This window comes from Aulonocara stuartgranti (genome assembly GCF_965226115.1).
Source record: "Aulonocara stuartgranti genome assembly, chromosome: 7".
Lineage (NCBI taxonomy): Eukaryota > Metazoa > Chordata > Actinopteri > Cichliformes > Cichlidae > Aulonocara > Aulonocara stuartgranti.
This window is the reverse complement of record NC_138945.1, coordinates 11,075,708-11,147,796: the sequence shown is the minus strand read 5'-3', so window position 1 is coordinate 11,147,796 and position 72,089 is coordinate 11,075,708. Positions and strand designations below refer to the sequence as shown.

The 72,089-nt window shown below is 41.4% G+C and overlaps 3 protein-coding genes across 3 annotated transcripts in view; 1 reads left to right on the top strand and 2 right to left on the bottom strand.

The window, feature by feature from the left end:
* Nucleotides 1–15,548, top strand: part of snrkb (SNF related kinase b) — an 18,790-nt gene extending 3,242 nt beyond the window's left edge. The window contains exons 4-5 of the mRNA XM_082538699.1: nt 10,282–10,423; nt 12,427–15,548. Of these exons, the coding sequence (XP_082394825.1) occupies nt 10,282–10,423; nt 12,427–13,507 (1,223 nt within the window). The 3' untranslated portion in view covers nt 13,508–15,548. The remainder of the gene's footprint in view (nt 1–10,281; nt 10,424–12,426) is intronic.
* A 1,090-nt stretch (nt 15,549–16,638) lies between these two features.
* Nucleotides 16,639–30,533, bottom strand: ano10b (anoctamin 10b). The gene is made up of 16 exons (XM_082542696.1): nt 30,083–30,533; nt 29,911–29,973; nt 28,021–28,283; nt 25,294–25,467; nt 24,262–24,399; nt 22,743–22,859; nt 22,456–22,572; nt 20,822–21,160; nt 20,547–20,729; nt 20,342–20,397; nt 20,180–20,254; nt 19,689–19,853; nt 19,316–19,507; nt 19,103–19,240; nt 18,908–19,024; nt 16,639–18,817 (listed from the first exon to the last, which is right to left on the bottom strand). The coding sequence occupies exons 3-16, from the start codon at nt 28,274–28,276 to the stop codon at nt 18,794–18,796; spliced, it is 2,091 nt and encodes a 696-aa protein (XP_082398822.1). The 5' UTR covers nt 28,277–28,283; nt 29,911–29,973; nt 30,083–30,533; the 3' UTR covers nt 16,639–18,793.
* A 1,865-nt stretch (nt 30,534–32,398) lies between these two features.
* Nucleotides 32,399–71,883, bottom strand: fa2h (fatty acid 2-hydroxylase). The gene is made up of 7 exons (XM_082542007.1): nt 71,433–71,883; nt 41,333–41,458; nt 38,251–38,393; nt 36,568–36,668; nt 36,284–36,456; nt 35,222–35,474; nt 32,399–35,131 (listed from the first exon to the last, which is right to left on the bottom strand). The coding sequence occupies exons 1-7, from the start codon at nt 71,712–71,714 to the stop codon at nt 35,064–35,066; spliced, it is 1,146 nt and encodes a 381-aa protein (XP_082398133.1). The 5' UTR covers nt 71,715–71,883; the 3' UTR covers nt 32,399–35,063.
* Between the last annotated feature and the right edge of the window lie 206 nt (nt 71,884–72,089).

Sequence of the window (72,089 nt, the reverse complement as noted above, 5' to 3'; positions counted from 1 at the left end):
CTGCCAGGCAAACCTGGACAAAGGGAGGCAAACATAAAATGCAAATTAGTCTTATATAACATCATCATATTTAGAAATATCCGCTTTGTTGGCTTTGTTTTTATACTCTGTTATTATGGTAATATTATGAGGGGGGGAAAACAATATTTGACAAACTGTTGAACAGTGGTAGAATGTAAGAGTATTTTTAGTAGGTTTATGATATATCCCACAGAAATACTCACAATACTCACACAATACTTCCTTGTGTTCCTAAATAAATTCCAAGTAAATAATTATATTGTAGTCATTAATTCTATATCAACATTTAACGAGGCAGTAATCAGCTGCCTCGACAGTGAGTTCCTCATCCTTTGGATGGACTAGCTTGCCTTCTTGGCCTGCTCTGCAAGCCTCCAGCTTACCTCAGATCTCCAGAACAGAAAAAAGGACTATGCACTCCAAGAGAGTGAAGCTGGAGTCCATCTGGCTGCTGAACGAAAGCCTCGAGACAGCTGAACAACCACCATAATAGCAACATGCATGTCTCTACAGACACACTAGCCAGGAAAGACTGTAGGTAGTTGTTGTCTCAGTTATATAAAGTGTCAATAATAAACAAAATATATCTGGGTGGCCCTCTCAAGTACAGTGGGAAAAACTCGCAGTCCAGTAAAACCAGTGACAGGGGCTCATAAGTAGACAGGTGAGCACAAACTGCACTGGAGTGTTTGTATTATCAAACTTGAACATTTTTAAAGTGTAAATAGCAGACATTGGTCAGTTCTACCTCCTCAAATATGTGATAATGAACTTTGTTTTGTGTATTGGAATGCTTAAGTTGTTATGCATTCTAACACATACACGACGGAGAAATTAAAGCAGTCAGTGTGCTCTATTTTTTCTCGTAAAATCGATTAATAGAGAAACAAATTTACAGATTTTTCAAAAAATGAAATGATTAAAGGCCGCTGTACTTTTGAGCGATGCCCAGAGGTTGCATGCAGCATCAAAGTCTTTCTTTTCTTTGATTAGCATGTGTAATTTTGCCATCGAGGCTTCAATATCTGTTTCATGTCATTTAATTATTTTCCACTCTGAGCAGAGCAAACTTGCCTGAGGGTAAATTCAGTAGCTTTCTACCAGACGCCTTATCATTGTCGGCACCCACATCAGATTTTACCCATTCGTCATGGGAGCAAAGTTGTTAAAATATACATTTTCGTCTGAGGATTTTAACATTTCTTTTTCTTAACCTTAGATTAAGTAGTTTAGAAAAACTTACTTTTTTAAAGTCTGGTTGACGGCTGTTGAAGATCTTTTGTTCACACAGTAGAGTCAGCAGATTAGGTAAGATAAGATGAAGCTGTTTTGTCATGTGCTGTTGCCAATGGGTGGAAAAATTACTGATTGTGTTTGATGCAGCTGCAACAAACTGCTAACACAGTCAAAATTCACCAACAAGCCTGTATTGTCTGTTTCCGTGAGCCCAACTGTTTGTGTGGGTGAACAGTAGGTGCCCATATTTGTCTCTTTGACCCTGTGTAGGTATCCCTGTGCATTTCCTTGTGTCTCAGTGTGTCTCTTCCATATTTGTGTGCTAGTATGCAATTGTCTGTGTGTGTGTGTGTTTGTATATCCGTTGAGGATTAGTGTGTGTATCTGGGTCAGTCTAAGCAAGCCAGCCAGTCATGAGCCAACTGGGCACGTTCTGCAGAGGAACCAACCACTGCAGCTCACCAGCATGCCCCCACTCTGCATAACAAGCATTTGTGTGTGTGTGTATGTGTGCGAGAGGGAGATGAGGACAGAGACAGATAGCAGATAGAGAAACTACTGTGCATCACTGTTTATCCTTACTAGAAAGGCTGCTCTGTACTGTTGGGATTTGTGGGAGTTTAGAGGTGAAGCCGGCAGATAGATTGTGGGATTTGAGTTTATAGAAACAGAAGGAGAATTGAGGGATTTGGTCTTGCGCATCCCGGGGGGGCAGGCAAACTCAGCATGTGGGCTTCAGGGATGTCGGTGGTCTTATCTGCTAAGCTGGAATAGGCTGGATTTCGGCAAGGACTGGTTGCCGTTCTGTCAACTACAAATGCATCTGTCTTGAATGTAAAATAGTTTGTGCTCTTGCAGAAGGGCTTTTACTGGCATTTGCACATGTAAATGGATCAAAACAAGAAAAACTGTAATTTAAGAAACCAGTGCTTTGAATTTGCTATATTGTTTATGGGTGTCGTAAAGATGAGAATTGTGATCTGAAGAATCTTTTCACACGCACACATAACTTCAGCATGACTTACAAGTTGCATTAGTTCCTTTTTAATGTCACTTCCTGTTTCTAAAAGCGTCCACTCGAAGGGCGTCCATTGAAATCCATTTATTATTATTACATCCTTTAAGCCTGTTTTCTGCTTCACTTGACTCGAAGCGCATTTTTCTGTTCTATTTTTGCTCGTCTTAGTGTGACTCAAACTGTAGATTTCATGTTTATGTCGTCACTTTGACAGAAATGTACACTTCCATCACTCCGTGCACACATGCATCTATATATTCATGAATGTTTGTCGTAATCCTGAGCTGCACAGAAGAAGAGATGTCCCTCAGTGATCTCAGCTTAGTAAGATGACTCATAAACCTATCTTTGCACGCGCACACACAGACTGCAGTCTGTGTCCGTTTGATATTTCAGTCTGATATAATCAGGCTGCTGTGGGGATTTTGTTTTATACTTTAAAGCCTGAAAGTATACTAGATGTACATCTGATAACTTTATACAGGATGTCACCAAACCAGTAAATCGACAAAGCAGCTTCTGTGGCTTTTCAAGGGGCTTACATGTACTATAATATTGGACTGACATGCAGGGGAGAGGGGATCTATTTTAACTGTTCAGCCTTCTTACCCACAGTTCTAGTTATGTGGTACAAAAAGCAATATAAAGCAGCAGCTAATAATCTGAAACTTCTCTTCAGGGGGGCAATAATTTGAAAGACACCATGCAGCATGCTCGGCAATGCTTGCTACCTAGATAGCATAACATTCTGTAAAGTCGGAGGATGAAGGATGAGAGCTCTTTCTGCTTCTGAGCTCAGAGCTCCTCCTTACACAGCGACAGGGAATCAAGTGAGGCCGAGATCATGCATGATGATAAAAAGTGTACAGAAAGTTTTGAAGAACTCCGAATGGAGATCGTACCAACGCTGCAACACTAATAAGCTTGCTGTATGCTGACTGTGTTTAAAAAAACAGCAGCAACAATAAGAGGTGTTGTATCTGACAGAAGAAGATAACAGGCAGCCTGCTAAGGACTGGCTCTGTACTAGCCCTTTGTCAGATGTTAATGTTTGTTAATGAAAGCATATGAGTACATTATTTATTGTTTTGGTTTAATTGGTTTTATTGTTTCTTTATGTATGATGACATTAAAACCTTCTAGCAGCAGAGTGAAGCATTATAAACCAATAAAAATGTTGTCGTGTTCAAAAGTCATATTATTATTATTATTAATAATAATAATAATAATAATCATAATAAAACCCTAATATACTGTAAAACTTTCAAAATCTGCAGTCCAGCAATAGTTAACATGCAGCTTGATTGAAGACGTGGTGCTGGTGTTTGATGACGGTCATATGATTTAGAGTAGAGGCAGGAATGTCTGCAGGACTTCTTGCCTTTGAAAAAGATAAACACTGCAGTTACATAATATCTGCCCTTTACCGTGTGCGTGCATGTGTGTACACTTTCTGCACTCTAAGTGTAATTGTTAGGCTTCACAGACCAAGGTCATCGTGTTAACGATATATGTGGGTCTTTTCCTTATTTTTCCCAGTCACTGGCTAATGAGAATTAGTTTGTCATAAATTAAAGAGGACAAAAATAGTAGCTTATCAGTGTGGGAAAGAGCTCTTCCTGAACAAATGTAAATATGACAGCAAGAGGTGAGTTATGACAAAGAGTAGGGCTGTGCAATATAGTTGAGGGAAATGTCAGATAAGAAAAAAGGAAGAGCTAAAGTGGTCGGGTATGTTCTGTACAGGAGGAACTTCTGCTTTTGGCTGATTATTCTGAGAGTCAGCTACAAATGTTTGTGTTTCTGACAGCTGGTTGCCATGGAAAGGTTCAGCAAAATGCACTAACGTTATAAAGATGGCATAATCAGAAAAAAACCCCAAATGTGATAGAGGAAAAGCTGCTTTTTTACAGACTGAAGCATTAAATGTATGGGCTTTTTTGTGTCAGTTAGATTCTCTAAATACCTACATGCTAGATACAGTGCTTAGTAAGTCAGAAACAGTAATGAAATCTGGGGGTTACAGGTGGCTTTGAACTCTTTGATGTGCTCTCCAGTGTCGACAAATGTGTTCAGTCTTTGTATCTGGCTGCCACATCATACACACCACTCATTTGTCTGCTTTAGGGTGGAGGGTCATGGCTGCTCATTACCCAGTGGGGAGTAGCACATGTAAAGCCCCCTCTGAACATCCTATTTTAGACCAAGGAAGAGCTTCTTTACCGAGAGGTTTTCCGCACAAAACCTCTTTGTTGGTGTTTTCATATCAACCTCAAGGCTGCTTGACTGTTTGTAGCAACAAGTACTTTTCCAAAGCTTGAAAACCACAGCACCAGCAACGTTGACACATACTAGGAAGTATAATGGTGCAGTGAACAGATTATCTCTTAGCAACTAAATCCAAAAACAGATGCATCCTTCTTGGGGGGAATATTGTGCAACAGTGTGCATCAGTCGATGTTTCTGGGCACAGCATGTGATTTGTAATGGCTCTCTCTTAGGACCTAAGAAATGCTTCTCAACTTTTTTTTTCTTGTTCTTTTAAACAGTCTTTGCTGTCACCTGCCCGAAAGTAGCCTAAAGGGTTATTCTGCGTCAGGTCAGCAAACGCTTCCCACCTGACCATCTCAATCCAGGAAAATGATGCACTTTTTTTTAATAGGAATTCAACATTAAACATGCATTTTGGCATATTTTTTAAAATTCCAGTATTTCAGAATTTCATGTTGGATAAGAGAGCAACATGAAAGCAACATGGCTTTCTGTGATACCAGGGCGGGGGGAAATTTTCTGTTAATTTAATGAACTGATGGCATATCCATAAATGAAATTGATTGCTAAAGTATTTTAAATGGCATCATCCTATTCTGAATAAATAAATACATTCTTAATGTGTTAAACTTCAGTAGTCAGTGTAAGGCTTCAGTCACACAGGCCTGGAGACCTGTCGGCAACCAGTATATTATCTGAGGTGGAGATATCTAGTAGTTACTGGTTGATTACATGGCCAGTGGCTTCTGGAGATTTCTGGAAATTGCTAGCTGAATTGGTCACAAAAAAAGTGTACGGTGCTGCACCGAAAACCTCCTTGCAATTGCTTAGGTTGCCTGCAGGTTGCCATGGTCACCAGTACTTTGTATTACTCATCAAATGGCAGTGAAATTGTGACCAAATGTGTTGGTTGCAGCAGTAAGATACAACTTTTATTTTGAAGGTGTTTACAGTGTCACTATAGTTTGGTGAGAAAATAGCGAGCATTTGCAGACGAATCGGTACATGTCATGCAAACTGAAGGCAACAGCAGCAATCTGTTAGCAACTAAAGCAGTCATTAGCAGGGTTTTGGTGCAGCAGCCACTCACCAGTCAGTTGAGACTGTTCTTATATAGACATTTTTCCCAGAGATTTCCAAGGAGGTCACCAACTGGTCTCTATTTTAAGATATTAATGGCACAGCAAAATAAGTTCCTGACTTTGTCATAAGAGTGCCTACAGAGCAAAACCTTGTTTGAATACTTTTCTGTTGTGTTTAAGGGGGGAACTGTACTTCCTGACTAGTTCAGCTACTTTTGTGTGGACTCTCCAGTCTGCTCACTGTAAGCTTCACATTTGTTTTAAGGGGATGAACACATGATTCAGTAGCAATATTAGTAAAATTACATTTACCAGAACAACCTGAAAAGTATCTGTATGAATGCCAGTTTTGGTCCAGAATAGTTCGCTAAATGTAATTTGCCTGAATTTTTGATACGCACTGCAAAAAAATTTAATAAAAACTATCACATTATTTCATTAATGTTCCAATTTAGCGTTTTGGCCGGTGTTGTTATTTACTATTGTTTTAAGTTTATTACTGCATTTCTTTTGAAGTAACACAGTTTCATGTCAAGGTAACCACACCAGATGACTTCACAGTTATTAAAATAATATGAGTATGTATTTTTATGTATTGACAACTTCCTTCCTTATCAAGATTTTTATGAAAGACTTAGAAGATAATCATATCAAAATAATAACATTTCCCAAGATCATGAGAAATTCCTGTAATACATCGGTTACTGATGATCTAACAGCATTTTTCATGCTGGCCAAATCTGGGCAAAAAAAGGGCTGCATTTATATTTAGTCTGAACTTGAGGACCCGTTGGAAACGAGTCAGCTGTGCTGACCCTTTCTGACGTATTTGGCCTTGAAAAGTGTACTTAAAAGGAGATGGCCCCAGTAGAGAACCACAGATCAGTCATTAACTCTTTGAAGCTGCAGTGAATTCTGTGCACGAGGTTTTGTATCGCAACAGTTTTCATAGTTTAACTTATTTTCTAACGTGATTCAGCCTATATCTGCATCTGGTTTGTGTTTACTTTGTATGGATGTATGTGTGTGTGTCTGCTGTTGATCTTTGTCCTGTCAGCAGGCCACTAATGCATGGTAAGAATGTGTGATATTCCCCAGTGAGCAGAGAAAAGTACACTCCCAGCACTCAGTGGTTTCTCCTCCCTGTTGCATAATACGTCCCTGGACCAATATTAGCGTGTGCATGAGCGTGCGTGCGATAGTCGTGTGGTGAGAACTGAGGGCTCTTGTTTGGACTGTCATGAGAACAATGTGGAACAATGGCTGGATGTCTGATCACATACGGGGCTGTTACATGTGAGAATCACTGGATGGAGGAGGATTTGAATGTACCACAATGTTTTATTATACTCCTAAAAATATTTTTGAAATCCTTTTATGTCTGACTTGCTCAGGATTTAATAAGGAGGGTTTTGTTTTGTGTTATTATAACGGTGTGTGTAGCTGCAGGCACACTGCATCTCTGCAGTTTCAGGATTACCTGTGCCCTAAAACATGTCCACTATTATGTGTTATTTTAAACTAATGTGAACTAAATTAGTTGCAAAACTGATTGCACTGCAAGTGTGCTGTGTCCACAAGGGCTTCAATTCTGAGAAACGGATGTCGATATTTAGAAAACAAAGAGCATCTCAGGGTTATGGTTAGCAGTCTAGCAGTCTCAGGTAATACATGTGTCATTTTTATTATTAACTCTAAACCTCCCCCACATTTTCCGTATAAATGTTATTTATTGTGGTTACTGCTCGTCTTTCTTGTAGCACCAGTGTGGGACAGCTCTCCAGTTTCATTGAACTATTGCATAAAGTTTGACAATTATGTGGTTTGATGACCACATCCTATGGGGTAGCTGCATAGGCAGAGACCACATTTACTTACTTCTGGTGCAAACATTTCGTTCTATAAGCAGGCCTGAAATATGACAGATACTAGGTTACTCCTAGTAGGATTTCAAAGGGTAAAGAGTTCGAACATGTGCATCCGGTGCTTTAAATGGAACAAATCGAATCGGCAGATTGCTGATTCACTTTGTTCCATTGAATCTTTTTTTTATTTTATTTTTTACTGGAAACATTTGTGTGTAGCGTGTTAGCATGTGTCTGTTAGCACTGAATGCAATAACCTTTAAAATCAGAATCAGAATACTTTACTAATCCCTAAGGAAATTGTGTGGGTTACAGTTGCTCTAAGACAGTAACAGACTAACCTAATTAAATAATATGATATATTACAAAGAAAGATCACTAATATATACAAATCACTTAAATATCAAGACTATTATAGAGGTGAAATATATATGATTGACATTTAACTCTAACCTGTAAAACATTTGTTATTTTACTGTAGAGCATGTGCAAAGGGTGGAGCTATTACGGTGTGTACAGTGTATTACATGGAGGAGTTGTACAGGGTCGTTCAGTGGTGCTTTTTGGTTATCTCAGTCTCTCCAATCTGTTCAATGTGTCTCAGATCTAAAAACCAGTCTGCCTACGGCCCAACTCCATTCTCTCCCACTCTTTCCCTTTTATTGTAAACTAGTAAAAGTTTTGAAAAAGCCCTCCAAAATAAAAATAAAAAATAGCTGGGGTATATGTGTAAATTAATTAATTTCAAAAGACGAAGCGATTGTCATACATAACATAACTAAACTCTAAAAAGCACTTGTTGTACTACTACTGTTTTATTTGTACTCATTTCTTTGTTTCATTAAGAAAAAGGGAAATCGAGGCAGCAATTTATTGACATATGCAAACATAAATGGAAATACAGTGTAAGGCGGGTCTTTGTTTTTTGTTTTTGTTTTCCTGGTTCTTAAGGTCATAATTTTCAGATACTGTTTCTGTGTTGCTGATAGATTTAAGGGACTCCCACTTCTTCTTTTTGTCCAATTTCCTCAAATTTATTTTGCTGAAATATGGTAAGTTTTCAGCTAATCCCTCTTTGGTAATCATCCTGTAGGTACAAAACTGCTATTTTATGCATGTCTCTTGGCATTTTTCAACTAAATTCAAATGGAGAAATCTGATCAAACTGTCTGCTTTTGCAACAAAGTATCTTTCTGGATGACTTTTTGGTCTCGTTCAGTAATATCAAGTCTCTTTTGATACAGCGTGATGTTCATTTTTTAAACGTCAGTTCCCTTCAGATTTAAACTGGTTGTGTCACTGACAAATGTTACTAAATGAGCACGCTGTGTCCCCTTAGTTCATTATCTCATAACACAACCTCATTAACCAGTGATGATTGTCTTTCTCACAGTCAGGAGTACAGCTTAATATTTTATTACTGGTGTGGACAGTTAGTTTGAACCGAGATTATTGTTCATGTTGTGATATCACTGATGTCACAGGTTGAGCCTTAAGCTGAATTAAAGGACAAGTAATATGAGCTGGTTAATGAAGGATTGATAGTTAAGAAGCTGAGGCACTAAAATCTTTAGGATTTCGCCCCTTGGAACGGTCAATGTTTTTGAATGTAGGTATTTGAATTCTGACGAGCGTTACGGCTTTTACCAGACCTCGCCTGCTTTAACCATGCATTAACAGCCCCTCAGAGGTATCGCAGTACAGGCATGACAAGTGTTTGTATCATAGTTTCAGTCTCGGTTTCACAGCTGTAATTCTTCTGCAGGAAAGAACACAAAAGATGTGTAAATACGCTTAAAAAAATTAGTTTTAATAGCTTTATATGTGGAGCGCAGTGTTCCCTGAAGAATCCACAGTGGAGGGGAAAACTGAAAGATTAGCAGCAAAAGCTGTAAAATCAAGGTCAGACCACTTTAATTACCCTTTAGGTCGCACACGAAGGAAACGGGATATCAGCAGAGACAGGTTTTAGCGATGAAGATTTACGATCTGTGATATTTACAGTGTTACATTGGGGCTGGCACACAATGCAAACAGTGTTCAGTGTTCTTTTTTCCAGTGTTTGGGAAGCAACACGAGAAGAGGCATAAAAGATAGAAGGGAGTTCATTCTCAGAATAGCACAACACCACAACAAGCCATCTGTTTGTTATGGCCTTCAGCCCTCAGATCGCTTTCCTCAGCTTGCGTGAGTTTCCTTGACCCGGCTGCTGTGTTCTTGCCTCACTGAGGCCGTTTTGAGTGTGAATCGACTTCCTCTTGCTACATCAGGACGGGAGAGGGAGGGTAGGCAAGTGGAAAAGGGGAAGGAAAGGGAGGAGACGGGAAAAGGGCACGCTGTCAGCAGTGCTGTCGGTCAGGAAGCCCGGGCATGTGTGAATGTGGTTTTACAGTCGGGGTCAGGAGCGCTTAGCCGAGTTGTCTACAGCTTAGCGCTTAAAGTTTTGACTCTTAAAAACCGGACATCCAGCTGTTACTCACAAGCTTTCCTCTTAGATTGTTTCACGTCATTGAGGAATGCAGTAGTTTAATCTGAGCTGCTCTGTTGTGTGTACCCTGACCCTAGACCTCACTGTTGCTCTAAGGCAGAAAGGAGACCACTTGAGATCAATGAGTAGAGCTACATTCAAAAAGGCAATTTTTTAAATACCCTATCTGACCCGTGGAGCTCGGAGTATTCTAACTATGATGAGAGAGCAGAGGGATGGGAGGCTATTTTCAGTCTGGAAATTATTTGCTATTTAAGGCAAATTTTTGTGATTTTTTTTGTGTGTGTGTGTGTGTTCCAGATATCTGGTCTCTGGGGGTGATCCTCTACATGCTGGTGTGTGGAGTCCCTCCCTTCCAGGAAACCAACGACAGCGAGACTCTGGTCATGATTTTGGACTGTCGTTACTCCGTTCCTGAACATGTGTCTGACGAGTGCAGAGAGTGAGTAAAATCTTAGCTTACAATCAAGGTCCTCTCAGGCCAGATCTTCAGAGGAAGAAAAAGGTTTTATTATTCTGAATGCTTTATTTTTGATTTCTCTGCCAGAGGGTTCTGCTGTTCAGTAGATGAGTTAAAAATCTGCTGACCGTAAAATCATCTCATTAGCGTGCGTTTCACTGAATAATTTCAGTGTCCTAGTTTCCTCAAAGGCTCCATTACCCTGCTGCACATATAGTTCTCCCTAACAGTGTGAGAATCATCCCAAACATTGCAACACGGAAACTTCTGGGTCTTTAGTTTTGCTAATCCGGAAACAAAATAAAGCTCACAGGTGCACATCTGTCTTCACAATCTTACCTTCACTCCTAACAGTCTGATCCAAAACACACACACTGGGTTAACATCGGGACAGCGTTAACACCTCCAAACCCAGTTACAACCTCTGCAGGATGTCCTGTGAACATAAACCAGGAAGTTCTCAAATCCTAATAAGTCAATTCAAATACACAACATTAATTTTCAAAAATCAGATATGTATTTTCTTGCCTGTTGTCCACATTGATGTAATTTTGTTGTGGGGTTTTTTTTTTATGAGGAAAGGAGAGAATTGGGAGCTAGATGTACCGCCCCCACTCACAAGGAGATTACCTCTGATTGGGTCACTTCCAAACCTTTCTACATAACTTCATTAGTTTGATCGCCGATCTTGGATCTGGTCTCTGGAGGATATTTTCATCTTGTTTTAATTTGTTGATAAAAGTGTCAGTACACGTCATCTTTTTTTTTTTTTTTTTTTTTTGTCCTTGTGCATTCATTTTTACCCCTTAGCTGAGCAGGCGGCGTGAACACGATAACTCGAGGCAACGCAGGATTATGATATTGACTACTACTAAATATCCTAAACAAGTTCAAATTTCAATGATCTCGATCAAAGGGTCAGAGGTCAAATTTTCTGAAAAACTTGAGAATCCCATAACTCAAGCAGGAAGTCACATAGGATATTGACATTTATACCACAGGTGCATCTACTAAGAGTCTGAGGGTCCGCATTGGCGACCGCAAATATTTTTATTAGTTATCGTCTTGTTTTTTTGTGAGGGAAAAGGTCATTGAAAAAAAATGTGATGTAAATTTGGTCTGAGCGACATGTCACACTGAGCTCCTTTGTGTACCAAAGTGTTGTGGAGTCAAATGTAAGGCCATCTGTGCATCAGCTAAAGCTTGCAGAAAATTGGGTCATTCAGTGAGGCAGTGATTACAAGCACAGCAGCAAATCTACAATGACTGAAAAAGAAAAGAATCAAGGTGTCAAAGTCCAGACCTCCATCTGACTGTAATGCTGTGCAAGCACCAATCTTTTTTGTTCTCTGTGTTATGAAAGAGGGAAGTTCAGATTACTGGCCAGTAAACCAACAATAAATCTGACTTTCAGCAGCACGCCACTTTTTAGGCTCATTTCACGGTTCTTGTCATCATCGAGCCGTTTCTGTACAACACGGGCACCATTAGAAATACATCGTTTACACATCGTTTTTTATTTACATCACAAGTGGGGAGTCAAAGGCCTTAGCCTTGAATACCAAAGAGTGTGTGTGTAAAAAAAACAGAAGCTTTATTTCCATCTTCCTCCCCAAAGGTTTTTTCCAGCTTGTCTTCGGTCTTCTGAGGTTAAAAAGGCAGCAGCCATAAATACTCTCTGCCCTGTGGTTTTTGTCAGATTATCTGCAGCAGCAAACACATCCTCGAACATCTGACCCGGCACTTGTCATATGACTCTGCCCTCGGTCACACAATGGTGTGTTTCAATTGAGAAGAGGAGCTGAATAGAACAGAAGATCCTTCTGGACATACGGGTTTTAATAAGTGTGCCGATGACCTAGATCAGATCAGAATCAGGTCGTTTTCTGTGTCAAATCAGTCGCTCCAAAAGCTTATCGCTTAAAGTATAACAGACGTTTACATCACCTCCATCAAACAATAAAATTCTCTGTCTTTCCTGTCAGTCTGATCTCCAGGATGCTGCAGAAAGATCCATCTCGCCGCTCCTCACTTGATGAGATTGAGGCTCACCACTGGCTCCAGGGGTTGGATAACGCCCTCCTCAGTCCAGAGGCCCCACCGCACTGGCTCTCAGGGGCCCTTTCTCCCAGCTCTCCCCACTCAGGAGTGCCTGAGTGCGGGGATCTACTCGCTGCAAGGCCATCGTCTGACAAGCCCTTCCCTGCTCCGTGGCAGCCCAGCCTCAGCTTCACCCTGCGTCCACCTCCAGCTGAAGAGCCTCCCATCACCAAGAACCTTCCTGCACTTCAGCAGATCTGTGAGGAGGAGGAGGAGGAAGAAGAAGAAGAGGAGGAGGAGGAGGAGGAAGAGAACGAAAGTATGATAAAAGAAGGGGAAGGCTCTGCCTCTTTACTAGAGGGAGAGCCAGAAAGAGAAACTAAAAAGACACAGGATGGAGCAGACAATCAAGACAGCAGTGAAGAGGAAGAGTTAAGAAGCTCATTGGAGGTGATGAAGGAGGGGGACAAAGCAGAGGTGGAGACAGAAATCAAAACTGAAGACAGTGGGTGTGTGATTTCAGATCAGCCAGTCAGTCATGGAGACAGGCTGGTCAGTCAGATTCCTGAAGTCTCGCCATTCTCCCAGCTGGCTTTGGGTGTGCCGTGCTGTCAGGGCCAGCATGACATCACAGCCCGAGAGGAAGGAAAGGACGAGGAGGTGGAACCCAACAACAACACCAACAAACCCCATCCTCCTCTCCCTAAACCTGACCCCCATCACTCCCCGGTGTCCTCCGCCAGGCGGAACAAGATGGAGCTGCAACAAGGAGGACGAGAAGGCGACAGGGGAGGAGAAAGCGGTAGAGATGACCTCTTAACAGACAGGTGTCAGCCCCACAGCGCAGCGACGACCCGGGAGGAGTCTGCCCCGAGGGTGGAGCAGGGAAAACGGCACAGCGTGAAGCTTCGTGAGCGTCTCTTTCAGTTTCCTCTGTGTGAGAAAGCTCTGGCCTTCAACATACCGACACACAACAAGCCCAAGATCCTGCCGCTGGCTCAGTACAACTGCTGCCACGTGCTCTAAGTGAAACCGGCCCCGGCGATATTTGTTGTGCTGCTTCCACATTAGGGAGACAAGGGCTGTTTAGCGGTCCGCGGGTCACCGGCTACCGAGAACAAATCGCGTGAAGCGGCAGACCGCTGAGCTCGCTGCTGAGGCTTTCTGCCGCTGAGTGTACATGAAGGACCGTGTACAGCTTCATACGTGCAAACACTCCGCTCTAGCACTTTGCTCGTCTGGTAAACACCCAGAGAGCTGGTGCTGAGTACAGTAGTCAAACTTAGTAGAACCTCGTCCCTTTGCTGCTGTGTACAGGAGCCACCACAGAACTAAACGAGACTGTTTCCAATGTGTAGCTTAGAAACTTTACTGGACCTAACTGTATATGAACTTGGGAGACTGAAGAAAGAAGGTGATGGAGAGAGAAGAGAGAGAGATCTGATAACCACAAGCAGTTTTTATTGAATAAGCTAAAGTCCATTTTATTTGTTTGATGGTGCCTAACAGCATAAAATGGATTCATACTTCACATCACAGCGGTGTCATTTTAGTCTCGACTGCAAAAGCTCTGAAAGTCATTAATTGATTATCTTCTACAGATTCCTTATTTTATTACATATGTATAAGATGGACCTTTAAACTAGAGCTGCAAGTGTTTTTTTTATTATTGATCAGTCAGCCAAATATTATGATGGATTTGTTTATTTTGTCAGGAAACTGTGAGAAAGGGTGTTTGACCAGTGGACCAAAACCTGAATTCTCTTTAAATTGAGACTAAAAAAGAGGTTTTTAAAAAATAGACACATTTGACATCATGAGAACATCGACTGTTGGATTTTTTTTTTTTTTGGAGAAAAACATAATTATTAAAATAGCTGCAGATTTTTTTTGGGATGCACAGATGTATTATGTGACCGTCTACGCGCTTTATTTGGAATCTGATTCTGCTGCAGAGTAGCACTACTTTCCTTTTGCACATCCTGCCTGTGTTTGAAAGCTCTTATTATAAGCTGTTGTAAAGAAAGACGGAGACTGTTATGATATGATAGGACAGAGATGATATGATTTCCTGTCCTCTTAATCCTTGTTTCATACATATATAAATATATATTAATAGAATGGCTTGTCCTAACTTACCATATAAAGTGTTTCTAGACTCACTGGTCACTGATTGGGATGCAGATCTTCCATTTTTCTTTTTAATTCTGCTAAACATGGTAACTTTTTTTATTATTATCATTATTATTATTATTATTATTATTTTGGATGAGCAGATATAATGTTCCTTGATTAATTTTTTTTATAATGCGACAAAGATATGAATTCTCTAAAGAGATATGTGACTTTGCGCATGTTAATACTGTCATTTATCACAATATACCTCCACGTGTCTTGGACCTGACAGGACAGTCGTTGTTTCTATGTTCTCGTGTGACTGTAATTACCTTGAGGTAACCCACTGAATAATGAATTGCACACAGTATGACTACTGTAGCTGGCAGCTTTTAACAAGCGGTGTCCGGGGACTGGATGGCTAGATTTGTTGATCATTCGGCCCCAACCACAATGGCTTGTTATTGTGTAGCCGAGGAGACTCCATGTGGGATTATTTTGACATATAATGGCTCTGTGTGTTCTGTATTTTTTCCTTTTCGACGCAGATACAAAGGTGTAATGTTTTGTAGGGTGACAGAAGGTCAAAGCTGTACAATAAGCTACATCTTGCTCCTATAGTTCAGTAACCAGAGCTTGCTGTTGTCAGTCACTGCAGCTTCATGAGCTCAACAAATTGGATTTCTCATCAGGACCCGCCATCGTCGGTTCCCCACCTACATAAAGAGCGGCCGTCACGTGAAATCTGATTATCGCTCATGTTTCATCAGCCGTGGAAGCATAAAATCTGTGCAGTAGAGGGATAAAATTATTTGCTTCTGTGTGATTGCAGCCTGTCTTTCCTCAGTGCGTCTCTGTCTACTGACCTGCATTATAACTAGGACCACATCTCTATGGAGCCATGAACTTATTTTTCTGTATTTATTTATTAAAATGGAATAAGTCAGCAGGATGGATGGTGTGCAGTCTGTTTATTTCACAGAAACTCGCATTGAAAACAAAATGCTCTTCTTGAAAAGCTCATTTCCACCTTTATGTTTTTATTCTCTACTTGATTCACAGTTCATAAAATCCTTACTACCGATCCACTGAAACAAGCTGTTTTAGCTTCTCACCCTTTAATGCAACTTTCTTCTGATTGGCTGCTCCTTTAGAACGAAAGATGCAAATAGCAGGTAGGTGGGGCTTCTGTGACCAGAGATTTGGATCACAGGGAGTACTAGTAAATACACTGACTTCCTTATAATTTTTTTAAATTATTATTATTAACTGACAAGTGGCAGAGGAAACTTTCACACCATGCCTTTAGGAAAAGAAACAAAACATTATGAAAACACCTCACCACACACAAAACTGTAAATATTTGTCACTGTTAAATAGTTTAATATTACTGCTGCAGATGTTTAACGCTGACATCCCTTTGAATACTTTCTGTATATGCAATAATACTTTTAAATACAGGATTTTTCTGTTTTTCAAGCCCTCAGCTGTTGGCTTTCAGAGACATAAGTCAAACTTCAATTTTCCAATTAAGGGTCAGGGGAGGAGACAGGCAACCAAACCCCATGCATGTTTTTGGACTATCAAGAGAACCCAGGTTACCCAGAAAGTACTCACACAGTCATAAGGAGACGCCACACAGAAGGACCTCTGACTAGATTCAAACCCAGGACTGCTGTGAGGGAGCAGTGCTAACCAAATATTATAATTACACATTATAAGCAGCTGAGTTACTAAAATAATAAAATACAAGATTTATTATGCAACTTATAATGTTGTCAGCATTATATTAGTGTCATTACTGCAAAGATGTGGACATGTAGCTTTACATAGTTGTTTCACAGTAAAAATGCACCATGCAAAGAATACTGTGTGCTTTTTCTTGCAAGAGTATGATTGTGTCTATCAAATATTCCCATCATTTTGTTTAGTTCTAAACGATCCAGAAAAAGGAAAACAAACTGCACAAATGAGCCCAGATTGTTGTCCGTTAGTTTTCTGGTGATCAATATAACCAAATACAAGAACTTCACAACAAGTAATTCCTTCTGTCAGTTTATTGAGACAGCCAGCAAATGCTGTGGTCAGAGCTGAAACTCCGATCCTTGTCTAAAAGTTTCTTTTCATTAACTCGTGACCACTTCACACAAACACACACAGGCCTACGATTAGTGTCAGGATTGTACATGTGCACCTGAAGCCTCTTGAGAAACTCTCACCATCTATCAGCACCTTTGCTGAATCAGTCCTTCAGCAGGGACCAGGCTTGTGGAAAGCTGCATGCAAGTAAAATAAAAACGTGTGGTGCCCCCTGGTGGCTGAAAAGACTACTAACGCCTAAAAATAATACAATAACTTATCTAAGAACAAGACACCACTGTTCAGCATGTGCAGAGGGCATGGTGGGCTTCCCCTAGCGGCTTCACGTTCTGCACATTTCTCATAATATCTCAGATTAATCTGCACTGAACAGTGCAATAACACTCGTATAGTGATAGAGACTACAAGGTTTCAACAAGCAAGTAAAAATCCCACACATACAAAAATAATGCATTTCTAAAAGCAAAGCACATAGCGATTCTTTGGTTGCTCCTAACTGCTTTCAGTGCAAACATTGGTACACAGTTTACTGTATTTAGCTCATGCTAAATGTCAGGAAGTGCATTTGGTGTAAAACTGTGAGATCAGCTGTGAAGGCAGCTGCTGTGGTGATCCCTTATGACAAGAAAACAGTTGAAAGTAGCTTTTATAGTTGTCGTGTTGACAGTATCTTCAAGGGAGTATCCACAGTACTTCCTATTATTTGGTCCTTTGCATAAAAGTACATTTAGCAAAATACACCACTGTGTTTTGCTTTTTCGCTTCCAATACTCACTAAACTCACCTGTCATCGCTCCTAAAAATACAAGCTGTAAGTTCAAGCTGGAGGTTTTAAAAGCTGCAAAAATCAGTTTTTGGTGTCGACACAAAAAATGTTTCTTTGTAAAGTTAATTTAAACATCCAGCAAGCACACAGTGACATTAGCATCTATTTAGAATTGTGCCTTTAGAGGACTGTAAACATGGATGAGCATTTAAATCATGGATGTAGACAAGCATGTATTCAAATTATTGATTCAAGCAGCTTTAAAGGCTAACTTTTCATGGACAATTGTTGGTTTTTGATATTTACTCCATTGAAGATACAGTCGCCAACTATGAATCCCAAACTGCATCTTACCACCAGGTGGCAGCAGTGAGAAGAAGAAGACCCCAGAGAGAAAACCATGAAAAATATTGCCAAGTGTACTGCCCATCTTTAGAATTGCTAGTGGCCTTTCTTAAATATTGATTGTAAATGCTCTATACATTTTCCTTTAAAAAAAAAAACCTGCTTTACTGTAGGACAGTCTATTTGTAAAAACACAACAATTTAAAAATAATGTAAAACCTTTAAAAAGCAATTAAAACTGTAAACAGACTATGATGTTACAAGTCCATGGCATATGCTGGATCGATCCAGCCCACTTAAATCCCTGTGTATATGTATCACGATGAAGAGATATCAAATAAAGTGAAATTAAGGCTTCGCTGCGCTCAATTGTAATACCACTTTGAACCACAAGATGGTACAGCGAGTTAGTGTGTCATCCAATTATTCAAGCGAGAGTTAGCTCAACATTCACACTGAATTTGTGTTACTATCTTACTTGCCCACCTATTTTGGTAACTAAAAAAGCACAGGCCATGCTTTAAAAAAAGAAAAACATTAGATTAATCAGGAGTCAAATTGTAAGATAGCAACGCTAAAGATGCTGGTTGGGCTGGACTACTACTCTAAAATTTTCTTATAAAACGCTGCCACCTTGTGGCGAAAGTTCTAATTACATTTTAGAGGGTTTCTGCAAAAAATACCTTTGGCCTTCACCTGCAGCGTAACAGTTACATTCCCTTTGCTGTCTAATAAACTATTTAGCTGCTGTTTCAATTGCACGGATATTATGAAGATGCATTTCAAAGTGTGCACATCACAGAAGCATTGGCTTAATCAGTGAGAAAAGAGCTGCAGATACACTTTGGGATCACACAGGGGCACAGCAGTAAACATCGTGGGCCCCGCTGGAGATCCACTACTTTTCTCCTGCTGGGTTCCACACAACGCTAAAGATGGTGGCCTCCAATGACATCAAGAACCATCTCATCAACCTTGAAACACAGTTAGGACACTTCAGGTTGCAGCTTCTGAGGGGGGAAAAACAAAGAAATTATGTCATATGGATGAAGGAGTGCACCAAAATGCTAGACAATGAAGTCAGTGGAGATGGCGTTAACCTGTTCTTTCAGGGCCTGCATGGATGTGTACTCCATTTGATCCCTCTTCTTCCTGATCCAGTCGGGTTCATCGGGAATCAGGGCTGCCATAATAAACTTGATTAAGATCAGCACGTGCTGCAAAACACACGAAGATAAACATGTCAGGGGTATACACAGAAATGTGTTTGATTAGCTGTTTAGTTCTCTTCTTACCTCCCCAAAAACAGCCAACAGCAGGACGTTCGTGCTGCTCAGGCCGCCCTCGCGACACAGCTCTTGTAACCGTGGCGACAGCAGCAGCAACCAGCAGTTAGAAATAACAGAGACGAAACTCAAGACCTCGAAGGCAACCTGGGACACGAGACAACAACGTGAACTGTTTGCTCATAAACGGGACGAGCGTGACAAAGGTTCTGACCTGCTGACCTGCCACACGCCCATGTTAGCCACAGGAGGGGAGAAGGGCTTGCGGAAGAGGTTGCAGATCTTATAGGCGTCTGATCGGATCTCCGTTATGTTGTTGATGAGCAGCAGCACGGCCGTCAGAGGATACACGCAGGAGAAAAGACTCAAATACCCAAACTGCACCAGGAGCTCTATATATTCTGCAAACAGGCCCTGGGACACCACAGGAAGCTATCACTCTCAGTGTATTATAATCAAACTGTGTTTTATAATGTATTTATTGGCTTTATTCACTAATACTGTCCTGAAAAAATATTTTTAGTTGCTATTGGCCAGATTATATTTTAAATATTTCACCCTATCAGTGCATGCCTAATGTTTTCTATATCCTCACAGGAAAAACAGGCAGGGTTCTCTGGTTCCGGAATTTGTCCTCCTTAGGGTCATCTTCACTCTCTGTCCTGTGGGGGGCGCTGATGAATCTGTCCACCAGGAAAGGTATAACCACCTCTGTCACCTGGTTAACCAGCTGACTCACGATCAACAAAGACGCCAGGCGCTGAAGAAAGTAAAACAAGGAATATAATTCTGCCACCCTTTACTTCTTCCACTTTTCCACTGATTATCTAAAGGAGTTCCCCAGAGCTTCATATTAGGACCACTGCCCTTCTTTCTATATAGAATCATTTTTTTGCAGTTATAGCTTGCTTATCTCTTTCAGTTTATTTACACAGTTAAATGGGTCTGTTTAGCAGACACTGAAATAGCTGTACAGAATATATAATGTTCAACAGAAAGATTTTATTACAAAACAGGTGGGCGGAGTTAGAAACTCTAAATGAAATCTTTTGGCTTCTACCATAAAATGCGCAAGACGTAGGTTACCTTACGAAGCAGGGGCACATCCTGCTTGAAGAAGGCAATGTGGAAGAGCACGGCAAAATTGTTGAAGAAGGTGAACTGAAGGAAGAAAGGAGAACCTGTCAAAGAGGAATCCCTGTACTTTATAAGATAATGGTTCAAAAGGAGAGGAAAGCAGGAACTAACCACCAAAATCTTGGCTGTCAGATGGTTCTCGAAGGCGGACTCCTCTCTGTGGTTTTCTAGAGGGACGCAGTAAAAGCATTTCATTAAATGTGCAGGATTTCTATCCTAAAAATTGCCAACACACATACGGTTCAAATGAGAAACATCTCCACTGCATTAACAAACTCATGGCTCTGTATTCTCCTTGCAGTTCAGTCTCACTCACCATATTCAGTCAGACTCTGCGCCACGTTCCTGTAAACATTTCCTAGCATGTTTGTGTAAACGATGTGAAGCACTGAGGGTATGTAGAGCAAAGCCTGAGACAGCAGGGAGTTCCAGTCTTTGTGTAGCTGTTTCACCTGGGCCTCCCCCCAGTAGAAACACATCATACCGAGTACCACTAGCCCTGCAGGAGGAGGCGGGACAGGCATTTCATCTTTTACTGCTAAATCTTTGCAGAATCAGAGAAAATAGAGCAAAAAACATTTCTGCACCTACCTAGAAACAGCCCCACAACTGGGACCGACACCAGCACCATGCGCAGGTCTCTCTTCCATTCAGGGAAAAGAGGCTCCACGCGACCTGTAACGGGGTTTACGCCGAGGTCACCGTAGAAATTGGGCCGAGGCTCTGCAAAACGCTCTGCGAGGTTCATGGTCCCCCAGCGGTACGACAACGAGGAGCTCCGGCGTTTCCACAGCTCCATGAACACCGTGGACCAGATCATGCTGAACATCGCCTGAAGCATGTGGCCGCTGATCATCGGTCCTGAGTCATCATCATTAATTATGACCTTCGATCCCGAGACCGAATCCACCATTTCCTTCTTAACCTCACCTGTGATGACAGGAAGAGTTTTGTGTCCTGTCAGTGACATCCATACAGCGGGGCATCTCATGTTTAATAACTGGATTTAATCAGTCTGGAATCACTGGTCTTTGTGGGAGAAGATAGGACTTTAATGAAAAGGTGGGAAAAAGCCAACAACAGTCCTGCTTCAGACTGTTTCCAATTCATATAAGTTCACTTCTTCTTACAGAAAACATTTACTTTGAGCATTAGTTGTATTTTAAGTCAATTCGAGTCACTCCAGTGACAGTGAAGTAACAGGAAGTAACCTCGGGCAGAATCAGGCTCAGGGGGATGAGGGTAGGAACAGAAGACAATTCTGTGTAGGTGTTTTCTTCTTTGAAGCACAGTATTTTATACTGTATATGGTAAAACAGCATATTTCTTACCTGAAAACTACAATTTATGAAAACAACTAATAAAAATCACCATAAAACTTCCACAACTGGTTTCTGAAATAATTCTTAAAAAGTAAACTCTCATCTTGACATGTTTCTATTAAATATTAATACAAACTTCCAACAGAAGAAAGAAATGTAGTAAAAAGGGTCTGCCACTGTGCTTTGTGTTTAATTACTGGCCGTGGGAACTGCATACATAACTGTTTTGTCTGTGTTAGGTTCTCATGGTTGTCTAAGGAGCTTGAAAAGAAAGCAACTGGACTTCTTTAAGTTTCGTGAAGACGTTTCACAGCTCATCTAAGAGGCTTCTTCAGTTCTAAAACCAAATGGTAACATGACAGGGTGATGCACGGTTTCACAGCGACTTCACCCGAAACCGCTGCTGTTAATGACTCATGCCTTTTTTCACACCTTGGCTCCAGTGTCAAGTCACATGATTAATAGGTCAACAAACCTCTTAAGGGACAACGCCCACCTGGGCTTTGACTCTCCACCATTTGATTTTAGAACTGAAGAAACCTCTTTTATAGTAGATAAAGTCCTTTATTTCGGACAGTTTTTCTCTATTACTCAAAAAGAACAAATATATATCATATATTATAAGTGGCCCATTATATAAAGCAATAATTAGAGAATTAGAGAATTTGTAAAAAATGTTTGGAATCATGTATGCTTTTCGTTCCACTTCTCACGTGTACACCACTTTGTATTGGTCTTTCACGTGGAATTCCAATAAAACTGATTCATCTTGTGGCTGTAATGTGACAAAATGTGGGAAAGTTCAAGGGGGCCGAATACTTTTGCAAGCAACTGTATAAGCATGTTGTTTTTGAGTGCCAAATACATCATAAAGGCCATATGTGGATAAATCCACACACCTACCTGAGAAGTATGAGATGGCCAGGCCCAGTATTGCAGGTGTGAGCAAAGACCAGGTGTAGAAATCAAGGAAGCTGAAGTAAAACGCCACAGCGCTTCCAAAATAGTCATTGACTGAATCTAATAAGTTAGACAGAAATATCTGGTGTGAGCACATCCACGCAGCCATCGATTATGAATCTTAATACGTTCCAGGAGTGACAAATGCATGTAATGTAAGATTTTTACAGCTATTTGAATGAACAAAACTGCACGCAAGCTTAAAAGCAGTGTGTTGTATTTCCACCCACCAAGTGGCTGAGCCAGCTGATTTCCCGAGTACCAGGCTTCACCGAGGTCCTTCAGTTTTTTTCGGTTGTGGAGGGGAAACGTGTCCACAACAACACCAGCTGAGGAAAGCTTCTGCCCTGCAACATCACTCAGTGTCATCACATCGAATCTCTTCAACCCAGGATGACTTGAAGACTTAAAAATAATCATAATCCCTAAACTGTACATATAAGCACATCTGAGGGAAGCAGTTCAGATCAGCGAGAAACTTTGCCATTCATATGCCAGTCCCACAAACCAAAGAAGAATAACTGCACATAAAGCCGCAGCTAAAAGTAGGTCCTAAGCAAAAGTGATGTTCATTACAAATAGGGATGGGTACCGGTATCCGTACCGGTAGTAACATAAACGGTAGTAACCAGACCGAAAAGCAGCGCACATGCTTTATTTCGGTGCTTTTTTTTCCTGAGATGTCATACACTTTGAATTCTAGCCAATCTTTTTATGTTTCTGAGGATAGTAGGCGGGCCCAGGTACGTACGTTCTTTTAGAGCAGAGCTACAGATTAAAAATGCCCAAGGTGAAGCGGTCAAAAGTCTGGCTGTACTTCACAGCAAAATATGTAAACTCAGCAGCCTGCAACAAGTGCTTTAAGGTGATACTGTGATACTGTCAAAGGAGGTAACACCTCAAATCCGATGAAACACCTGGCGACGCATAGCGTTTTTTTTTAAAAGCCAAAAAATGCGCCATATTTGATAGCTTGCTGCGAGACCTCACACCGAGCACATCTACTGCGGGTGGGTTGCCGGTTATCGGACCCTGCCAGTGTAGCAGAAATGATGAGGATGCGTGAGTAGCTTAATGTTGTTGGTGTGTAATTTACGTTGAGTAGGCTAACCACGTTATTACATTAATGCATGTAAGGTGAACTAGCAAACATCATCGTAGTTACATGCGGCTGTCTTCTTGTTTAATGGCAGATACTCCCTTCACACTGGCCAAAAAGGCTAAAATGACCAAAGAAAAAGTGGAAAACAGTTAAACATGAGAGGTTTTTGGACAAAGTTTGTGTTTTTTCCATTGTTTAAGCACTGCTTCCAGCCAAGAGTGATACCATATATGCCCCATAGCTGCAGAAAAGGCTAACATTGTTATATTTTTACAAAAAAAACAGCTGAACATGAGAGGTTTTTGGACCAATTTTGTGTTCTCCATTCTTTAAGCACCGGTTTGAGCACCGTTTAAGCACCAACACCGTTTCAAAAGTACCGGTTTGGCACCGGTATCGGATAAAACCTAAACGATACCCATCCCTAATTACAAACTAAACTAATTATTAGACCAGCCACAAATTAAGTCATGAAAGCCTTGAAAATCCATAAACCTTTGTAGGGTTGCAGCTGTATTAGCCCACAGCTGGAAGGGGGTCCTGGCAAACGCACCATGATGATAAATGACTTAAGAAAAATTACTAACACACACGTGGATGTTGTTTCTTCACACTGAAAACATGACAAAAGCACAAACCACACTCACAGATGTTGTCTCTTCTTTGCAGCATGCGGCTCTCAGGCAGGCCGGGTATCCTCAGGTCCCTCTGCACCCGCAGTCCATCCAGCTCATACTTCACTATGTACTGTCGCTCCGCCAGCGTGAGAAACACCTCCATGTTATCTGTCACACACATGAACAGAGATGCATTAAACAAACGCACATAGAGATTAATCTTTTTTTTCCTTGACCCCAGAAAGCATTTAAAGGTCAAATAGTGAAGATTTTAATGAAATCCCACATTTATTTTGTACAATACGTGAGTGCACAGTTTAACAAAGTTTTAAAGGTATTATAAAAGATCAATCTAAGCAGATACAGGAGATTTGTGCAAAAGGTCAAGCTCAGATTGTAACATCAGATGACCCTCGCTGTCATGCTAAAACATCCAAAAAATGCATTAGCTGGCCTTTTCACAATAAAGTGTTTTCTAATGGTTCAGTTGGTTCAAGTAGACTGGTGAATGTTTTCCATTATCATCCTTTGAATCAGCATACTCAAAAATCAGTCGGAATCGCTTCAACGTTTACCCATGATGCTTTTCCTGACTTTCTGTCATCTGTTACAGCTTTGTCAAACTGAGGAACTGAAACTGCTTGCTGAAGTGAAAGAGCTACATCAAGACGCAACAGCAGACAAATGAGGATTATTTTGAGCTGTGCATCATGCAAAGCTACTGTAGTGGAATCCACGAAGAAAAATAAGGAGCTCAAATTGAGCACAGTAGTAAGAAGCTCACTCAACTGTTCGAATGCTCTTTGAACCCACACGAGTAATGAAAGAACACAGACTGGACTTTGTACTGTGAACACCTGCCAGAGTGTTTGTGCAAGTCATTTTATTATTTTTAGGAAGCTACTATTAGAGAGGAAATTCATGCAAAATAAATAATTGTGGATATTCCTAAATCGTTCTTGGATACAGTGCTCTAATAAGTCTCCCTAAGCTCTACAGGGTACTTCCTAATGTCTTGTTTAACCATGTAAAGTGTGCTCCCCCAAAGCTGCTCCACTGCACCTGAATCTTTAAAGTTGTCTCTGTCATTGTAGGAGAAGGCCTCCATGTCCCCGCTGCGGTAAGTCTTACAAAGACCCAACTCTTCAGCGGCTCGTAGTAACGTGCAGCGGGGGGCCGAGACCACGATGATATCACCGCTGGCGTCCTCACCCGGGTGGGCCAGTAATGCAGCACCTGTTCACAGTGAAGCAATGGTTAAACGGGGACAAAGAGCTGAAAAACCTTAAACATCCTTACACTCAGGAATGAGAGAATCAATTCAGTCTAAAACACGTGCAGTGCTGCGAAGAAGCATCTCCTCCCCATCCTGATAGCTTAATTTTTCCATATTTGTCACATTTACATATTTCAGATCATTAAGATAACCTGAGTCAATAAAAAATGCACTTTTTAAATTATGATTTTATTTATTAATAGAAAAAAAATCTAAAAAATCTATTTTAAAAAAGTAAATCACAAATCATCTGTGATTAACCCCATTTCTTGGAAAGCCGAGTGATACGTTTGTAGCTTGAACCTATTCGCTGGAACGTTGAAGACAATATAATTACACAGCAAGCAAGACACGAAGTAGGCAAAGTTCTTCATGTTTCTCGTGCACGGGAGAGAACTGGACAAACGCCGTTCCTTCGCTTGACCCCAGTTGCTCTCGTCCGCTCCCCCGTAACACTGCTCTTTTATTGAGGTTACATGAATATGCATAGGTTCATTAACATATGACGTCTACATACAAACAAAGAGTACCTTGCCTGTGTGTGTGTGTGTGTGTGTGTGTGTGTGTGTGCGTGTGTGTGTGTGTGTGTGTGTGTGTGTGTGTGTGTGTGTGTGTGTGTGTGGGGTCAGAGTGTGACCCCATAAATAACTTCCCTAAACCTGCTGGTCTGGAAGTCCAACAGTTCATCTAAACAAAAGGCACTTGGCCTAAAACAGATAAAGCCACGTTTATCCTGCCATAAGACAATAAGACAAGGTACGACCTCTTCCCATGCTCCCAGGATGTAGGTGTGCATTCCAGTGTGGAATACACACCAAGCCTTTGCAGCCTGCTAAAGATCACACATCCTATCACTACACAATTGATTATACACCTCTAAGCATATATGGTTAAATATTTCTAAGCATAAATGACAATCAACAATACAAAACCTAACATTGAGTACACTTTCGCTAGCCACGCCCAGGCCTGCCAGACCTGTCGAATCAAGAAATAATTTAAATAGAACCTGTCTGACAAAGTGAAGGAGCTAAAAGATCTAAAAAAGCAACGCATCATGCAACGATCTAAATAAATAACTGAAAAACAATGGCACTGGAAAGGGTTACAGCAGGGGTAGGCAAATCCAGGCCTCGAGTGCCGGTGTCCTGGAGGTTTTAGATGTGTCTTTGATCCAACACAGCTGATTTAAAGGGCTAAATGACTACTCAGCATTTCTTGAAGTTCTCCAGAGGCCTGGTAATGAACTAATCATTTGATTCAGTTGTGTTAACCCAGGGTGCAATCTAAAACCTGCAGGACACCGGCACTCGAGGCCTGGAGTTGCCTACCCCTAGGTTACAGAGTCATTTCTAAGGCTTTGGGACTCCAGAGAACCACGGATATAAGAAACGTGGAACAGCGGTGAACCTTCCCAGGATTGACCAGCCAATCAAAATCACTCCAAGAGCACATCAACGACTCACAGGAGGTCACATAAGAGCCCTATACAAATATTTTAAGAACTGCAGGTCTCACTTGAATCAGTTAAGGTCAGAGTTCATGTTTCAACAAGAAGAAAGAGACTTGGCAAAAATTGCATCCATGCTAGTGTTGACCACGAAGAAGACAAAGGCTCGTCTCACATTTGCCAAAAAAAAAAAAAACTCTTGATGATTCCCAAATATTTTAGGGAAATATTCTGTGGACTGATTAGACAAAAGCAGAACTTTAAGGGGCTTTTTGAAGATTGCTGAAGGAATTTTTGTCCCAATCTGAAAGATTTATCGCAAATGCTGTTGAAGTTCTTGCTGCCAAAGGTGGCACAACCAGTTACTGGGTTTAGAGGGCAGTTCCTTTTTACACAAGGCCACTTTTTTCCTTTAATAAATGAATTTAGAAATTGCACTTTGTACTTACTCAGGCCATCCTTGTCTAATAATAAAACTGGTTTTTCTCGCTGCACCATAAAGCACGAATGTTCATCCTTTCATACAGATTTCCCCAACCTTTCCCAACTTTGTGGTCCCTGCTAGAATTTCAGTAAGGTGTTATGTGGAGATGAGTTTGTCTAGTTTGCATAGCATTGCTTCAACACAAAACACTGCAAAGAGTCGTGGACAGAGCAGTTTTTATCCATTCGTCCAAACATCTTTAGTTGCCATAACAATGATAACAAAGTGAAAGAACATAAATATTATTATCTTAAAGAGTAGTTTCTTTGTGTCTGTGTGTTTATCTGATATGACATGTGGTTTATGGCTGGCATATGCTTTCTGTGCAGCCATGTCAGACATTTTCATAGGAGTCATTTAAATGCATTTATCTGACATGTAGCTTGGAAATGCAAATTCAATCAAATGTTTAAAGAGTAGCAATGTTTCCTGGAAATGATTCTCCTATTACGTTCATTCCTGGCACAAGAGAAATCCTCATAAATGTTTGATCCGCATGCTTTTTCTTTGAAAGCGAGTTTCCAATCGATGCAGAAACTGAAGTGAGCTCTGTGCTGTTGCTGATATCTGAGCCCTCACCTCCATCTTTCTGAGGAGCTCCAATCACCTTGATGAGCCAGCGCTTCGTCTCGGGGCCGACTTTCCCGCCAAGCTTCACCAGAACCAGCGGCTCCACCCGCTCTGAGAAGCAGCAGGGGCAGCTCACTTTGGTCCAGCCGGATCCAGCAGACGGTTTGCTCAGCAACTTTCCTCCTTTTTCATCTTTAGCCTCCAGCTGTTTGGCTGAATCACCGCAGCCCCCAGCTCCACCTTCATCAGCGCCTGCCTTACTCATGATAAGACTGGACACAAATGACAATAAAACGGTATGTTAACTGGTGCTCTTACCCTCAGTGCTAACATCGCCACCTTATTCCCCTTATTTAGTCACACTAGCTTCGTGGCTCAAGGGTCAGCAGTGACAACTGTGACAGACTGTTCACGGTCTCCAGAGGTAAAGAAGACTGATCATGGTGATCGCCACAAAATTAACCGTACCCAGAGGATAAATGCCTAATGACTGTATAACAAAAACCGCCAGCAGGCTAAAGTTTCAGCATGTGCATCCTGTAAAGATCACAAGGCTGTGGTTAGCTATAGACAGCTCACAGACACTGATCCTCAACTTTTCATTTAAGGTCAAAAAGTTATTTTTCAGATTTAATTGGTGACTAAATACACACACAACTAATGACATTTGTATCAACCTCAGCTATACTTGTGTGTTAACACTGTCACTGTGAGCAGACTAGCCTTACTGACCACTCAAAACACTTTAGAGACTACACAAGTCACATTTAACCACACATACATACAGAACTTTATTTACCTCATATTCATGGGCACTTTAGAATTATAATTAACGCCATACATATATCTGGACAGTGGGAGAAAGCCAGAACACACAGTGGAAATTCACGACAGTGGGAAGGAAAAACACCCTTTTAACAGGAAGAAGGGGAGGAAGACAGGACCAAAAGCATACTGTGGAAGAGAACCAGAGATGAATAATAACTAATGATTAAATGCAGAGTGTGTGTGTATACCCATATAATACGTGGAGAAAAAAAAGGTGAGTGAAGAAGAAACACTCAGTGCATCATGGGAAACCCCCAGAAGCCCCAGCAGCCTAGGCTTATTGCAGTGTAACTAAGGGAGGATTCAGAGTCACCTGATCCAGCCCTACAGTGACAAATGCTTCAGGAAATCATTCCTACCATTCACTTTAAAACTGAATCATAACTCTTGTTTCTGTGACAGGTGAACATACCTGTGAGACATGAGACTGCACACAAATATCATCCTGCAGCTGTAGCACATTACTTCCCTCCTGTGATCAATAAAGTATCTAACTAAACATATACTTCAAAAGTAGCATAAATAAAGTTAAATGCAGCGTTTTTTATAATGCAGGACAAGATGGAGGCGTGTTATTTATCATATTAAGTGACTCCACTGAGACCTTTTACAACGCATTATTTACACCATGAGTACAATAATATAACAGCTTATTTATTGCTAGCGTATGTTTATGCATCAGCTATTACATTATGGTAACTACCAGGCAAGCAAGGGAGGTTTTAGATTTGCATGTGAGGCTCACCACGTCATTTTGCAGACATCTGCATGCTTTGGCTGTCATTTCAGTTACTTGGTGAACTCTTAAAATACGAACTTCCTACAAATGCTGCAGTTTCTTGGGTGGAAGCTGTGGTTATATCAGCTCTAACAACGTTTAAAGAAAAATAGCTTCCTCTATTTTCACTGTATCTGCACTTGAACACACACTGACCAAGAGATACGCTTAGTGAGGACGTAACTGAAAGCAGTAGAGCACTTCCTGTGACTGAGTTATGTTTGTGCAGGCGGGGAAAGTGACAGAGAAGCATTCAGCGGTAAAACAGAGGATGAGTCAGGAAAATACAGCACCTGGCAGGGCGGGGATGATGAGGTTCTGGTCTCCAGTCCTAAAGCAGTAGCCCCTCCAAACTCCTGTTTCAGCACACACACAAACACACACACACAACAGTGGACATGAAGGCAACAACTGATGAGCTGTTGTGAAAAAGAGCAGCACACTCTCAGCCTTGCACACACTTACCCAGCCTCAGCTTCAGGTTCCTTCCAGCTTCCTGTCTATTAATTTTTAGGTGTGTGTGTCTGAATCTATTGCAGGAATGCGGAGAAACTTCCCAGAGGCCACAGGGTGTGGAGGGTTGTTTGGTTTCTATTCAGGCTCCTCCCTCCTGTCTGCTCACTGTTACACTGCTGCAGCCGCACCCCAGGGTCCTACTGCACCTCTGCTGCTGTGTTAAAAACAGACAAACCTACAGATGTTCAGACGGTTTGGGGGTTGAAGCTAACCTATAGCGCTGGCTTTGAATATTCCAAAGAATAAAGTCTTGAAAAAGAAATGCGTGAGTAAATCTGTGAAAACACAGAAACAGGATCTTATGCAACAGAAACACGAGGCACACAGAAGTGTACACAGTAGGCTGCTGACACAAAGATTTTGTTGTTGTCCTCCTACAACACCAGAACCATAACATTGAAGACACAGAGCATGCGTGGGTAAGGTTTTAATGCAAATTTGGAGCCAATCAGATTCTCTCAACCTGGATCAGTCAATTCAATTCAGTATAGCGCCAAATCACAACAGCAGTCACCTCCAGGTGCTTTGTATTGCAAGGTAAAGACCCTGCAATGATACAGAGAACCCCAACAATCACTTTAGCATTGGGGTAAGTGGGAAGGAAAAAGTCCTTTTTAACAGGAAGAAACCTCCCAGAATCAGGCTCAGGGAGGGCGAGCCACCTGCTGCCACTTGTGGGCGAGGGGAGGGAGACAGGTTAAAAGACTCTGTGGAAGGAAAACCAGAGATTAAGTGATCTAAGTTGGCAAACCAGCCTTTAGTCAAGACCCCAGATCAATGAGGTGAAAGTGAAAGTCTAACTAAGGAAACATTAAGACTGAAGGCTTCATTTTGAGGTCAAAAGCTACTCTCTCATCCTTCAAATGGAAATTGTATTCTGTGAAATATTGTGATTGCAGCGGTGGACTGGGGCTACCTGCATTTTACTAATGGTGTTCTTGTAAAACAGGGAAGAGATTATCAGCAGATTAATCGGTAACCAATAGCTACAGAGTAGCAAAGATTAGTTAAAATGATCTCCACTGATCAAACAAACAATAAAAAGCTGCTTACGCACAACGATGCTACTCGAATTAGATTGTTATTAGGTTATAACATGGTGCAAACAGTCCGTAAGTGTTAATAATTATGGCTTATATTGGCGTGACTGTCCCTGTGACAGATGGGCAACCTGTTTAGAGTGTACATGTTCCTGAGAGCCTCAGTGCACAGGACACAACCATGAACTGTGAGCTGCTGTCGAGTATCTGTTTTCTTTCATAAAACACCTTTTTTTTTAAAAATAAATAAATTAGGGCAGAAATAACCCTGCACACCCTGCTTCTTGTGTTCAAATTAATCCACACATGCAGTGAATACACGGTCATTTTATTAGGTACACACTGACAGTATTAGATTGGATGCCTTTTTCTTCAGTCTTCCTGGTATATAACAACTAAGGCATGATGATCACACGGTCGCTGCAGATTTGTTGGTTTCACACCCCTAATGTGAACCTCCTGTTCCACCATGTCTTTAAGGTGCTCTGTTTGATTGATGTATGTTGACTGTCGAGGCCATTTGAGTGCAGTGAACTGCTTATCGTGTTCAGAAAAGTAGTTGCTTAATGATTAAACTAGATGATTAAATAATTTATAGGAAGTTGTTTGGCCCCAAAGTGTACCAAAAAAACATTACTACACCACCACCCTAAAACTTTAAGACAGAAAGGATCCGTTTTTTCATGTTGTTAACGCCACATTCTGTCCGAATTTGTGTCTGAAAGTGTTGCAATAGAAATCGTGACTCATCACACAGCGCAAAGTTTTTTCACCCTTTTGGTGTACAGCTTTTGTGAGCCTCTGAATTACAACCACAGTTTCCTGTTCACAGCTGACCGGAGGAACAGAAAGACTGCGTGCTGTTCTGCTTCAGGGCTTGATGTGTTGTGCATTCGGAGATGCTCGCCTGCAAACCTTGACTGTAAGGACTTTGAGTTACTTTTGCTTTTCTTTTAGCTCAAAGGGATCCAGATATTTTACTGTGACCGCTGACATGAACAACCACGTCACATTGAAAGTCTTTTGAACCCCCCCAAAACATCTCTACATTCAGAGGCAAAAGCAACACCTCAGTTTTTAAAATATAAGATTAAAAGATTCAAATACTCCACCCTTCATCTCTTACAATGTAATTTAAAGTCATCATCCATCATCACGCATCACGGTTGCAGAATGGAAGCCACCACAATCAGCGAATAAAAATAAAAAACTGGACAGGCCAACATCAGAAATATACAGATATTTATTTACAAATACCTTTGCATTTGCATGGACTTAAAAATTCCAAAACAAAAGTTAAGACATGAAAGTAAACAAATTTAGGAATTTTTTTTTTTTGCTGCAAAATTTAGCACAAGAGAAAAATTTCACAAGTTAGAATCATATTTGCTGTTTTTCCATTCTTACCATATAAATATACATAAATAAGATCGTTTTTTTTTTTTTTAAATTTAACTCCAACAAGTGGAATCATTTCACTTTGCCTAGCAGCATCATGTCTTATCATTATTATTAGAACCATCAGCATAACAGACATTAAAAACATTCTTTAGGTTCTTTTTGATGAGTTAATGCTTTCTGCACAAAGTCTTGAACATTCATAATCATCATAATCACAGCTAAAGATCAACAGATATTTGTAGACAATGACACATTTTGGTGCTAAATCAGTTAATAAATCCACTCATCTCGTCATAGTGGAAACATTTTGGGGTCCCTCAGCCCTCTTTAGGTTTACACTTCACTGTTATTGCTGCAGAGAATTTGTATAAAAATAAATGAAACAATTATTTATTTATTTTTAAAAAAAGAGGAGTATAAATGGTGTTAAGGTTCTGCATTACAAATCTTCTTGAATGGTTAAAACTCAGATGGATTAGATTACATACAGCTGTATGTACACTTTTATAAGTGGAAGTATTTATTCAAGCTAGAAAAGTAGATAAAAAATAAATTTCCTGCAGCAGCAGTATGTTCTTACTGTTCTTCAGTTATTCATGTAAAGAGTGCGAATTAAGTTTGTTCTACTTCACTTATCGGCGTTGTCGGGCATTTTTCAGGAGACATTTTGCAGATCCACCAGTCAGTGTCAAGACTTCCTGCTGTAAAGTCAGATTTGTTGATTTATCGTCATCCTAGGGAGGGTCTGCAGGGCCAAAATAAACCACCGACTTTAAAGTCGTCCTATTATGCTTTTCCTAATTTTCTGTAATATTTGTGCCGTTACAGAGGTTCGTACCCATGTGCAAGTGATCCATGAGACAGAAGCTCAGGCTTCAAACTACCCTAAACATTCAAGTTTCAGATAGCTTTCCTTTACTCCTGGCTCTGTATGATGTCATAGAGAGCAGATATCCCTTATATATATTCAACTAAGGAACACAGCTCTGAGAGGCATCCAATCAGAAGAAAGTTGGCTTTAAGAGGAGGGGATAAGAGAGCTAAGATGGTTTGTTAGTATAATGTAAATAAGCATTAGTTTGACGTGTGAGTCATGCCAAGCTACACTTGAAACATGGTGTTAGAAGTTGCATTATAGGTCCCCTTTAAAAGGAAGTAATCTCTATGTCAAGATTACTTTTAGAAAATAACACTTCCAAAAATCTGTGACCTTTGACCCCAAGATCCCCACAGCAGGAAATCAGACAGCCTGGCTTCATGCCTTCAGATTTGTCCCCCGTCACCCTGACAACCACACTCACTCTCTAACATATAGTCAACCTGACAAAATGAAGACTGTGCGATTAAAGAATCTCCTCTACTGTACAAAGCTTCATATAAAATATTATTTTTACATCTTTGTTGAATTATTAATGAGGAAAAAAATAAAAAGATGGAAATATTACAGACTTGCAAAAATATATCTCCACAGGGGTTTCAGACATTCTGAACTCTGCTTTTACATCACATTAACAGTACATGGAATTAGCCTCCTACAGTATAAACTCACTCCTGCAGATTTGGTGATAATAAGTTAAACGTATCTCAGCAAAAACAAATGTGAAACTGAAGGTTTTCCAGGCACGGCTGCTTCTTAAATCAAGCGAACCCAAATGTGGTGGAGGGAACTTTTGTGATTTGTTAGCAGCGCAACAGTTTATAGCAGCGTAGCAGAGAAAAGTGACAGTGACGAGGAATATGTAAGCTGTAGATGATGCGAAGGCGGGAAGAAGCCTTTTTCCTCAGTAGATTAAATAGTTAGCGTACTCTCTCTCAATCTCTGTCACACTTTCTCTCTCACATGCACTCTTTCTAATCATCTCTCACCCCCTCCGCTCCACCCGTCTTCAACATTCACCTACCATCTATCACTTCCTGTTACCTCTTGAACAGTGTGCGTTTGTGAGCTGTGTGAGCATTGTGCTGTCAGATTAGTAATTTTAATCACAGTTGTCCCCCTGTATGATTTTAGACTAAAAGATTAAATCTAATTCAAATTGACCACATGCATCACAAGAGATTTTTCTCTCCACGGCCCCCTCCCAGCTGTATGCGGCGACATTCTGAGTGGTGATCAGGTGATAGGTTGGTGTTGGTAAAGCACAGGGGGCAGATTTCTTAAATGAAAACAGAAGAAGAAGTAGTAGAAGGAAAAAATGGCACTGAAAGCCCTCACATCTTAGTGGAAATGATCACAGTGAGTAAATAGTGCAGGCAGGTTGACACACACCCAGGTGACTGAGCTTAAGGTAATATTGTGGTGCTGGTTAATGTGTTACACAGAGTATTAATGGACTGGATGCAGTGGCCCTGAAGTTCCTCCTAGTCTGTGGAAGTTATATGGCTGCAGAGATGTAAATAAGGAGTTGGGATGGTTGGAGAAGGCAGGCTGGGGGCTAAAAGAGGGTGGTTGACAAGTCCTGTGGCCCTTCGGGGGAGCCGTTTCCATGTCAGAATTTTTCATCAGGGATGGTTGTGTTGAAGGGGTGGTCCCAGAATGTGGTGGTGATCCCGAAACCTGGTGAGAAAAATAAAGATCCCCATCAGAAAAAGAAAGAAAAAACAAAACCATATTTCTTCTAAGGCCGTTAGCAAATGTAATCCTCACCTGATCTCTGGTGCTCGAAGTGGTGTTTGACGTGGTAGGCCTTCAGGCTGTACAGATATGAGCCTTTCTTCGGAGAGCCATAGTGAAGGTAGTAGTGGATCATATCGTATACGACGTAGCCGCCCAGCCCACCGACAAACACGCATACTCCGAGGATGTCTGGGAGCACGCAATGGATGGACATGTAGAAGACCGCCACTACTAAGGAGGCGAGGCCGGGAGGGAAGACCAGCCGAGAGCCGTCAAACGGAGACTGAAGAGAGAAAATAAATAAAGATTTATGTACAGTGGCCATTTTATGTCCTTTTTCCCCCCCGCAACAAAAAGCCATCACAGGTATTCATCAGACAGTAATTCAAAAATGATCAGCAAGTGGCAATATCTTTCACAGCATTTTCCTCAGCCTCTCCCAACAACTTGTTGCTGCCGTCAAACTCAGATTAGAGTCTGAATATTACAATATTTTTCTAATGTTTGTTTTTGTGAATAAAATATGGATTAGTAAGATTTGAAAAATCATTGTATTGTGTTTTTTTATTTACAGCTTATAGATAGTCCCAGAATCTTTGGAATCGGGGGGTTTGTGAGATTTTGTAGTGCGACTTTTATAGCTTCTACAGGAAAAACATCACATTTCCTAATTACACCGACTATCAGTTATAAGGTTTTACATAGAAGAAGCTAATAAAAAAATACTCTAATTTTACAACCTAGTAAAACAGAAACTGAGATGAACAGCATTTTTCCCCACACACTGCTTCTGCATTGTTTATTTTAACTCTTTATTAAGCTAAGCTAAATCAGTTTCCCCCTGTGGCTTAAACTATACTGTGGTTAATGTTACAATAATTTAACTTACAATATTTGCACATCCGTAACTACTTATACTTGATATGTATTCAGTTCATAAAAGTATTTGGAAACAGGACGACGTTTGCGGCCCCCCTCCTCCCTGCAATATAAGATTACCACCTCAGCTGGTGCCATAAAGGATGATTTTAAACAAAAACAAATATTGCTTTGATGACTCACAGCTGTGACCTCAGCAGTGGTTGTTCATACCTTATGGTGCTGTCCATGCAGGAGGAAGTGTAGCGTGATGAGGTAGTAGTTATGAGCTGGTGGATTCATGTGAAAGACGAAGCGATGGATGCAGTACTCGATGAATGACCACAAGAACCAGCCCATCATAAAGAGGACAGGGAAAAAGTACTTGTGGATAGGGATAGAGAAGCCTGGGAACACACACATGCTCGGCTATAGATGGCTCAAACAGAAATGTGGACACACAAATGAAAATGAAAACACAAGTGACTGTGGCACAAACACAGGTGTGTGTGAGTTACCTGAAGTGAGGGCTAGCCTGGTGGTGCCCTGTGCCAGGGTGGTATAGCAGTGCCAGCTCAGATAAAACACAATAGGGAGCCACACAATAGGTACCCAATACCTGAAAGCAAGAGAGTGTAAGCATTAGTTCACGCTCTCACTCTGTTACTAGAGGACAGTGTATTCAGTTTACGATGTGGGCCATTAATCTGAACTGGGCCAGAATGGTGAACGACATGAGGTAAAGTTACAGGAAACGTTCTCAGTCCAGACTTTCCAGTAATTATAAAAAACATTTTGTTGTACTACGTTGTTTTATTTCCCCTTCTGGTATAGAAAGGGATTTCTGTAGTAGATAATAAAATAATAATAATAATAAATAAAAAAGAAACAAAAATAAACAGGAACTTTATCATTTAATTGTTAATCTATTACTTAATTACTTTGGTGTAGTATGAATATGGGGTCCTTCATCAATAGGAAAAAGTTGTAAATCTTTTAAAAATACAAAATCTATGCACTTCTTCATATTTCACAAAGTTGTCAAGCTGGCCCGACTGGAGCCTTTGCTGGGCCATTTCTGGCCCCTGGGCATTATTTTTGACACCCCTGGTGTATGGCTTTGTCCACGATGCATCAAAACAGGAAAAAGAGAGAGCAGGACGTGACCACAGGTGTGACACTGGTTAAATCGGAAATGACTGGAACCTCAGGTGAAGGTGGGTTGCAAAGTAGCTTGCAGAGGTAGGCTGAACAAGCATAAAATTGCATACATTTATAAAATTGCACTTTTCATTATAATTCAATCTTTGATCACGCCACTGAAGCAGATGTGTTTGCTTATCCTTTGGCAATCACAGAACTGCCGACAGAATTTTCAAGGTGGGAAATATTCTTTACATCAGAGCCCTCATCGTGTGGCCATTACACACAATGATTTGCGGAAACCATTGCATAAATGTTTCCATTTACTTTCCCTCAGTAATTGCTTGGCCTCCAGTAATACTGAGGAAACTTGGAGTTATTTTATTTGTTTATTTTTTTTAAACCAGGATGTATCCTTCAAAGACCACAACAAACAAGTATGCAGGACACTTTTCTTGTATTTGTGCAATACCTGCAAACACAGAAACATCCTGTCTCAGAGTAATACTGAAAAACTAGTTCGTGATTTATTAGTTCTAGGCTGGACCATTGTACCTGTATACTAGAGCACTTCACATTCGGACTGCGGGCTTATGTCTGGTTCCTACAGTATTTAGAAGTAGAATGGGAGGCAGAGCCCAGAGCTTTCAGGCCTGTCTTCCATGGAACCAGCTCCCAGTTTGAATTTAGGAGACAGACACCCTCTATACTTTAAAATCAGGCTTTGATAAAGCATAATTAGGGTTGGATCAGGTGAACCTGAATTCTCTCTTAGTTATGCTGCAATGGGTCCAAGCTTCTCTTTTCACTCCCTGTATGTTTATAAACTGCTAGTGTATTAGTCATTAGGAATTATTAATCTCTAGCTCTCTTCAGCAGTGTCTCTTTTGTCCTGTCTCGGGTCCCTCACCTCCAGCTGGTTGATATATAAATATAAACTTAATAAATAACAGTAAAATTCTGTGAAAATGTTGCACGAGTGATTGCCAAGCCTGCAAAACTGAATGTATGTTCTTATCTGATAAATGGCTAATTTTTCTTCAAGCTTCCTTTCTTACCAAGAAGTTTTAGTGATGGCCTCCATGATGGGGTTTCCAAACAGTCTGATAGGTCTGTCAACTGGTTGGTGTACCCACGCATCATATTTCTCTCTGAGGTGGCCCACCTGCCATGCCAGGGGCTTCCGCCAGTCCACCAAATCCTGCAGAAGTACAACGAAATGAAATGAGTAAAACCCGTTCTCTATACACGAGGAGGGGGGGGAAAAAAAAATCCAAAAAGTAAAACAAAACTTCTCCAGCAGGTGGCAGCATAGAGGTAAAAACTATACTGCTCCAAGGACTGGTCAGACCAGGAAGTGTTGCATGTGAAATTTGCTTGTTGCGTGCGTGTGCATTTGCAGGTTTACTTAAGTCTAAGTGAAAGCTTTTACAAGCTTTTCACAAGTTCCCTGTGTTTACAGCCACACAGGAAATGGGCTGCCATGGTGTGTGATGCGAAGACTGTCAGGTTTCACACTATAACATTTGGAAATATGGGGTGGAATCATTCTGGTAAGGAAACAGGGTGGGAAGGAGTCCTGAGTCAGAACTTGACCTTATGGCCCCACTGGTGTGAGTTGAGAAGAGTGAAAGAGAAGCAGCAAGTCCACTCTTTAATCTTAATTTTCCTCTTAACCCTGACACTTTCCTGTGATTAGTCACAAAATGATGCTTAGTGACCATGTGATGATGACTGTGTGTGTGAGAGACACCCCTATCATGACATCAGGCACAATCACCGGACCTTTACTGTTCCGTGTGCGGCAATTAATCATGTGTTGGCTGTTTACTGCAGCAGACTGTTTAGCTACCGGACACATATCACATTGTTTTAATGGAGCTAGCGACCCTGAAGAAGCGCTGCGCTGGAACACTACCATCTCTGTTCTTTATTACCCCTGCTCATTCAAGGCATAAATACAGCTGTGAACTGCAAAAAAAATAAAAATACTTTAAGCTATCCACAGATTAGCTGCTGATACGACTACAAAGTTCAACTTTAAATAAGGGGGGAGCCAAAAAACAAAGCAAAACCAGAGATGCTGCATCTTCTGTCTCACATGCTCTCCGTTTCTTGGCATCAACTGTAAATTACTCGAAAAGCAAACGTCTAACTTGATTTAATCCCGAGGGTGAGGTTCTGGTAAGCTCACTTGCAGTCATCCCCACACTTCTCTGCATATCTATCTTTATTTTATTTTTTGATTTGTATGCTTAAGTCCCAACTAACACTGGCATCACCCGAGGCAGTTTAACTCATTGAGAAAGCTCACATCCATTCAATTGTATGCATCTCTGGTATACTATATACACAAGCACACCTTCGGGTTTGGATTTATTAAAATCAGCGTGTTGTTTTATTTATTTTGGGGGAAATTAGTTGGTAGAATTGCATCAGAGCTGTGAACACACCAGGCACAAGTATCTGTCAACACGTTGACGTTACATGTTTACATAATCTGCCCATATGCAGATCGACTTATGAACACCTGCCAAGCGAATGAAAATCTGCCTTTTCTGCTACTTCTCACTGCAGTAATTGACATACAAAACACATTTTACAGTCGTCTCTCACACATGAATAATGAAACAATGCCAGTAGAAAATAGAAGCTTCTCTTTGCCATAACAAAGTTTGGTTGTTGCTTTAACCAAAACCATATCGATGAAAAATACATAATAAATGTGCACAATAAAGTAAAGAAATGTTAAAGTCAAAAACCTTTAAAACAGAAAATGTGATTGCAGACAAACTCTTAGAGATACAAAGAGAAAGTTTAATTTTTACAACACCGTCTTGTATATAACAAGAAAAAGAAAGAAGTGAAATTGTGTTTGTCACATGCTGCAAGGAGCTTCCCACAAACAAGTGATTTCACACAAAAAGAAAAAAAGAAAAAAGCTGGAAGATCACATTAAATTCCACTGTTGTCATATTGAAGTGGAACCAATGACAGTAGAAAACATTGCATTTTATACTTGTACAGTCACTGAGTGTAACCTACTGATGGATATACTGGGATGACTTAAAAAAAAAAAAAAAAAAAAAAGACAATCCAGCTAGCATTTGCTGGTTATATAAAGCCCCAAGCTCAACATTTACTCTAAATATCAAGAAGTCTGAAAATTTACAGTGGTGCTTTGCTTGCATAAGAAAAGATACAGAAACCGGTTTCTGTGTTTAATAACAGGTGAACAAAGCCAAGCCAAGTGTGAAGACATGCTTCAGATTCCTGGTGTTACGCAGCTTGCAAATGTGGACGGACTGATTTAGCTTGAGTAAAGGTGAGTATCGAACAACCAGGACATTAAAGCGGCTACGATCCAGCTTAACCAGTTTGAAAACAAAAAGCGGGCCTTTTTCTTTTTTTTAAATGAGGAAGGCTAGCACATGACAAGTGTGCTGGTGATAATAACAACATTTTGCATAGCGCAGAAACTGCATGAGTGTTGCACATGGGTACAGTTACCCATGTTTGAGATGTGTGAAGGGAGTGTCCGAGCATCAGGATTCAAGTTACTGGAAGAAGCAAACCCTCAGAATGAAGGGCTTAAACTGACAGATCCCTGTGTCACAAAAACACTGCAAAACTTAAGTGTGTGAAGTCAAGAGTCATGGGTCTCGTTCAATAAAGCGTTGCCTGGCAGCAGAGAGAGCGAGACAGACTGGTTGAATCTGTCATTGTGGTGCTGAGCCTGTTAAAGTGGAAAAACACGTGTCAAACTGCACCATCACATGAGCATAGTTTAAATGAATGTCTGACTGTGTGTGCTTGAAGGTAGATTTCAGCACGCGCTTAGATTTAGAAGTTCAGCAATGCTGCTTTGTCTTCTGTTTTGTACATGCTTGTGTCTGGCAGTGTGGGAAATCATGCAATCTGCAAACAGATGAAGCAGGGTGAATAACCAGATGGCTGTTCACCTACCCCGTCACGGGTAAGCAAATACACTTGTTAGGTCATCCTCCACCTTTTGTTTCCAGTGTCTGATCGATTGCTGCATAATTTCAGCAAAAGCACACATTGACTCAAAAAAAGATGCAGAAAAGACGCACTCTTCATTTGATCGCATATTAGCCCCGTCTCAAAACACGCACCCACCTTATCGAGGTCCACAGAGCTGCAGAGGCTGTATGGGTCGCGCTCATCCTCGTCTTTCGCCTCTGTCGTCTGCTGTGCCCTTTCTCCTTCGGTCTGTTTATTGGCTTTATTTCTCACTCTCAGAGTCTGAGAAAAAAAAAAGAAGAAAAGAAAAAAGGATGCCATTAGCAAGTATAATTTGTTATTAAAATGGCCTAAGCCAACCACAGATGGAGAAAGACAGATACACATATTTATAGTGCGTGGCTTATGCAAAACAGGTAGACAGCTGCACAATATAGTACCTATTACATAGGCTATGTCTCATTAAAGATATATAAATAGAACAGGAGTCAGTCTTTTTGACAATTATGGCCCATCTGCCCTTTGCCCTTTTACCTCAGCCCCATAAACCGGGTTTTAATGGTTACAGTCACGTGTGACATATACCATAATGCTTTCAACCTTCAAATCGTTTTGTATCACTGGACATCTCCAACAAAGGATCATGCTATCACATATTGGAACACTGACAGTCAGTCATTACTTTGGTTTGATGTTTAGTTTGTGTTCTGCTACACAGAAGGAAATGCAGATATAAATGTAATACAATACGCAATACAAATGACTCAAACATATGTTTACATAATTCTTATTTAAAAAGGCACTGAAGGCACAGCTGTTGCAACTGGAGAGAAGCCATGTGGATAATGATGACAGCAGGTGATATGAATATGCAAGGAGTCCAAAACCATCTGAGTGTTTTGCTGATCAGATTTGTCCTCTGATTACTGACATCCAAAGATGAGCTGTAGCTAATGCAGACACAGTGCTGAAGATTTATAAAAGCACAACAGATGTTTTGTGTAGTGCATCATTTACTTTTAAAGAAATGGTAAATGGCCTGTATTTGTATAGCGCTTTTACTAGTCCCCCCTAGGGACCCCAAAGCGCTTTACACACCTATCCACCCATTCACACACTGGTGGAGGCAAGCTGCAGTTGTAGCCACAGCTGCCCTGGGGCAGACTGACAGAAGCGAGGCTGCCATATTGCGCCATCGGCCCCTCTGGCCATCACCAGTAGGCGGTAGGTGAAGTGTCTTGCGCAAAAACACAACGACCGAGACTGTCCGAGCTGGGGCTCGAACCGGCAACCTTCCGATTACAAGGGGAAACTCCCAACTCTTGAGCCACGATCGCCCTCTTCATTATCTTCATTATAAAGAATAAACATGTGTCCTGGTCTTCATCACACCATTCTTGAATATTTTGCCAGAGCCAAATTGTGACACAGCACATAACCATCTGATATTGATATCTCTTCTACCTTATATGAGTTGGAGCCAATTAATGACTGATAGGCTTGCGTAATATTTTTTTATTTTTTTTGTTTTTGTTTTTTTAATTGATCAAGATGCAAAATGCAAACAACAAGAGGTCACATGACAAAGAAATAAAAAAGGAAAAAGAAAAAAAAAGGACAAAAAGGTCTGTGATAGACTGATGTTCTGTCAACAAAGCCTTGATTAGTCAAATTAATTGATTTATGCAAAACTGCACTAAGCAACAAATGGACAAAAACCCACAAAAAGATACATTAGCTCTTTCCCATGAAAATAAGAGCAGCTTGGCCTTTTAAAGCCACCTGCCAAGTCTTCATGCAGTAGACTGTGGGCAGATTATCCTTGCGGCCTTCATAAAAAAATTAGAATGCATGTCAAGTTACATTCTGTTTGTATGAAGTCAGCTCTGGGAATTGTCGGATTAACGCCCTGTTCTGATCGACAGCCCACGTCAGTCAGGTGAAATATTCATCAGCTGGTTGGAGTCACACATAAGGCCTCCTATGGTTTGTTACTAACATCGCCTTGGCAATTCAACACCTACAGAGGCAACGCTACACCCCCTCCCCCCATTATCACACCATACTCATCCTGAGAGAATAGTGTTGAAGTTGTAGCTCACCCTGAACTAGCAGAGCTCAATGTTTCTTTAACTTGATTTTCACATTCTCATCTTCGTGACTCTCGCTCGCGCCTTATTTTATATTACAATAAATCATCGTATCTGTGAATTTACAGCCGGTAACAACCTTCCACAGTTTTTTTTTGTTTTTTTTTTTAAATTAAAACAGCAGAAATATTATAAACAAGCCAAATCCTTTAAGCCAGTTTCATAAAGAAGTTGGTGGTTATGACCAATGTGGTTCAGATATGAGAATACTCGTGACGCTAATTAGAAGCAGAAACTAACAGCTTATAGCTGCTACCACGCCTCCATTTTTAAAAAAAAAAATCTCTCTCTCTCTCTCTCTCTCTCTCACTCACACACACACACACACACACACACACACACACACACACACGTAATGGCGAAAGCAATAAACAGACACACCCTCTGTATCTGCAGCAGCCATGGCCTACGTGAAACAGTGAGCAATGCAATGTTTATTGAGCTCTACCTCGTCCCACTTTATACATATGATCGAATAAATGTGACTCAGGCCTTGTTCCGTCAGTGAACCCTGCAGGTGTGGTGAGCTCAGGGTGAGGGTGGCCATTACTGCGAATGTAAATTTTCCACCAGATTTTCATTAAAATGGGAGGATCTGCGGCCTATTTTTGGCAAGGATGAGGTTAGTGATCCTGGATAAGCTGCTGCAGGTTTACAGAGCCTGTATTTGTTTGTGCTAGAAATAAATACAAAAGGTCAGGAAATAAACAATTCTTTCCCCTTTTCTTTTTTAAATGTTCAAAGCTTTGGTGTCGCTCTGTTCTGGGAACCTCTCATGTACATTCATGGAAAGCCAAAAATCAGGGAGATCAGCACCAGGATACCCTCAGAGGGAAAAAGAAAAAGAAATGACAATGGCCAAGTCACAAAAAGCATGAAATTGAGGAACTGGGGTTGATGTGGGCTGCAAAGCGGCTTGCAGAAGGACTCAGTACAGAGAACAGGTGATCAGAGTCACGCCCAGTGTGCAGGAACTAACAATGTGTTAGATTTTTGACTCAACTGGGCTTTTACAGATGATTTTAGACAGCAAGTCTGATGTGAAAAAAGAAACCAAAAACTAAACAAAAACTGTGCTTGAAAAACATAAATGACACCCAGCTCCCCAAAACGTAAAAAAATACTACCTGCATTTTCATGAAAGTAGCTTAAAAATCCCCCCAAAAAGCAGGCAGATACTCATTCATCTGGTTACTAAGCAAAGCCTCACTAAATATGCATCAATATTTACCAACTTTTAAAATAAATATAATATTACCTGTTCAAGTCTCGGTCAGCAGGTAATGCAAACACACACCTCACGTTCATGCCTTGACAAATACATTCAAACCTTCACATACCGCTTTAAAGTAAATTGTTTTTAGTAAAGACAGTACACAAACCCTACATGTGAACCCTCTATTACATAACCCCCTAACAATAAATCATACCCACTGTGGAACTCAGCACCACACACCACAAACATATAAGTACACAGGAACAATGCTCGCATTAGAGCAGCAGAGGATCTTTTAGTTTCAATCCTCCAGTTGAGATTCAAGTCATCATTTTTGTAAGATCAGTAAACCCAAGTCAACTTTATACTGAAAAAGAGAAATTCTGTATAAATATACACATGTATATTAGGGGTGCAACGATACACAAAATTCACGGTTTGGATCGGTTCGATACTTTGGTGTCACGGTTCGATATTTTTTCGATAAAAAGGCATGAACATTTTTTTGTAATTTGCCATTTATTACAATTATAAATATATATTTTAACTCAAAAGTACAGTTTTTAAATTTAATGTTGCTGAAACAACAAAATAATAAATCTGATCGAGAAATCACTCATCTTTGGAAAAGAGAGTTTATTACAGAGAAATGGCTCTTTCCAAAATAAAAGCTATACTATACGCTATATTCTCAGCAGCATATTAAACATATCAGGTCCCCATACGGAGAATCATGGCTGTCTAAATGACTTGGGTAAAGTTTGTAGCATGCGTGCTTGTTGTTTTTGTCTGCTTCCACTTGTCTTGCACTAGGATGATGTCGGTGTTAATGTGCAGTCATATTCATTGTGTTCCCACTAGTGCTGTCAGCGTTAATCTCGTTAAAATGACATTAACGCCATAATGCGGCAAATCTCCGTTAACGAGTTACCGCGGATCGCCCCGTGCGTGGGGCTGGACGGCGTCAACACGTTAAGAAGCTAACTGCACTAACGCACTAGTTCCCACCAATTGAGCATTGCGTGGTACATCCGAGATACTGTTTTACTTTTGTCCATGTCTGTGAAGGACCCCGGCCCACGTAGACCGCGAAGGCCGGGTCCTCCAAAGGATGCAGCCGACGTTTTGGGACACAGCTTCAGTTTCGGGTAGCGTTGAGGCAGTAGCCATGTTGCAACGAGCTTAGCTTCTGTCTTGCTAGCTCAGTGGATCTGCGCTTGACAGTGCAGCCTAGGCGGAGTAGTCGAACGAAGATCCACTGAGCGCTCAACAGAAAATTTTGTATTGTTCAATACATATGCGTACCAAACCGAAAGCACTGTATCGAACGGTTCAATATCGATACGAGTGTTGTTGCACCCCTAATTAATAAATTACATGTGTGTGTGTGTGTACACACACACACACACACACACACATACATACATACATACATACATACATAACAGTAATCTTTACTCTTACAAAAGTGTAATTTAAGCTGTTTACAAAACATCTGATCAATCGATATGAGAAGTTATGGAATAAAATAACAGCATTTCATGTTTGTTTAATAGCTCAAAACCAGCTGCTAAACAAGAGATAACATCAAACTTCCTGCTGCCAGCATAAAGTACATGCTAATCTCAAACTTGCAAACAAAGTGAGTGGATGACAGACTTGCTATTAACGTCATCAACAAACAACATTACATTCATGTTGTGTCTGTTTGCTTCTTCTTCTTGGCAATAAAATGGAACAGCATCAACAGGCTAGATGAACAGGACAAGCGTGATACAAAACAGTCAAACTAAAGCGGTCAAATTTGTGCAATGGGCATGTACCAAACCAAATTTAAGAATAATGTGGAAAGTCTCAAGTTCTTTTGTCCTGTTTGACACTAAATTACTTAGGATGTGAAAGAAAGGTGTAGTACTCGGCAGTTCTGACAGTTACATACTCGGAACACTTGGGGTTTTTTTCCCCCCCTCTTTTGTAAGGTGAAACACACAACCCTATACTAGTAAATAACTGCTATTTAGTTCAGTTATACTTATCATTGCTACTGTTAAATAAGAATTCAATTTAGATCAGAACAACAGTGTTCAGTCTTAAGACGCAAATGAAGTCAAGACATGAAATTTGTCTTGTTTAACCATGAAACATCAAATCAATAACATGGATAGTCTGATGACTTTTCCTAGAGTTATTCACCAGTAATCTTTAAGCACTGAAGGTGTAAATGAGGATAAAACTTCACTAAACCAACTGTAATGATTACCTTTTATGATAGCAAAAGCAAAATGTGCGAAGCCATCAACGGCTTTAACATTCACCTTTGAGAGGCGTCACATGGCAGCTTGGTAGCCAACAAAGGACATTTCTGTGACACAGGAAAGAGCAGCGACAGTAAGAGTGTGCCAAGGTGAGCCTTTGAGGTTTTGCATAGTAATACAAAACAAAAACAATAGCTATTAGGGAAATTTAAAGCCACAGCGCCATAGTTACAAGGTGTCCCTCAGGCTGTTCATCTAACAAGTCGCCAAAGTTTCGCTTTGTTTGCACACCTGACTTGGAATAACCAAGACAGGAAGCAATTCAGCAATTAACAGAGTGGTCACTATTATTTATAGCCAAATGACCTCACCTTTAAACTGTATCTTTTAGACAGAAAAACAAAGTGAATTTTACATTATTCTTTTAACATTGACAAGAATGCCCCTCACACTTGATACGTGTACACACTTAAATGATAAGTACTCTCAGTGCAGACTGCGCAATTTCCTTTGTTGTGTATTTGATATCAATCGCCTTATTTCTCGTGGCAGACTAAAAAAAAAGATCACAGGTCCTGTTGCCATTGAGCAAGCAAATATGGTTTCCCTCAAGCAAATAAAACATATGTGCCATTTACCTGAAACAAATAAACAAAACCCCCATCTAGGCTGCAAGCGACCTACTTTAAATTAGTCTGAAACAACACAGTGAAACCACAACAGTCTTTCGGAATGCAACTGAAAACTATGAAGAGATGTGGCGTCTCTTTGTGGTTCTACTTTTCCACTTAAGGAAAGACATCCCTAATATCTAGACATTTGTTAATCACATAAATTTTAAACAGAGCACCGAAAAAGAGACATGCATCAACTCTAATAACCCAAACTTTCACACATTAGGACTTGAACAAATACCAAAACTATAACTTCATACAATCCAGTTTTGTTCTCTCATTTTTCATCCATGATTAATGAATCTGCTTGTAGTTTTATTGTATTCATAACAATTTCTAACAAGCACTGAGGGGTAGTAATTTTATGGTACACAAAACCTTAAAAATGTTAACGACATCTGCATCCACAAAGAAATCTGTTTACTTAGTTTAAGTCAAAACCCCATCCAAAGACAAGAATACATTAAGTAAAAAAAAAAAAAATTGAGCCATTTAGTGTTGGTGGGTGACGATTTCAAGGCAAAATTAACATTAAGTTCCACCAGGAAGTGAAGGAGGAAATTACATACTTGAGCATACTTGTAGACCAATGTTCATACCATGGATGCTGTAAAACCAGTATATCTAAATATTGGTTGGTTCACAGTAAACTGTGAAATGAAATTTTCAACTAAACATCGCTATGTATATTTAAGAGACTGTTTTCTTTGACTTTCCCCATTTGGTCTCAGCGAGCTGGACGTATCCACAGTGTTTTGGGTTTTTAGTAGAATTATAGAAATAATATGGCTCTGTGTGACACAGACTCAAAGATTAATAACATACTATAGTTACACACTCTGTTACTTAGCACTAATTAGCAGTTATGTGCATCTGTGCGTTGCTAACCAAGCTTTCTAGCATTAGTCGATAACTTGGCACTACAGCCAAAAGTTAACCTCACATACCAGCACTAAGACTGCCCAAAACCAAAACAATTTTTAAATATAGAGTTGCTAGAGGGAGATGATTCCCAGTGTCCACCCCTAAAAGGAGCAAGGCAGTATTAGGAATTCTACTCATTGCATGAGGACAGATACAGTCACATCAGAAGCTCTAAACCCCATCATGAGAGTGTGGTGAAGCTGATCGCTGTTTAACCAAAGAGGAACAGCAGTCACAAGCCAACTCAGAGTTCCTCTTTGCTTTGTACTCAAACTGTACTGATTTTCCACTTTGGTTAAAATACTTGTGGCTTAACTATAGGAATCAAATGTATGTAATGCAAATTAGTTTTACTCAGGTAAAGGTTCAAAGAGGGTTGGGACTAACACACACACACACACACACACACACACACACACACACACACATTGGGTGAATGTGCAGTAGTAGCAGCAAGCAGGTGAATTCTGTACATTAATATGAATAGACATCTGACTATTTTACAGGATAGACAATATAAACATATTTAAAATTAAAGGAATTGAAATGTACATTGTGCGTTGGTTTAGTGTCTGGAAGAGTCCTGTCTCAGTCAATTATAGATGATGTGAGAGGGCGGGTGTGTGTGTTTAGGGCACGGATGGCTTGGGGATAGAAGCTCCTCTTGAGTCTCTCTGTCCTTGCCCGGAAGATGCGGAACCTTCTACCAGATTGCAGAAGTTGGAACAGTTTGTTGCCAGGATGGGACGGGTCCTTCAGTATCTGCGCTGCTCTAGTCCGGCATCTCCTGGTGTAGGTGTCCTGAAGCGGGGGGAGAGCAATCCTGCAGCAGCGTTCTGCTGTATGGATCACTCTCTGGAGAGCTTTTTGGTCCTTCACACAGCTGTTCCCAAACCACGATGTCATGTTCTGTGCGAGGATGCTCTCCACAGCGCCTGTATAGAAAATCCTGAGGATCTTTGGGGAGACCCTGAACTTCCTCAGTTGTCGTAGGTGATACAGGCGCTGCCTAGCCTTTTTGGTCTGGACCTGAATGTGGGCAGCCCATGTCAGGTCTGAGGAGATGTGGACACCAAGATACTTGAAGGACTGCACCCTCTCCACTGGAGCTCCATTGATGATAATGGGCTTGTAGTCTCTGTGCTGACCCCTTCTGAAATCCACCACCAGCTCCTTGGTCTTGCCGACGTTCAGCTGGAGGTGGTTGTCCTGGCACCACGATGCCAGATTCTTCACTTCATCCATGTAGGCCGTCTCATCGTTGTTGGAGATGGCACCCAACACCACTGTGTCGTCAGCAAACTTCACAATGGTGTTGGAGCCATGGGTGGCCACACAGTCTGAAGTGTAGAGGGAGTAGAGCAGTGGCGAGAGGACACATCCCTGAGGTGCTCCTGTATTGATGGTGATGCTGTTGGAGAAGCACCTGCCCACCCTCACCACCTGAGTTCTGCCAGTGAGGAAGTCCAACACCCATGCACACAGACGGCTGTTAAGTCCCAGATCCCTCAGCTTTGTGAACAGCTTTGTTTGTCCACATGGCTGAGAGTGGTGTGTAGGACGTGGGCGATGGCATCCTCTGTGGATCTGTTGGATCTGTAGGCGAACTGCAGCGGATCTGTGGTGTCTGGGATGGAGGAGGAGATGATGTTCTTCAGCAGCCTCTCAAACACCTTCATTACTACCGAGGTCAGTGCAACTGGCCGGTAATCGTTCAGGGATGAGGGTTTGCGGTTCTTGGGCACAGGGATGATGGTGGATCTTTTGAAGCATGTGGGGACCACAGACTTCGCCAGAGACTCGTTGAAGATGTAAGTGAACACACCTGCTAGCTGGTCAGCACAGCAGCGCAGCAGACGTCCGGTGATGCCGTCTGGCCCCGCCGCTTTCCTTGTGTTCACTCTCCTCAGTGCCGCTCGGACGTCATGCTCCGCGATGCTGGTCACCGGTCTCTCGCTGATAACGTCACTGTCCTCGGTAGTCAGGCGGTAGATAGCATTAGCCGCCTGGCTAACCTCGAAACGGGCGTAGAACTGATTCAGCTCGTTGGTGAATGCAGAGTCAGCGTTGATCAGCGCAGTGTCCCTGGCTTTGTAGTCCGTAATGGTGCGTAGTCCGTGCCACATACTCCGTGTGTCGCCCTGGTGGAAATGGGACTCCACACGTTCCCGGTACCGGCGTTTGGCATCTCTCACCGCGCGCCGCGCGCCGTATGAGGCCGCTTTGTAGGCGCTCATATCGCCAGTGGTGAGACCCGCGTTGTAGGAGGCGGTCCTGGCGTTTACTGCAGTGCGGATCGATCTGTCCATCCACGGTTTCTGGTTTGGGAATGTGGTGACTCTCGCAGTGGGGATAATCTCCTCCGCTAGCATATTGACGAAGCATACTGCTACTTCCGTAAACTCGTTGATGTCGACTGCGCATGCTCTGAACATGTCCCAGTCGACGTAGTTGAGTGCGTCCTGTAGCGTAGCTTCTGATTGGGCAGTCCACCGTTTTACCTCCCTCGTGGTTACTTCTTCCCTCCGTATGCTTTGTTTATACTGGGGGATGAGGAAGATGGCGTTGTGGTCAGACTTCCCAAAAGCCGGGTGTGAGACAGCTTTGTAGCCCTGCTTGTATGGCGTGTAGCAGTGATCCAAAATTCGATCCCCTCTCGTTGGACACGAGACATGCTGGTAAAAGTTTGGCATGACTTGTCTGAGGTTCGCTTTGTTAAAGTCTCCTGCTACAATGAGGGCTGTGCCCGGGTCCTTGTTTTGAAGCGAGCTCAGCACATCATGTAATTCGGACAAAGCCATACCTGTGTCCGCTTGGGGTGGGATGTAGACCGCCGTGGCGATGACCAAGGTGAACTCACGGGGCAGATAGAAAGGGCGGCACTTAATGCTCAGGAACTCCAGATGTGGCGAGCAGCCGCTGGAGAGAGTAGAAATGCTCCTGGCATCACACCACTTTCTGTTTACCATGAAACACACTCCCCCACCTTTGGTTTTGTTTGACTCTGCCGTTCTGTCCGCGCGGAGCACAAAGAATGAATCCGACGGAGTTACGGCCTGGTCCGGCACGGTGGGGGTCAGCCATGTCTCCGTGAAGCACAGAATGTTGCAGTCCCTCATGTCATGTTGGAAGGTGACCCTTGCTCTTAGGTCGTCGAGCTTGTTCTCCATGGATTGTACATTGGCCAGTAGGACACTGGGCAGTGGTGCGCGATGCACCTGCTGTCTCAGTCTGTTCCTAATACCAGCGCGTTTCCCCCGGCGCTTCTTTGTTCTGCGCCTCGGATGAGCGGCCCGTACTTTGTTGTTCTCCGCGCCGCGTAGAATCTCTGGCGGCCAGGAAGGGTCGGGTTTAAAAGTGTCCAAGATTAGATGTGCAACCTTGGCACCGATGTTTATAAGTTTGTTTTGTTTGTTTACTCGCTTTCATACATTTCAGGGAGGTCAGTAACTGATTGTCCATCTTCAGTTGTATCTATGGAGGAGTGCCTATGTACACACCACAGGCCTTAAGAGAGACAATGGGTAGTATGCCTGCAATGTTGATATGACTTTCACCCATTAGAACATCAAGAATGACACCTATTGACTGCATTATAAAGAAGCAGGACACTTAAGACCTGGCATTACTGTTCTGTCTTATACAATGGGCATACAGCAAGCTTACATATACTCACAACATATATTCTAAACCACCAGAAATCCTTTGAGGCCTTTTTTTAAACCCCAACCCCCAAACTTCAAGCCAAAGCTCATGGAGATCATAAGCTCAGACTAGCCTCTCATGATAAGATGAGAATGGTTCAACACTTCAGAAAGAAAACTCAAAGATTGAATAATCTTATTTAATGGAGGGAATGAGATAGAGGAGTAACACATAAGCAGCGCTCTGTCCCAACAGGAGGAGGAGAAATCTGCAAGAATGACAGACCAAAAAAAACAAACAAAGGAGATGTTTAGAGTGGGGTGTAAATGTGGCCTGGTACCAACACAACACTGAAACTATAGTCAGGGGCCATGGGGAGAGAGGGAGGAGGAGAAAGGATGGGTGGGTGGATGAGTTAAATGAATGTGGTGAGAGGGAATTAAACATTTTGAGGGCTGCGAGGGGCACAAAGGCTTATTATATCTCCCCTTATGTTACAATAATGGACGCACACATTAAAACAGGGCCAAAGATAACAAGATTAGCATATGTGCAAATAAATCCTCCTTTACAAGCCTGATTTCAGACAGTTTAACTCTTGGCTCTGTATGAGTGTGAATAATTTTCTTCAGATCGGCTCCCCTTTGCAAACGGAACAACAAGTGGGTGGAGCTTCTGTGCTAACAACCAGAAATCAATGACATCATATAGAGCCAACAGAACAAACAAACCTTATAACACGGTTTTTCGAGCACTCTGAAGCCTGAGAACATATGCTGACCTCACAATCTGAATTTTTTACCATTTTCAGTATGAGGCTGTGCCACTGTAACAGTATATACATATATAACAAAGGATAGGCCCCGTTTAAGGCAGCAGATCCACAGGACAGCTTTTATAACCACTGGTCTCTAGTTACAAAGCAGAAGGAGGAGGGCGAGTCAGCGCAATTGGGGAGGCTGATGGGGTTTATTACATCCATAAAGATAGTATAAAAATTAAGCAGGGCCCTAGAAAACCTCTGCCATCAAAAAATAAAACATTTAGATTAAACATTTATTATTGCTTATATCTTCTTAAATTTTATGACCCTTCCTGATTCCACATCAGCCACTCTAAACCTGTGCACAGAAAACAAACTTTCTTGTACCATTTACGATTCACGTCAGGCAAGTCAGAACAAAGCACGCAAAAAATAAAAGTGAGAATTATTGTCATGGAATTAAAGGGTATGTAAAAAACACTGTGTGCCCCACATATCTCACGAACAACACACCCCAACTTTATGTCCAGTATGGGGACTAAAAGTCTGAGGGCAGCCTGGGAAAACCTGAAGCAGAACCTGATAAGCGAGCAGTTTATTCTGAAAAACTGTACCTGTGCAAGAGCTTTGTGACCACTGTGTGGGCGTGTGTTTGAACATGTATGTGAGGGCGTGTCAGGTGCCGTTGCCTAGTAGAATACACGTGTAAAGGCTGAAGTTCAGCAGAGGGTTTGATAACACTGAAAAGGCCGTGAGCTCTGAATCCTGATGATCACTTATCTGCAATCACTCACACATTTTACAGAAAACCTCAAGTAAATTATTTACTTGATAATCCAATAGGAACGATGGAGCTCATCTATGCTTCAGATTTTAATCAGGGACACGGTATAAAACCTGTGACCAATAAATACATATGTCAGTGTTTTGTCTTAACAGTGAGGCCAATGGTGATGACCAAATATTGATGATATATTCTGCATTAAAACATCTCAAAGTCTCACATACTGGCTCTGTGTGTGTGGCGTGTGAGGGTGGGGGAGAATAAAGTACACCACAACCAGTTAAAATATATGTTATTAGCCTATTGCTCATTCATAAGCTCAGGCCTGTTCCTGCTTTTTTAGATTTGATAACAATGACATCAGTGTCAGCCGGAAGATCACATGAGTTTCTGTGAAGGTTGAACGCATCACACACACACACACACACACACACACACACACACACACACACACACACACACACACACACACACACACACACACACACACACACACACACACACACACACACAGTCACCTCTCCTCTTCCATGAATATAGAAACAGCTGCACCTGCACCCATTATTTATATTACTCAACATGCATTATGCACTGATGAAACATTTCACCGCTCCCAAATTAGCCAAACACACACCAGGATTAGGATAAGTGTGGCCAAACCCTTTGTCCTCAGGTGTAGGTCAGAACTCTTCCGACTCAATGCATCTTTAATCCAAAGTCTGTAGCTCAGATACTGATTTTGGTTGTGGATCTGCTCTGCCTCCCTAATTATGGGTCAATCCATTTGATTAAATTCCCTGCTGTTCCATGTTTAGTTCATTTAGGAAAGCCGAAATACAGGTGAAAGGAAACAGGTCCTCAGTTCTGATTTACCGGCACGTTACGTTTAACATTTCCCATAAAGTTTCCAGTTCAGATACAATCATATAACTAGTTGTTGCCGAGTGGATTAAAGAATTCTCTTGTATATTTAGAAGGTGCAGGACCGGTGAAACGGAGAGCAGAGGAGGGGAGAGAAGCTGTAAATGGCAGAAAGCGTGACAGGCACACACATTAAGCTGAAATAAAAACTTGTGCATACAAGTTGGATTTTTAAAAAGAATCCCCCCCCCAAATAAAATAAAATGTTCATTTATCCAGTGCCGTTTGAGCAAAACCTCAAAAAACTACTACAACATCTTTGTGATAAGGGTTTTACCTGGTTAGGAAAAAAGTGAATAAAGACATGCAAATAGGAGCACTAACGCTGCCGACTACTGACTACACTGCTATCGCCATGATTTCTTTGACAGGAAGACCTAAGAAGAAAATAAATAAATAAAAAGAAGTCCCTGTCATCACCTTCTTTCAGAATGTCTCAATGTAAACAACATTTCAGGTGTACAATGAATACACAGGGTTGTACTGTTCCTGTATCTATTTGTTTAATGCCAAATCAGCTGCAACTATGGAGGAATCTAGAAAGGCAGACCTTCTGCACAGAGGGGCAAATATCCTGCATGAGGTGGGAGGGGGGAGAAAAAGATGGTGGAATGGAGGGTGGGTGAGGGCGATGACGCATAACTGTATGTGTGTGCGTGCATTGATTACAAGCTCACTAAAAGAACCAGTCAAACCTGATTGACCAGGGCTCAAGATTCCACCCTCTCCATCTCTCTGGCTGTTGTGAATTTTTGTCTGTGCAAGAATCAAAGGCTCTTTGTAGCTAGCCAGCTTGTCCATATAGTGTCATATTCCCCACAATGACACATGTTAAGTAGTGAGTGTCATACAAACACAATGCAACCTCCTTCACTATGCTGCTATGCTCTTTATGCACTTTGACCATGAAACAACATAAGCAACGAGCAGACCGAATCTGAAGGCCCTTGATCATAAAATTACAATTAATGCTATTGAAGCTATTCGACTCCCTCAGCTGCATTAGTCATGGAAGCAGCAAAACATTTGTGTCTGTTTGCATCAATCTATAGAGGAAGTGTTTCCATTCAACTAAATTTCAATATCAGGTGACAGTTCACTGGTAATGGATCAGAACACTGTGAGGCTCTCAGACTTTCTGTACTCCATTCAAATATTTATTCCCTTGCAGATCTTTTTTGCTCAATTGTCATGTACGCATGTGTAATTCATTCTCCTGTCCTCATTCATTCGGCGACATAACCTGGTTAGATACACACCAATCACCTGTTCGGATTATTTGTAGTTAGGGCTGTGCGATATGACCAAAATCTCATATCCCGATATAAGAATTGTATCGTCCTGATAACGATATAAATCACAAAAATGTAACATTTTCTGTAAATTCTGTGAATCTCAGGCAGATCGTCTTGCAGGAAGTGTTTCCAGCTGCGCGTCTGTAGCTGGAGTCCAGTGTTTTAACCGATGCATGAAACTATACATTTTTAGACATAAGTTGTAATGGCCACTGTTTTCTTTGTGAGTATTTATTACATGGCGTGCTGCGGGGAAAAGCCCGTTCTAACGTTTGAGTCTAAGGTTTATTTTTTAGCACCTGGCAGCTCTTTTTTAATTTTCATCCGTAAATAATCTGCTCTTTCGCGTGATTCAGTTTATTTTGAAAAGTCTCAACAGGATCTTGAGCTTTATTGTGAAAGGTTTATGTGGAACATAAACAAGCGGACACGCGATGGTGTTACAGTCGTTGTTGCTAACCACAACGCATAAAAACAGGCGCTTGTCCGTCCCTAGTGTGGTTATATTAAATATAAGAGAAAGAGAGAACTTTAAGAAATGAATCTAGCCACTACAGTGACCATCAAAACGGTGAAAAAAAAAAAAAAAATTGCCATAAAGAGTTTATTTTGCAACACCACGAAACAAACGATAGCGTAAAATGAAACGATAGGCGTTTTTATATAGTCATCCGATATATATCGTTATATCGAACAGCCCTATTTGTAGTCATATATAAACCCTTTAATTTTTTAATTTTTTTGGATTTGTTTACACCTGCCAGCCCCGTGTGTCGGGACATGGGCGTGGCCTTGCGATCCTGTACAACAGCAAGTATAAGGTATCCTCTTTCTGCTCCTGCCTACTCCTCGTTTGAATCCATGCTGATTCAAATTAATGGACCAACCCCCACAGTATCAGTTGCCGTTTACCATCCACCTAAAATCAACTCTGACTTTTTAACTGATTTTTCTAACTTTCTCGCTGAAACCCTACTTTTATCTCCAAATATACTACTGCTGCGCGATTTTAACATCCACATGGACAACACATCAAATTCAGCCACAAGAGATTTTATATCTTGTCTGGACAATTTTGGCTTACACCAATATATGGACGTTCCCACACACTCCAAAGGACACATTTTGGATCTTGTTTGCTGTATTGGTGTCACCCCTAAGAATTGTGCTGTTTTGGACATGCCTTTTTCAGACCATAAATTAGCTTTATTCAATGCTAGTCTCCCACTATACAAAAATAAACTAAACCGCTCAATTACTTTTAGAAATAGTAGGGGCATTGATCTATCAGCTCTTTCCCATGGCATTAATAACTTACCTACCATTGATGCCTCAGCTTCCATAGACGACCTGGTATCTCATTATAACAATGAACTTATCAACCTCTTAGATACCTTGGCTCCCCAAAAAACTCAAACTGTTTCTTTCTCTCGCTCTGCACCATGGTACTCATCTGAACTTCGCCAACTTAAAGCTACTGGACGCTGCCTAGAACGTCTCTCCAGGAAAACAGGACTTACAAGGACATGTATCTCAGTCATATACAACACTATAAAGAAGCTATTCATCATGCTAAATCTGCTTACTACACCTGTGTTATTGAATCTGCTGAAGGAAACACTCGCACTTTGTTTTCTACATTGCATAATATTGTTAAACCCCCAGATACCTTTGCCATACATACACACTCTGCCACAGTTTGCAACAAATTTATGGACTTTTTTTTTTTTTTTTTTTTTTTTTTTACACCAAGATTGAGAATCTTCATCAACAACTGCCCTCGTCCTGTGAAATGGTCAATTGTTCTATCTGCATTTTTTTTTGTCCTTCTCAGCTGTGATCCTCTCTATCCCATTTGGAACTTCCCACAATAACTCAGCTATCTTCCATAATTACTAACTTAAAGTCATCATCATGTAAACTTGATCCACTGCCGACAAATCTTGCCCCACTGATTGCTAATATCGTACACTCCTCTCTCATATCTGGTTCTGTTCCTTCTTCTCTTAAAACTGCAATAATAACTCCAATACTGAAAAAGAACGGTTCAGATCCCTCCAATCTAAATAATTTCAGGCCAATTTCAAATCTCCCTTTCCTAGCAAAAAATTCTTGAAGAGATAGTGGCTGCACAGGTTCATCATCATCATCTCATTGGAAATAACAGTTTCAGTCCGGCTTCCGTTCATGTCACAGTACAGAAACAGCCCTAGTAAAAATCACCAATGATCTTTTGGTTGCAGCTGATTCTGGACTTATATCCATCCTCATTCTCCTTGACCTTACAGCAGCTTTCGATACTATCTCCCACCGCATCCTCCTTCACAGATTAGTATCTATTGGCATCAATGGTACAGTACTCGCATGGTTTACTTCTTATCTCTGGGTCCTTTACTTTTTATCATCTATCTCCTACCCCTAAGTAATATTTTTAGGAAGCATAACATCCAGTTTCACTGCTATGCAGATGACACTCAGCTCTACCTATCCTCCAAACCCACAGCTACTCTCCCACCCACATCCATTTCTGACTGTTTAAGTGAAATCAAGGTCTGGTTTACTCCCAACTTTCTTAAACTTAATGGCAGAATTAATTTTAATAGGCACCAGATCAAAACTGACTACAGTTCCAACCAGTCTTTCGTTATCCATTGATAACTCAGTTTTGTGGGCGATCGTGGCTCAAGAGTTGGGAGTTCGCCTTGTAACCGGTTCGAGCCCCGGCTTGGACAGTCTCGGTCGTTGTGTCCTTGAGCAAGACACTTCACCCGTTGCCTACTGGTGAAGTGGTGGTGGTCAGAGGGCCCGGTGGCGCCAGTGTCCGGCAGCCTCGCCTCTGTCAGTGCGCCCCAGGGTGGCTGTGGCTACAATGCAGCTTGTCATCACCAGTGTGTGAATGTGTGTGTGAATGGGTGGATGACTGGATATGTAAAGCGCTTTGGGGTTCTTAAGGACTAGTAAAGCGCTATATAAATACAGGCCATTTACCATTTAACTCTGTTGTCACACCCTCCCCTCAGGTTAAGAGTCTTGGTGTCATTCTCGATAGCACTCTGTCCTTCACAGCACATAAATAATATCACTCTGTCTTCCTACTTTCATCTCCATAATATTAACCGTCTTCGTCCCTCACTCACACCACACAGTACCGCCATACTTGTCAATGCTCTTGTCACATCTCATCTAGATTAATGTAATTCTCTTCTCTATGGTTTACCTCATAAATCCCTCCATAAACTGCAGTTGGTTCAAAATACAGCTGCTCGTATTATTTCCAGAACTAGATCCACTGAACATATAACACCTGTTCTTAAACAGCTCCATTGGCTTCCAATTCACCTCCATGTCAATTTCAAGATCCTGCTTCTCACTTTCAAAGCGCTTCATAACTTTGATCCTCCATATCTATCCAATCTTCTCCATACATACTCGCCCCTTCATACACTCCGCTCTTCTTCAGCTTCCCTTCTGTCAGTTCCACCTGCTCGCCTGACTACCACGGGACTCAGAGCCTTTAGTTGTTCTGCCCCGAGACTTTGGAATGCACTTCCACTTGCTCTACGGACCACACACTGTCTCACCACTTTTAAATCACTACTCAAAACCCATCTGTTTAGAATTGCATACACCTGATTAGGCCATTTTTACCTTGCTCAGTTTTTATATTTGCTTTTATACTTTTATGACCGTTTATGTCTAAATTTAATGTTTTTTATGGTATTGTTTACGTGCTACTGTAAGGTGACCTTGAGGGTCTGAAAGGCGCCTATAAATAATGTATTATTATTAATTAGATTTCAGCTTTACTAACATTCAAATCTATTTTACTAGAGCTACGTCACTTTTTAAGAGATGCCGATCAAGCCAATCAAACCAATATCAAATATACATGCTGCCCCCCCAAATAATGTTATTTTTACATTGGTATTCTCTTTGTGTGAGCATGCTGTTTGTGTGAGCACCCATATGGAAAAGAGATAGTAAAAACTTATATGTGATTACTCATGAAAGTGGCCACTTTCTCATTACTTTCATACATTGTTTTAGTAAGTATCCAAAACATACAAGTTTCATTATATAAATTTTCAAGGGATCTTATATCTGTTTTCACTCTTATATGCTTTTCATACAAGTCTCACACAAGACAGATACAAACTTTATAAGATTCATATATATTCTCATATATATATATATATATATATATATATATATATATATATATATATATATATATATATATATATATATATATATATATATATATATATATATATATATATATATATATATATATATCTATATATCTATATATCTATCTATCTATCTATCTTTTCCATATGGGCATGCTAAGCCACAGTGTGAAATAAATATCTGGATTGCATCCAGATATTGCTATTTGAGAATTACGCTACAGAATTCTGACCACTTCCTTTGTATCTTTATCGCAGAGCTCAAACTTCTGCAGAGAGCTGACATTAATTATTGTGTCAGACGAGGCTGGGTGTCACATGACTGTGGTGGTGATGAAGAAAACAAGTATTTGAATACAAACCAAACAGCAGTTTTGAGAGGAGGAATTAGCAGAAGTTCAGCCAGTAGCATGACTGTCATTTACACCCCACCAGCAAATCATGAAGCAGTGTCCTGTACATTTTACCCCAGGAGTCTCTGTAATATCAAAACCCATCTGTAATACGGGAAAAAAAACAAAAAAACAAAAAAACAAAAAAAACAACCCTAACTGAAGTGTAGTGCATGTTATAGTTTCACAACTGTCACACAGCACACCGAAACCTCACCTCTCACCCAACTACCCAGATTTGGCTCTCTTTGACTTCAAGTGTTTAGCTGTTGATTTGACACGCTCGTGTGTCAATCACAAAAACACGAGAGAAAACTGTTCAGAACAGAGTGTAGAGAGTAATCTGAAGGAAAAAAAAAAAAAAGAAAAACAGCAGCTGCACATAACCCATTACAGAGGTGCACAAGAAAATTCCAGGACTTTAATGACCACACCTCTTATTAATACCTATACTCTCCCTGGACCAAAAGCCTAACAGCTTTCTCCCGTATGTTTACTCTGGTTTCCAGCCTGTGGTGTATAATATATTGTGACCATAAGCAAGACCCAAATCCAAAAGGCAGGAGCAAATTCCCCAGATATCTGACACATTTATCTCTTGCTCCCACTGTGTACTGCTGTGAGCCAACTCTTTTCACCAGACACTAAGATGTCGCACTCATTTCACAGCATTCCCCAGAGACAAAAGTTTGTCTAGAGACCTTAACCTGATGAGCAGCCACGTTGTACTGCACACAAAGTCTCCCCCTTTAATAACACTTTCGCTCCCTAAAGACGATACTGCAAAGTTCTTCAGGCCTTTTCATCTCCTGCACCTTCTCTGGGTGTGTCTGAAAGTCTTGTCTGTTTCTCCCACACCTTTAACTGTTTGTTTTTCTGAAACAACACACCTCTGAGCATATGCATGTGTGTCAATGTGTTGGGCTCTCCCCCTGAGCTATTAGTCAACCTGCTGCATCCACGAAATCTGTATACACACACATAGCCCCATCAAGGCCTACATGCTGGAAAGAGTGCTTTTATCATTGTGTAAAGCTAGAGAAAGAGGTGGGGTGGAAGGAATTTTAATGACTAATACCTCTCAGCTAATCACGACAAATAAAACAGCAGGTTTTCCCCTCCATGTTGTGGTATTTGTTTAACAAATATAAATATATATTTCAGAAGAAAGAACTCACACAGTTACAATGAAAAGCTTTTATTAGTAATGTTGACGGCTTCATTTATAATTGATAATCTGCATCACCTTAATTAGAAAGGCTTGGACGCACTTTGTGGCTCCACAAAGTTTTTTGGGTTTTTCTTTTTTTCTTTTTTTTTTTTTTGGGGGGGGGGGGGGGGTCTTGTTTTATGACAAAAGCTGACAGAGACTGCCCTAAACCCTTAACCTAAGTTGTGGAGGATGAAAAAGGACATTATTTTTAAGGTCAGGGTACTTGGGGATAAAACTACTAAAAATTGTAAGTTGTTAAGGGCAACCACGTACCCTGAGACCAGTGTGCATGAACACAAATTAATATTTAAGGAATGCTGTGGTGAAATGAATCAATAAGAGAAAAGACTGCTGGCAGGCTTCGGTGTCACTCCTGTGGGACCTTTACCTTAATCTTTCAGGCATATGTTTGTTCTGTTCCCCTCTGACCATCCACCTAGTGCACCTCCACCTTGACCCCCACCCTTCCTCAGGTGTTTCTGTGGTGATGGCGTAAGCCACCTGAGGCCTGCACCTGTGCACTAATTGCTGCGTCTGCAGTCCCTATAGCAGCAAAGGTCAACAATGTTACTGGTAATGTATCACCATGGCGATAGAGGAAAGGCGGCGCTTAAGAATAGTAAAAGAGGTAATTCACTTGTACAGCTTGGTGGAGGGAGAAGTGATGACACAGGTCCTGGAGAAGAGGGCTTTTTTTTTGTTTGTTTGTTTTTTTTAAAGGAAAAGGAAAATGTAGGTCAAAAAACCTGCTCTGAAGGACAAAGTCTTTAATAAACAATCATTTCACTGCTCTGAAAGCTAGAGGCCACACACATGTGGCAGTTAGCATGTTTTAATACTGATATTAAAAGGTAATATTTGGATCAGGTCCTTCTGTCTTCCTCTCTGTGCCCTCTGATAAAAGACAATCCCGCCATTGAGTGGGGAAAGACCTGTGCACACGAAGGTCTGCATTCCTACGATCCACCGGCTCGAACTGGACGCCCTCCAGAATTCAGTCCACAAAACTTAACAGCCACCATCATGGCACACCTGAGTTTATACTTTATATTCATCATCACCCACTCAAAAAGTACATAACTAGGCTGTTGTACTCCAACACTGCTATCTTAAATATGGCCACTCTCTGTTCAGCTGTTGTTCATTCATGTACACAATCCCCTCATTAGAGATTCACATTTAAGAATACAGCTACTATGCTCTCAAGTTCATGACTATGCAGCTCCTTTTTCCTGCATGTGAGGAGTTTACATGCCAGCTTCTGTTCTCTGTCTGCAGTTTACAGAAAGAACAAGTGCGACAAACAAGCTGAATGACACAAAATGGATGGAATGTGTTCAGCACTTTTGGGCCAGGTATTTCCACATACTGTCCAGAGGCTGATAGGCAGTGTTGGCTCAGTTCCTTCAAGACAACAGGGGCAGGGTCACAGAACAAAGTTGCACCTGGGAATGAATGTGCAGTTCTGTTTTCACTTGACCTGAAATATGCATGAAGAGAACTAGAAAGTGCTGAAGTGGATAATCAGTGGGAGAATTTATACAATTTTTGCAAAACAGAAATTGCTATGCAATTGCAGTAGTGCTTCTACCCTGTACTTCACTTAAGTCTGCTACAAATGCGCACACAAATGATATCACACATAATGATATCAGCATATGTGCAAGTAATCAATGAAAACAATTAAGAGAGCTTTTCTACTTTTCACTCTAAATGATACACAGGATGTGCTCACAGTGATGACCATGCTCAGAAGCCCCACCCACCTGCAGTTCAAAACCTTCTGTTTACAAAGAGCAGCCAATCAAAAGGAGGTTGGCTTCTTCTTCTTTTTTTTAAAAAAGGATGTTTTTGGAGGAGGCAGAGGTAAGGTTCAACAAGTCCCAGTTTAATATAAAGAGGGATTACTTTGAATTTTGAATCATACAACGTTACTCTATTAGAAGAACAACAGGACAGAGCTGTAAGAACAACAATACAGAGCTTAAAATATGCATCACATGTTCACTTTAATAACATGGAAACAATGTTATGCATAGTTACTAATCAACAGGAGAACTTCTCAGCGTAGTCAAACATTTGTGTAGAGTCAGGTCTAATAAGATGACTAGATTTTCTAAATCTAAATTTGCAGTAGCCTAAAAGACAAAGAAAAAAAAGAAAAAAAAAGTATTGATGTGAGTGTCAGCAGGTTTTGTGGATAAACGGATCATCTGTCATACCAAAAACAAAAAACAAAAGTGAATGAAGTTAAAAGCACTTTCAACCTTTGAGAGGTTTAAAGTGCTCTTAAAAGAGGGTTAAAATGCACACCTATTGAAAAAGAACTCAGCTGTTATGAATACAGTGATAGATGCCTCTGCTCTCTTCTTACTGGTCCACTTCGGATTCAGTCCTCTAGTATATATTTAAATTAAAAAAAAAAAAAATTGAAACAAATCAATACTGTTGCGAATGAGTACTATTAATACAACAGTGAGCTTTAGTATCATTTAGTATACGAAAATCCTTTTTTTTAGCACCTTTAATGTTAAACTATCTATGGTTACACATTATCTGAGCAGTCGATCTCAGAAGACACTGCACTACTTCCTGTTTTAGTTTGTTTTTAAATCATGGAAAAAAAAAAAAGTAATTTCAAAACACCATTTGTCAGTAGGAGAAATGAACAACTATTACAAACCAGTTCGATTTGCTGATAGTGTAAACATTACCTAGTGTTTGATAGTAAACCTCCCAAATGCGTATACACATACAACCTGTCATTCACACACCTGGGAAAAGAGAGTCCTGCCTCCTGCTCTGACTGCAGTGCAGCATCTACCATCTGAAGATCAACTCTTAACTGGCAGTTCTTAGAAAGATTATCACTCAAGAGATGTTGCCAATCTCAGGTGATCTTGACATTTGAGTTTCTGAGGTACCGTTTAGAAAAAAAAATAGAGATTGAAAACAATTAGATTCTTCCTTCTCACTCAAGGATGCATGCTTCCTACTACGAAATTGTTGCTTCTAATCTCTTTTTTTTTTCTTAAATACTGCTGCTTCCTCAAACAGCACGCTGTACAAGCTCACAGCTTTCTAGATACAGACTTGCTTGCAGTCTTATAGTTTTCCTATGAGGCAGTCTCCCCTGAGACAGAGAATAGACTGTACGTCTTTCTACTTAGCAGGGGGTTAACCCGCTGCTCCACAGCTTCTTCCTAGAATAAGAAAACTAGGAGCATTCTTATGGAGCATCGACCTCAAGCTGGGATCAAACATGCAGAACAATTAATTTATTTACTGATGACTCAAAAATATAAATGTCTTAATGGGAGTGTTTTAGATGGCATCTAAAACAGTGGCTTAATATTTAGAAGACTATTTCTTTCTTATTACAGTTATGGAATAAGCACGAAATCAGTTTAGCACTAAACTTTGGTTTCTCTTTTTCTGCAAGCAGATTTTCCCACAAACACAGAAAGCCCACCTCTGGCTAATAATATAGCTGATAAGAATAATAACAGTATTGAGATTCATGTCTGAAGCCCAAACTGTGGTACTTCCACTGATTTTTCTCTCCAGTCCACACAAATGTATATCACATTTATCACTAAACGGTTGATTTATTAATTTGTTTCCATCAAAAAACAAAGAACTAAAACTGCTTTAAAGTCTCAGAGTGTGTTTCTGCACTGGTGATGTGAGAATGCCAGTTACAGCCAATCAGCAAATTATTAAAGAGAAAAAACAAAACAAAACACACACATTCGCAGCAGTTTCATTGGGAAGGGAGAGGGTGAGCAGTTCGTCAGCCATGAATAGAGAACGAACTATACAAATGTGATCTTTCACTGAAATGACTGGAATATCCTGTTGAGTCAGTTGGTCTGTCATGTGACCTACGTGTTCATACTTTCAGAATTTCACACCCATGGTAAATCAATAATTAGTCATCATTCAGAAAAGTAATCTAGTGACAACATAATCTACTCTTGGCGTTATATGATATTAAGAGCACATATCTTTAAGATCTGACCTGAGCTGACCCAGCAAGCCTGATTTTTTTTTTCCTGCTAAATGAATGATTAGAGAGACAATCCAGCACATAACAGCAGGGTGCAAGATGCTAGCAGGCAAGGCATACACATACGTGTGTGTGTGTGTGTGTGTATATATTAGGGGTGTAACGATACACAAAATTCACGGTTTGGTTCGGTTCGATACTTTGGTGTCACGGTTCGATATTTTTTCGATACAAAAAAATGTTCATGCCTTTTTAATTTGTCATTTATTAAAATTATAAATATATATTTTAACTCAAAAGTACTGTTTTTAAATTTAACCCTAACCCTTGTGCGTGCTTTTTATTTTGACAGCGAATGCGCACCTGCGGACCACTTATGTGCAGCCCTGGTTATTTAGCTCGTCATATTGCAGCCACAGAAATTATTTTGTCCATGAAACCATAAAGCTGCACTTTCTTTTTGCCTTATAGTCTCATTTGTCATAACTTCTCTGTTTTGTGGTAAGCTTTTCTTTGGCTGTCACTTCTTCACCCTGACCTGTCTTATTTGGCTCAGCAGAACTAAAATATATATTCTGCTGGTTTTACACAGGCACTCACATAAGCTCAGCGATTCTCTGCGCGATCAACCTCTCACATGTTTAAGCTTGCTGCGGGAGATTTCACTTGTCATGTTTGCATAGTAAGCTAACGATTAGTAAGCTAATGATTAATAAGACGATGTCAGAGGAATTGGTGCGCAAATTATCATCACTCACAGATCAGTGCTGTCGCTCTCTATACACAGTTCGCACGATTGCAAAGTGAAAGCAAAAAAACAAGCGCAAATTCAAACGCGATTTCAATATGTCACATATTGACAGTGGCTCACCGATGCCAATGACATAATTACCCAGCTACATTTCTGAAAGAATGCAAAAGCATTGACATATATTTTTCCTTCCTACAATAGCCCGACGGGCAGGGAAGAGATAGATTTTGGTAGCCCGTCTGAAAAAAATCGCTAGCCCGACGTCCTGGGCTAGCGATTTTGCGAGCCCTGTATCTGATTGAGGAATCACTCATCTTTGGAAAAGAGAGTTTATTACAGAGAAATGTCTCTTTCCAAAATAAAAGCTATACTATCCGCTTCTTCTGGGCTATATTCTCAGCAGCATAAGGAGAATCATGTGCTAACAGCTGTCTAAATGACTCGGCTAAAGTTAGTAGCATGCTTGTTGTTTTTGTCTTTGCACTAGGATGATGTCAGCGTAAATGTGCAGTCATATTCGTTGTGTTCCCACTAGTGCTTTCAGGTTAATCTCGTTGAAATGACCTTAACGCCACAACACGGCAAATCTCCGTTAACGAGCTACCGCCGATCGCCCCGTGCATGGGGCTAGACGGCCAACACGTTAACGAGCTAACTGCGCTAACACACTAGTTCCCACCCATGTAATTGAGCATTGCATGGCACATCCAACATACTGTTTTACTTTAGTCCATGACTCGCTTACCTTCAGGGTCATACGTCACATGAAAACCAAAATAATTCCAAACGCCAGATCTGAATGAGGGTGGGGGAGGTGCCCTGCGCTCTTCCTTCTGACTATGCTGTCTGTGTTGAGCGCTCAGTGGATCTGCGCTCGACAGTGCAGCCTAGGCGGAGTAGTCGAACGCAGATTCACTGAGTGCTTTATTAGTCCCACAAGGGGAAATTTCAGATGAGACTGAAACCAGCTTTCTTGGGATTGGCTGTCCCTCACAAACCAAAAGGGTTAAACGGCATGTGGGAGGGGCTTCTGGGTTCAACACAGACAGCATCGTCAGAAGGAAAGTTGATAAAATAAATTACAAATGTTGTATTGTTCGATACATATGCGTACCGAACCGAAAGCACTGTATCGAACACCCAGCACGCCCCTGCGGGCGGTTTATCCTTCAAGCTCGGGTCCTCTACCAGAGGCCTGGGAGCTTGAGGGTCCTGCGCAGTATCTTAGCTGTTCCCAGGACTGCGCTCTTCTGGACAGAGATCTCCGATGTTGTTCCCGGGATCTGCTGGAGCCACTCGCCTAGCTTGGGAGTCACCGCACCTAGTGCTCCGATTACCACGGGGACCACCGTTACCTTCACCCTCCACATCCTCTCAAGCTCTTCTCTGAGCCCTTGGTATTTCTCCAGCTTCTCGTGTTCCTTCTTCCTGATATTGCTGTCATTCGGAACCGCTACATCGATCACTACGGCCGTCTTCTTCTGTTTGTCTACCACCACTATGTCCGGTTGGTTAGCCACCACCATTTTGTCCGTCTGTATCTGGAAGTCCCACAGGATCTTAGCTCGGTCATTCTCCACCACCCTTGGGGGCATCTCCCATTTTGACCTCGGGACTTCCAGGTTATACTCGGCACAGATGTTCCTGTACACTATGCCGGCCACTTGGTTATGGCGTTCCATGTATGCCTTGCCTGCTAGCATCTTGCACCCTGCTGTTATGTGCTGGATTGTCTCTGGGGCATCTTTACACAGCCTGCACCTGGGGTCTTGCCTGGTGTGATAGACCCCAGCCTCTATGGATCTTGTACTCAGAGCTTGTTCTTGTGCTGCCATGATTAGTGCCTCTGTGCTGTCTTTCAGTCCAGCTTTGTCCAGCCACTGGTAGGATTTCTGGATATCAGCCACCTCCTCTATCTGCCGGTGGTACATACCGTGCAGGGGCCTGTCCTTCCATGATGGTTCCTCGTTTCCCTCCTCTTTCTTGGGTTTCTGCTGCCTGAGGTATTCACTGAGCACTCGGTCAGTTGGGGCCATCTTCCCAATGTATTCTTGGATGTTCCTTGTCTCATCCTGGACTGTGGTGCTGACACTCACCAGTCCCCGGCCCCCTTCCTTCCGCTTAGCGTACAGCCTCAGGGTGCTGGACTTGGGGTGAAACCCTCCATGCATGGTAAGGAGCTTTCTTGTCTTTATGTCAGTGGCTTCTATCTCCTCCTTTGGCCAGCCTATTACCCCAGCAGGGTACCTGATCACGGGCAGGGCGTACGTGTTGATGGCCCGGATCTTGTTCTTACCATTCAGCTGACTCCTCAGGACTTGCCTGACCCTCTGCAGGTACTTGGTGGCTGCAGCTTTTCTAGCGGCCTCTTCATGGTTCCCATTCGCCTGCGGGATCCCCAAGTACTTGTAACTGTCCTCTATGTCTGCAATGTTGCCTTCTGGTAGTTCAATCCCCTCAGTTCTGACTACCTTCCCTCTCTTTGATACCATCCGACTACACTTCTCCAGTCCGAACGACATTCCAATGTCATTGCTGTATAGCCTGGTAGTGTGGATCAGTGAATCGATGTCTCGTTCACTCTTGGCATACAGCTTGATGTCATCCATGTACAGGAGGTGGCTGACAACTGCTCCGTTCCGTAGTCGGTATCCGTAGCCAGTCTTGTTAATGATCTCACTGAGGGGGTTCAGGCCTATGCAGAACAGCAGTGGGGACAGAGCATCTCCTTGGTAGATCCCGCACTTGATGGTGACTTGTGCTATGGGCTTGGAGTTGGCCTCTAGTGTTGTACGCCACATCCCCATTGAGTTCCTGATGAAGGCTCTTAGGGTCCCATTGATCTTGTACAATTCTAGGCATTCCAGTATCCAGCTGTGGGGCATTGAGTCATAGGCCTTCTTGTAATCAATCCAGGCAGTGCACAGGTTGGTCAGTCTGGTCTTGCAGTCTCGGCTGATTGTTCTGTCTACCAGTAGCTGGTGTTTTGCGCCTCTGGTATTCTTGCCAATTCCTTTCTGTGTCCCGCTCATGTATTGACCCATGTGCCTGTTCATCTTAGCCGATATGATGCCTGACAGGAGCTTCCATGTAGTACTGAGGCAGGTTATTGGTCGGTAGTTGTATATATATATACACACACACACACACACACACACACACACAAACACTTCTTGCTGTTGTTAAAACTTTGTACCCACCCCCCTTTATATTTTTTCTCTTGTTTCTATAGGTTTCGTTTCATCTGACTCTTGATTTCTTCTCACTTTGCTTGAAATTGTTGTGAATTGCTTCAATACACTTCTGTAAACAGTTTACATGCACAGTGATCTATAAGTCAAGGACTTTTATTGTGAAAGGGAGGAAGAAGCCTCGTTTGCCCTTGTGCAGAACACATTCTGGTACAGAGCAGACATTGTGCCAATCTGCCTTTGAACCCAGAAGCCCCTCCCACATGCCGTTTAACCCTTTTGGTTTGTGAGGGACAGCCAATCCCAAGAAAGCTGGTTTAAGTCTCATCTGAAATTTCCCCTTGTGGGACTAATAAAGGTATATCAATCAATTCAATTCAATCCTGAAGGGCATGATTAGTTAAAATGGCTTCTGTCACATAAAAGACGAATGAAATACGGATTATTTTGACATGAGTCAAAACAGGTCCTCCATACACCCAGTCACTGACCTCAGTCGTGAACTGCATCCAAATGAGGCACAATTTAGTCTTGAAAAACTCGTTTTTACATTGTTTTTCTTAGCTGCTGTTGTTGCTTCAAGAGACAAACACCAACATCACAAACAGCTCATGTGAAACGGTGTCTGGCATCTTTTGGGTCAATCTGACTCCTTTGTAGTCATAGCACCCTCACCCACATTTTGTCAGCCCCCCCCCCAATGCACATGCATGCATTGTCAACTACATGCATGTGCAGAACTCACAGCTGACAGACAAAGGGGTCCAAAAGTAATTTCCTTTGTACTTACAGCTTATCAGTCACTAACCCTCAAAGTCCCACAGAGCATTTTGTTAGAGCAGTTGTGTAAACTTTCTGTGCAGAGACGCAACCAACAAGCAAGGACACACGTGAGAGTGGGCAAGCCATGTAAATGTGAACTGTGTCTGCAAGAGATTTATGCAAACTCCCTCCTCACACGCACAGAAACACAGAAACCTGCAGGACCTGGCTGGGTGTGGATTCATTTTACAGAGACAGAAGGGGGCATGTTTCCCCCCAGTCTGCAGCCCCCCTCTCCCGGGACAAGACGAACCAGTTTCCTTCTCTCGCCTTCTTTCAGAAACACGCACACAGGCACAGGCCTTGAATCATTCATTAACAGGTCTGACCCCTCCACACCCACCAGAGCTCACCAAAACCCCACAGGTCTCTCATGTCACCTGTTAGCCCCTCCCTCCTCCACCTAGGAATTACACAAGCATTGCTTTTCCATCACCAACACCTTACTCCCGTCCTCAATGATCAATACCAGTTCCCTTTTCCTCCTTACCTAAGAAGGAAAACGCCCAATAAAGTCAAATGAGAGCGGATTATACACCTGTTGCTCCAAGAGCCCGGGACTAGTTTCCTTCTCCTAATTCTGGGTCTGGAATCAAATGAAGTCTATAAACACTTCTAAACCTCCTTACAGTAGAAAATGTGAGACTGTTGACAGCTTTTTAACAAGGTGTGAGGAATATTGATCTCACCTGCCAGGGCTCGTGGGGAGGGGGGGGGGGCAGGGGGGATTAAAGACGCCAAATGACAAACATGCGAGAAACTTCTGAAAGTTGACAACGGAAATCTGGGATCGATTTACATTTTTATGACTCTAAAGTCCACAGAGCTAAGTTCACAAGAAAGATATTAAACTTTAACCTTTCAACAGGTGTGTGGTTCAAAAATGAGATATCACTTTAACACATCTTTAACTACATCGACAGAAGATGCGGGAAAAAGGTTTTATTTATTTATATATATATATATATATATATATATATATATATATATATATTCCTCTTAAGTTGTTTACTCTGAGGTCAGCGGTGTCATCCTAGCTAGTTAGGGAGGAAGGGAGGTACCTGTGCCTCGCCGGTGACGCTGTCTCTGTTCAGTTCCCCGATGTAGTACTGCTCCATCCACCGCCGGGCGTTTTCCGAGTGCCGGTGTGGGGGTCCCTCCATCGCCTGGCGCACGTCCTTGCCGGAGCGGCTGCGTATTAGTGCCTCCCCACCCGGGTGCATCCGCAAGAAGGCTGTCACGTCGTAAACCCTGGTCCCCATCAGCACCCAGCAGGACTCCTTGGTGCAGTGGCGGGCTACCTCCGTCTCCGTGAAGTAGCGGGGGGACGTGGACGGAGACATCCTGTTAGTGGAGATGTAAAAAGGTCCACCTGAACTGAAAACTGAGAGCAAGTCCTCCTCAGTGGACAGTCGACCTGACTAATGAACTGACTTTCGTAATGACACCGGAGGCTTTAAACTCCTGCAGTTCGCGAGACACGGACGAGAGAGGCGGGGTTTGTGAGGCGTTCACCAAAGTCGTAGTTAGTAGGTCTTAAACTGACTTACAATCACGTCTGCATATACGCGCATCGAAAACTTCTAAATAATATGCTACGGTGATTACTTATTCTTTTTTTTATGATTGCAGATTTTTAATATTTTATTTTAATATTTTATAACAGTAGCCAGAAAAGCCGTTATATTTACACAATAGCAAAAGCAAACCCTCCCCGA

Bases quoted from the DNA above. Each gene is read 5' to 3' on its own strand.
- fa2h (XM_082542007.1), bottom strand. From the start codon at position 71,714: ATGTCTCCGTCCACGTCCCCCCGCTACTTCACGGAGACGGAGGTAGCC. The intron at 38,394-41,332 runs GTGGGTGCGTGT...GTACTTCTGCAG, and splicing joins GCTCTGTGGACCTCGATAAG to GATTTGGTGGACTGGCGGAA. The intron at 35,475-36,283 runs GTATGAACAACC...TTCTCTCTTCAG, and splicing joins TGCATGGACAGCACCATAAG to TCTCCGTTTGACGGCTCTCG.
- ano10b (XM_082542696.1), bottom strand. From the start codon at position 28,276: ATGAGTAAGGCAGGCGCTGATGAAGGTGGAGCTGGGGGCTGCGGTGAT. The intron at 22,573-22,742 runs GTGGGTGGAAAT...CTAACTTATTAG, and splicing joins TCAGCTGGCTCAGCCACTTG to ATTCAGTCAATGACTATTTT. The intron at 21,161-22,455 runs GTAGGTGTGTGG...CTGTCATCACAG, and splicing joins GGCCATCTCATACTTCTCAG to GTGAGGTTAAGAAGGAAATG.